The following is a 63,582-nucleotide window of genomic DNA, read 5'->3' on the forward strand; positions in this document are numbered from 1 at the left end:
CTTTCCAACCGGAGAGTGGATCAGTGTTGATACAGTACGTGGATGATCTACTACTGTGTTCTGATTCATTGGAGGCATCCCTGAAGGATACGAAACAGCTCCTGTTTCATCTTTCAGACACAGGTCACAAGGTTTCCAAAGACAAGTTACAATTATGCCAAACTAAGGTAAAATATTTGGGACACTGTCTAACACAAGGACTGAGACACCTGACCGCTGATAGAATCCAAGCCATTAGAGACATGACACTGCCACAAACCCAACAACAGATCAGGACGTTTCTAGGAATGTGTGGGTATTGCCGTAATTGGATCCCAGGGTTTTCCATATTGGCGCTACCTTTGCAGGAAATGGTCTCCTCAAACAAGCCTGATCGGATTTCGCATACAGACGAATCCGAAACAGCATTTGAGAGACTCAAACAGTGTCTAACGCAGGCACCAGCACTAGGTATGCCAGACTATGGGAAACCCTTTGAACTATACGGAACAGAAAGTGCTGGGTGCGCAGCAGGTGTACTAACACAAAAACACGGTGATGCCAGCAGGCCAGTTGCATATTACAGCGCTCAGCTAGATACGGTAGCGCGATCCCTCCCCACATGCTTGCGTAGCGTTGCGGCGATAGCATTGCTAGTGACAAAAAGCGAAGATGTCGTGCTAGGCCACAACCTCACAATCCATACACCGCATGCGGTATCTGCCTTATTGAATTCTGCCCAAACCAGACACGTCTCATCAGCAAGGTTTACGAGATGGGAATTGGCATTAATGGCCCCAGTAAACATCACCATAAGGAGATGCAGTGCATTAAACCCTGCAACATTTCTCCCAGGTGTGTCTGGTCAGGCACAAAGGGTGGGAGGTGAGAGTGATGGGGAAGGAGGATTTAATGCAAAGGAAGATACACATGATTGTATGGAATATTTGACCCAAAATTTTACCGCAAGGCCTGACATCAGTGACAATCCACTGGAAGATGCAGAACTCACGTTCTACACGGACGGTAGTTGTCATAGACAGTCAGACTCGGGAGACTTGTGTACTGGATACGCAGTCGTAGATGACCAAGACACCATAGAAGCGGAACCGCTAGGCCCACCTCACTCAGCCCAGGTTGCTGAACTGGTCGCCCTAACCAGAGCATGTGAATTGGCTAAGGGTAAGTCTGCCAATATCTACACCGATTCCAGATACGCCTTCGGGGTAGTACATGATTTCGGAGCCCTATGGCGGCTCAGAAATTTCATGACGGCAGCTGGCACACCGATAGCGCATGCAGCTTATATAAAAAGGCTTCTAACAGCGATACAGGAACCCGACAGAGTGGCTGTTATCAAATGTAAAGCACATACATATAGCCAAGACCCAGTATCCCTTGGTAACAGCCGAGCAGACGAAGCCGCAAAGCTTGCAGCTGCTACCCCCATACAGACAGACACCACACAACTGATGGTATTTAATACCATCAACACACAAAAGTTGTGTGAGATGCAGAATTTGTGTTCCACACAGGAAAGAGCAGTCTGGAAGGCAAAGGGATATGGCCAGGAGTCCTCAGGGCTCTGGACGGATGGACATGGTAAACCAGTGGCCCCCAGGGCATACCTTCCATGTCTGGCTGAAGCAGCTCACGGGCTGACTCATCTAGGCAAGGAGGGGATGTGCAAATTGGTAAGAGCATACTGGTGCGCCCCAGGATTCTCCTCTCATGCGAGTAAAAGAGCAATGTCATGCCTTACCTGTCTGAGAAAGAATATTGGAAAAGCAATACCTACAGAACCATCCCATATCCCACCTGCCGGCGGCCCTTTCCAGGTAATACAAATTGACTTCATTCAATTACCCCCATGTCGAAATTTGAAATATGTACTTGTTTGTATAGATGTTTTCTCGAATTGGGTCGAAGCTTTTCCAGCAGCTACAAATACCGCTATGTTTACAGCTAAGAAAATTGTGCAGGAATTTGTATGTAGATATGGTATCCCTAGAATCATTGAAAGTGATAGGGGTACCCATTTTACAGGTGATGTCTTTCAAGGAATGTGTAAATTAATGGGTATTGATAGCAAGCTGCACACTCCGTACCGTCCACAGGCGAGCGCGAAGGTCGAAAGAGTGAACAGCACTATTAAAAATAAATTGAGTAAAGTAATGACAGAGACAGGATTGACGTGGCCAGAAGCTTTACCCATTGTTTTGTATAGCATCAGAACCACTCCCAGGTCCCCTCTTAATCTGTCTCCTTTTGAAATCTTGTTTGGTCGACAACCGCATGTCATGATTAACCCTCAGGATGATTTGAAATGTAACAATGAAGTAACTGTAAAGTACTTGATTAACATGAGTAAGCAGTTGAGGAGTCAAAATGATAATCTGAAGTTGGTGATTCCTGATCTACCAGGTAGTAATTGTCATGACATTGAACCTGGGAATTATGTAATGATACGAAATTTTCTACGCTCAGGTTGTCTTATTGATAGATGGGAAGGACCATACCAGGTCTTATTGACTAGCACCACAGCATTGAAGGTTGCTGAGAGAGAGACTTGGGTCCATTCATCCCACTGCAAAAAGGTTGCTGATCCCGAGAAGTCCCGTGATAAGGAACAGACGGTAGAGGTTGTATCACTAGAGTGTCTGTTCCAGGAGGACTGAGGCGGCACCTGAGCCTTGAAGACCGAAAGCAGTTGTCGACTCCCTTCTCCCTTTTATTGTTTTTCTCCACTTCCCAGCCCCTCTCCCTTAAAAATTTCTTTTTCCCCCTTCTCATTCTTCTCTATTTCCTCCTCAAAGATGGACTTGCCCCAAGAGACTGTGATCCGGATTTTGATGTTAACCATGATGTTGACCAGAGCAGTCTGTTCCGGCGAGAGTACCATAGAGGTCGAGAGAGGTTCTGGAATGGGTTCCGATTATGATGATGGAGGCGTAGTTTTCCAAGATCAACCAAACCAACAAGCAAAGGCGAGTATCAGAAAACGATCCGATAGAAGAAATTGTGATGGATTGTTAGCTGAAGAAAATTGTATCTGTAGGCTCTGTGATAATCTGGTTGAAGATGGGTGCATAAAGAAATGCCAATCTAGTTTTAATATCCATATGGACCGGCATCCATTGAGTGACTATCACTCCTTAGTGGGTAACGTGTTAAACCAAACAGATTGTTGGGTATGCTCTCAAGTACCTCAGGGTCACAGCAAATCAGGGCTAGTACCATTTCCTTTAACGTTAGGGGAGGTACTTGAGCTAAGTGGTGGGAGACCGGTGGACCGGAGGTTTAACATCTCCAGCCCTCCTAGTTTGAAGCTCCACCAATACCATGTGGATAGGTCCCTCATATGTTTTAACATCTCCAATCCTAGAAAACCGGGAAATTGGGAAGTGTCATGGAGCAACCTTACCATGACCTTTTCACACAGAGCAGATAGAATGCCTACAGATACAGAGCTCGTACGCCATATAGCCAGTAGAGGAAAATCTTTTCGGTATCGATATACCTTAGGAAATAGGATTACTAGAGTTGGAGAGGTATCACCAGGATACTCTGCACATATCGTACAAACTGATACGTGCATTAAGCAGATGGAAGAATTAGGGTCAGGAGATTTCACCTGGAAGGTTTGTAACATGGTCATGTCCTTCTCCGTCCCTTATGTTCTCCCCGATGACGCATATTTCATATGCGGGAGAAAGGCGTACAAGTGGCTTGCCCCAAACTCTGAAGGATTGTGTTATATTGGAAAAGTATTGCCTGAAGTGATGACTGTTACACATGACAAAATGAAGGACATACACCGTGGTGCCCAAGCTCCTTATACTCACACTCATTACGAGCACCGAGTTAAAAGACAGCTGTCAGAAAGGTTAGAGCATCCGGCCTCTGATCTTATCCATGAATCCACCGGGATTCAGGTTCTGGTAGCGTTAGATTTCACTCGCACCGCTCGAGGTGTGATGAATTATAGATACATTTCCGCACTCGCCAATTTGTTAGATAATATCACTGAAATGTATGATGACACGTTTAGATACACTGGAAGAGAACTTCAAGCTTACAAAACAGAACTAGTTCAGCATAGGATGGTTCTTAATTATCTTACAGCAGTAACAGGCGGATATTGTGTTACATTGGCAACACAGTACGGCATAAAGTGTTGCACGTATATCACAAATAGCACCGAGGATCCGGTAGAGGTCATAGACCAAAAGATGGACGATATTCTCCAATTGAAGTGGGAATTTCGTCGAAAACACAATCTCACCCTTGCTGCTGTAAGTAATGAGCTGACTGGTTGGGTGTCATGGTTGAACCCGCGAAATTGGTTCTCCGGTTTAGGAGACTGGGCTCAAGGAGTCATAATGGATGTTGGAAAGTTTCTACTATGTATCTTGGGTGTCGTTATATCGATTGGATTGATATTTAGATGCGGGCAGGCTTTAATGAGGTGCAAACAAAGTACAAAAGTGATGAGCTTGAGGAGTGAGGAAACTGTAATTAACCTGGATTTGATTTATGACCCAATGATAGAAACCAGAATGTGATGAAAATGCGATTATACGGTCCGTTTCTTTCACCTGTTTTTCTGCTTTTCCCCAAGATACAAAGACCCCCTTGGACGAGGAAGTTGACGAGACGCTATACAGACAACAGACAAGCACCAAAGAAGAAGATTTGACAACTTTAAATATGGACACTTGATGAACTTTGCCATGGATCCCCAGTTTCCCTAGTATTTTTAAATTCACGCTAGCCCAACATTTTTGTAAATCTGATGGCACTGACAAAGCTTGTTGCTCATGCCTAAGGAGCAAAACAGCGCAAAGAAGACGACTCTCAACAGATACCGAACACAACTTCAACAACAGATGTACATTTCCCTGACATAGAATATCATTGCATTTTTCGTAAGTGTTCTTTATCTTCATCTCTACAACCCTCAGGTAACGACACACATAGACGATAGGGAATACAGGCACAGATAGCAGCAACCACATACCTCCCCCATTCATGTATCATCAACTAAAATGTGCATCCCCATTTTGTTACAACCACAGCCGAAATGAGCTCGGTAGAGTTTGACAGCCCATCCACAGACCTGTACCACAGGATAAGAAGGAATTCAAATGTATACTTCGCAATACCTCGAAGCTAGATTTACCACACGTACGGCACGATGATACATGACCCTCCAAACATGGACTCATACACACATGCTTCTACTTTCTCACTAGGTCATACCCTCTTCACACCTACTCCACTCTTCTCCCCTACCCAACCATGGAAATCAATTAACCCCTGACTTACATTTTTCTCCTTAAATATTTTAGAAGGTGGCAGTTATTATTGACTGCCAAAGGGTGGACTGTCAAAGTCAGAAAAATGTCTCTATGCACGTTGCCATATTTGCACCGCACACTGGTCCGCGCTGCGCATGCGTACGCTCTCCCGTGAAGGCGCATACCCGCGATAGCGTGCACTCGCAGGCGCGGTATGCGTATTTACGGTAGAGTTTATGTAGTCGTAGCGTGCGACTCATTCGTTACAAATGTTCACAATTAATGTAGTTTGTAGATCATGGTCCCCTTAACAGATTCTGAAAGTTTGGTTAAAATAGAAGGTCCCTGTTTAAAGGAATCCCTCTTTGTATTGTACGAAGGGTCTGACAGGAATCATACAGCAGTGTTTGGTACCCATCGGAAGAGTATTTAATTAGTAATATTCCGGTGTTGGTCTGGAGCGTATTAATCGCTCGTGCGAATAGTTATGGACATAAGAAGTTTATGTCCATTTCTATTATTTACACATACTCAGGTATGCGGCGGGAAACCCAGTTTCCCACCCACCTGAGCTGTTGGAAATCGTCACAGCCCACCTGTATGAATCACCCTATGACCTTTTGTTATGATGCAGGGCCGAATTCCTTCGGCCAATGGACAATGGGATTGTAGGACCAGGAGATTGCATTGTGTGTGGGGCATAAATAGGCAGGCCGACCACATCCAGCTCTCACTCTCTCATCAACGGTTATCTGCTGATAGCCGGGAGCTGGATATCGAGGCGCAGGCGATCATACCCTTTGTGCGTAAGTTTCTCTCCGTAATCATTGTCTTTCTGTGAGCCAATTTCTCTCATCTCTCTCTCTCTCTCTCTCCCTGTTCTGTTCTCTCATATCTCCCCTAGACTAGGCTAGTATTGTATTGTATTAGATAGTATTGTATTGTATTGCATTTAGGTCAGTGTAGTATTGTCTTTTTGTATTTATTGTTTAGTTCTGTGGTTAGGAAGTCTCTGTTATATTGTAGTGTATCATTTGTACTGTTATCCCCTTTTTCAAATATATTAGATATAATACAGTTAATAGGCTTTGGAACCTAAACCAGTATCTGTGTATTTTCTATAGTATTAAGTGTTCACTTGAGCGTCGGTGACGCTCAAGCAGCTTTGTAGTTAGTCAGGTTACACAAGGTTGCACTTACACCCTGTATTCACATTAAGTTATTCTGTGTATTTCATTGGTATAAGGTTTAAACATTAAGGTATAGCGTTGTGAGCGTCTGCGCCGCTGGTGACCTCCTCGTGGTCTCGAGCGTATGCTACGCCATAGCGAATCATTACTCTAGTCATAACCAATAACGTGTCCTGTGATCACTGGGCCGTGAGCGAACGTGACGCTTGAGCGTCTCGCCTACGGCGGAGCGATCGTTACGAAAATAGCGTACCCTTACGGTACTTCTTAAGCAAACAGCGTACAGTGTTCTTAGACTTCATAAAGGGTTGTTTATACGACAAAGGAATTTAACATTGTCAATAGCAGGGGTGTCAAACCCATGGGCCGCATGCCGCCCCCAATGCATCCTTTTGTGGCCCACAGGCCGGGGTCCGACAGGGGTCCTTTTGTGGCCCGATCACCTTGCTTAGAGCGAGGGCAGGAGAGTGCAGCCAGAGTCTTTGCTTTCTATGTGCGGCACCATCTTCCCGAAGAGATCACCGGGAAGATAGTGCCCCTTCCACTGGCTACAGCACAGGTATACTGGGGTGGGGTAGCAAACTGGGGGCCCCAATGGGCCCCTCCAGCAGTCCCTCTACCAAAACACGTCTTTTGGTGGTTTTGCGGTGTTGTTATAACTACATGGTGACGATACTGTAGCACAGAGATTTTCAACCATTTACAACTCACGTCACACAGAACAAGATTTAAATATTGACAAGGCACACTGAAATATAATGGTGATGCATGGTGCAGTATCGTGTCCTAGGATGTCATGTCGCAGCTTCTCCATAGGTAACGCCTGAACAGGCCCGGTGACAGGGGGGACAAAGGGGACACTTGTTCAGGGCTCCAAGTATTAAGAACAGAAATAATGGGGCCACAGTGCCAATATTGCTTTTTAAAGTGTATCCACCAACTGCTCAATTTAAGCAGGAAAACAATTAACAGGCCAACTAAACCCTCCCCCCTCCTTTTACCCCATCACTTTGTCCAGTCCCTGTGGTCCATACTGTATTGCCATTATTATGCATGTTGCTGTGCTGGCCCTTTTCTGAATGTCCCTGCCACCGCCACCGAAGAGCTGGATAGCCCAGTATGAAAACCACCTGCCGGCCTCACTGACGGTCCGAGTCAAAGGCTCCATTTTTTTTTAAAGATCCCTCTGCCAAGTTAAGGGGGGGTTGAGGGGGCCCCAGAGATATCAGTGTACTGGGCCCCGAGATTTCTGTTGCTGGCCCTGACCCTCAGGGGCGTATCTACCCCTTGGCCAGGATGGCACTTGCCAGGGGCACCATCCAGCTGTGCCAACCGTGGCTAAGGGATAGAGTTCTGCAGTCTCGGCGTGGGACTGACCAATTAGACGGTGAGGGAAGGATACTGAAATTGTCCCAACCCTGTTACAGTTTGAAACGCCCCTCAACTGCTGTCCACTGCTTCACTCCTAGCTCTGCCCCTTTGAAATTATTAATCCCTACCCCCCGGTAGGCGGAGTTCTCCAGGCCCATACTCAGGAGTCACCACTGCTGTACATTATGTGCCGGTTGTAGAGGCAGAGCGGGGAACATCAGAGAACGCCACAAATTACACAGTGGGCAAGGAGATGGCTGGAGACAGCTGCACAGCCATGCCTTGCAAGTTCGAGAGAGCTGTTGAATTTCAGCACTTCAAGTCAGAGCCTGCCCCCTGCTGCCCAAGCAGTCCGTGACAGTTAGTGTCGAGGAGGGGGGGATTTGTGCATGTGTGCTATCAGTGTGTGTGTGGGGGGGTGGAGGATGTGTGTGACTGTGAGGGAGCTGTCAGTGTCAGTGGGGAGAGGAGCAGGAGGGAGTTGTCAGTGTGTGGAAGTGATGAGAGTTGTCAGTATTGGGGAAATGTGTGTGTGTGTGTGTGTGTACTAGATTTTGGAGTGTGTGTTTGTGAGAGGTTTCAGTTGGGGAATTAGAGTTCATACAGTAATTAAATGTTTTCATATTGAGAACTACATCTCCCAGCATATACAGTGTGCTGGGGATGCTAACAAGCTTTATTTAAAAGTCTAAAAAACATTGCTTTTATGACTGCAATGGTTAAAAAGGGAGAGCTATAAATCAATTTATCAGTGAATGATCGCAGTTTGAGCTGTTACATTTTACTGAACCACCTATCCCTCCACACTCACTACCTGTCCTCAGGATACATTTACCATCCCGGCAGACGGTATACCGGCGGTCATTTGACCGATGTTGGAATCCTGACACCACTTGGGAGACTGGTGCCGGCACACAGACAGCCAACATCCCGAAGGCGAGTATTGGAGGGAGGGTTAGGACCGGTGGAGGGGGTGTTAGGGAAGGCACTAGGAGGGGGGGGGGGGTAGTCCTAGCTGCCACCCCCTGAGGGTTAGCCCTATCCGCCACCCCCCCAGAGGGTTAGGATTAGGTATCATGTGACTGCTGGAATCCCGAGCGCCGGATGCCATACCCAACCCCCTTTACTTTTTCAGGCATTTCTATCTCTCCTCTCTCTATGGTGTTCCGATTGCCCACTTTCCCTTGTGCTTTTCTCTCTCTCTCTCTCTCCTTTGTTTAGAGCATCAGTTTCTGTAGTCCACTTTATCCTTATTTTTTCCAGTGTTTCACTATCTCTCTGATGTAATGAGGATGTATGGTCTAGAGGGATCAGTAATGCATTGTACTGTATAGAGGCGTCAGGGATGTAGCGTAGGGTATAGAGGCGTCAGGGATGTAGCGTAGGTTATAGAGGCATCAGGAATGTAGCGTAGGGAATAGAGGCATCAGGGATGTAGCGTAGGGTATAGAGGCGTCAGGGATGTAGCATAGGGAATAGAGGCGTCAGGGATGTAGCGTAGGGAATAGAGGCATCAGGGATTTAGCTTAGGGAATATAGGCATCAGGGATGTACTAGCAGGTATATAGAGGTCAGTGTACTGTATAGAGGGGTCAGTAATGCAGTGATGGTTATAGAAAGGTCAGTGATGTAGTGTAGGGTATAGAGGGGTCAGTTATGTAGTGTGGGGTAAAGAGGGGTCAGTAAAGATACTAAGCTGAAGTACTTAGAACACTTCTTGAATTAAGACACAACCTGCAAGAAAAAGTATGCAATATGGGTGAAAAGGCAAATGTCAGAGGTCTGATACAAGTGACCAGCTCCACACCTTGCACCACATAGCGTTATGTTAAACTGGGATATGTTCTTTTTTGGTGTGTGTGTGTGTGTGTGTGTGTGTGTGTGTATGTGTGTGTGTGTGGGGGGGGGGGGGGGTGCCAAAGGAAATTTTTGCCATTGGCTCCTTTGGTCTAGAACCAGCCCTGATCACAAAATATTTTTGTCTGAGCAGACTGGACACTGATCAGCGTTGGCTCATTCTCAGCCCCCCGCCCAGCCTCTGTTGCCAACAGACTGCTATTAGCTAGTTAACCTTCTGTCTTCCATGTTTCTATGTATATAGGGGGTCATTCCGAGTTGATCGCTTGCTGCCGTTGTTCGCTGCGTAGCACTCAGTTGAAAAAAAATGGCTAATCTGTGCATGCGCATGCTCCGTAATGTGCATGCGCATCGTACGGGTACAAAGTCCATTGTGGTTTTGCCGCCATTTTCACACGTGCATTGAGATTGATAGGGAGAGGACGTGGCTGGCGTCCTCTCCTTTTAGACTAGAGTACTAGAGAGAGACACAAATTTTGGGGAGCATATTATTAGGAGGAGTACTACTTGCTGCTGATAGTGTGACCAGTGACCACCAGTTTAATTAATCCGTTCTCTGCCTGAAAAAAAACGATACACAGTGTGACACAGTCACATACCATATCTGTGCTCAGCCCAGTGTGCTGCATTATATGTAATACTGTATATCATTATCTGACTGTGCTGAGTGCTCACTGCTCACACAGCTTAATTGTGGGGGAGACTGGGGAGCAGTTATAGCAGGAGTACATATTTTAAGTACAGTGCACACTTTTGCTGCCAGAGTGCCACTGCCAGTGTGACTGACCAGTGACCACTGACCACCAGTATTGTGATTGTCTGCTGACCACCAGTATATTGTGATTGTCTGCCTGAAAAAGTTAAACACTCGTCGTGTGGTGTTTTTATAAACGCATTCTGCAGACAGTGTCCAGCAGGTCCGTCATTACATAATATATACCTGTCCGGCTGCAGTACTAGTGTGATATATATATATATATATATATTTTAATTTTATCTCATTATCATCCAGTCTATATTAGCAGCAGACACAGTACGGTAGTCCACGGCTGTAGCTACTAGTGTGATATATAATATATATATATTTTAATTTTATCTCATTATCATCCAGTCTATATTAGCAGCAGACACAGTACGGTAGTCCACGGCTGTAGCTACCTCTGTGTCGGCAGTCGCTCGTCCATCCATAATTGTATACCACCTACCCGTGGGGTTTTTTTTTCTATCTTCTTGATACTAGTAGCTTACTTTAGGAGTCTGCAGTGCTGACAGACAGTGTCCAGCAGGTCCGTCATTACATAATATATACCTGTCCGGCTGCAGTACTAGTGTGATATATATATATATTTTAATTTTATCTCATTATCATCCAGTCTATATTAGCAGCAGACACAGTACGGTAGTCCACGGCTGTAGTTACCTCTGTGTCGGCAGTCGCTCGTCCATCCATAATTGTATACCACCTACCCGTGGTTTTTTTTTTTTTTCTATCTTCTTGATACTAGTAGCTTACTTTAGGAGTATGCAGTGCTGACAGACAGTGTCCAGCAGGTCCGTCATTACATAATATATACCTGTCCGGCTGCAGTACTAGTGTGATATATATATATATATATTTTAATTTTATCTCATTATCATCCAGTCTATATTAGCAGCAGACACAGTACGGTAGTCCACGGCTGTAGCTACCTCTGTGTCGGCAGTCGCTCGTCCATCCATAATTGTATACCACCTACCCGTGGTTTTTTTTTTTTCTATCTTCTTGATACTAGTAGCTTACTTTAGGAGTCTGCAGTGCTGAGTCTGACAGACAGTGTCCAGCAGGTCCGTCATTACATAATATATACCTGTCCGGCTGCAGTACTAGTGTGATATATAATATATATATATATTTTAATTTTATCTCATTATCATCCAGTCTATATTAGCAGCAGACACAGTACGGTAGTCCACGGGTGTAGCTACCTCTGTGTCGGCAGTCGCTCGTCCATCCATAATTGTATACCACCTACCCGTGGGTTTTTTTTTTTATCTTCTTGATACTAGTAGCTTACTTTAGGAGTCTGCAGTGCTGACAGACAGTGTCCAGCAGGTCCGTCATTACATAATATATACCTGTCCGGCTGCAGTACTAGTGTGATATATATATATATATTTTAATTTTATCTCATTATCATCCAGTCTATATTAGCAGCAGACACAGTACGGTAGTCCACGGCTGTAGCTACCTCTGTGTCGGCAGTCGCTCGTCCATCCATAATTGTATACCACCTACCCGTGTTTTTTTTTTTTTCTATCTTCTTGATACTAGTAGCTTACTTTAGGAGTCTGCAGTGCTGACAGACAGTGTCCAGCAGGTCCGTCATTACATAATATATACCTGTCCGGCTGCAGTACTAGTGTTATATATATATATATATATATATATTTTAATTTTATCTCATTATCATCCAGTCTATATTAGCAGCAGACACAGTACGGTAGTCCACGGCTGTAGCTACCTCTGTGTCGGCAGTCGCTCGTCCATCCATAATTGTATACCACCTACCCGTGTTTTTTTTTTTTCTATCTTCTTGATACTAGTAGCTTACTTTAGGAGTCTGCAGTGCTGACAGACAGTGTCCAGCAGGTCCGTCATTACATAATATATACCTGTCCGGCTGCAGTACTAGTGTGATATATATATTTTAATTTTATCTCATTATCATCCAGTCTATATTAGCAGCAGACACAGTACGGTAGTCCACGGCTGTAGTTACCTCTGTGTCGGCAGTCGCTCGTCCATCCATAATTGTATACCACCTACCCGTGTTTTTTTTTTTTTCTATCTTCTTGATACTAGTAGCTTACTTTAGGAGTCTGCAGTGCTGACAGACAGTGTCCAGCAGGTCCGTCATTACATAATATATACCTGTCCGGCTGCAGTACTAGTGTGATATATATATATATATTTTAATTTTATCTCATTATCATCCAGTCTATATTAGCAGCAGACACAGTACGGTAGTCCACGGCTGTAGCTACCTCTGTGTCGGCAGTCGCTCGTCATCCATAAGTATACTAGTATCCATCCATCTCCATTGTTTACCTGAGGTGCCTTTTAGTTGTGCCTATTAAAATATGGAGAACAAAAATGTTGAGGTTCCAAAAATAGGGAAAGATCAAGATCGACTTCCACCTCGTGCTGAAGCTGCTGCCACTAATCATGGCTGAGACGATGAAATGCCAGCAACGTTGTCTGCCAAGGCCGATGCCCAATGTCATAGTACAGAACATGTAAAATCCAAAACACCAAATATCAGTAAAAAAAGGACTCAAAAATCTAAAATAAAATTGTCGGAGGAGAAGCGTAAACTTGCCAATATGCCATTTACCACATGGAGTGGCAAGGAACGGCTGAGGCCCTGGCCTATGTTCATGGCTAGTGGTTCAGCTTCACATGAGGATGGAAGCACTCAGCCTCTCGCTAGAAAAATGAAAAGACTCAAGCTGGCAAAAGCACAGCAAAGAACTGTGCGTTCTTCGAAATCCCAAATCCACAAGGAGAGTCCAATTGTGTCGGTTGCGATGCCTGACCTTCCCAACACTGGACGTGAAGAGCATGCGCCTTCCACCATTTGCACGCCCCCTGCAAGTGCTGGAAGGAGCACCCGCAGTCCATTTCCTGATAGTCAGATTGAAGATGTCAGTGTTGAAGTACACCAGGATGAGGAGGATATGGGTGTTGCTGGCGCTGGGGAGGAAATTGACCAGGAGGATTCTGATGGTGAGGTGGTTTGTTTAAGTCAGGCACCCGGGGAGACACCTGTTGTCCGTGGGAGGAATATGGCCATTGACATGCCTGGTGAAAATACAAAAAAAATCAGCTCTTCGGTGTGGAAGTATTTCAACAGAAATGCGGACAACAGGTGTCAAGCCGTGTGTTGCCTTTGTCAAGCTGTAATAAGTAGGGGTAAGGACGTTAACCACCTCGGAACATCCTCCCTTATACGTCACCTGCAGCGCATTCATAATAAGTCAGTGACAAGTTCAAAAACTTTGGGCGACAGCGGAAGCAGTCCACTGACCAGTAAATCCCTTCCTCTTGTAACCAAGCTCACGCAAACCACCCCACCAACTCCCTCAGTGTCAATTTCCTCCTTCCCCAGGAATGCCAATAGTCCTGCAGGCCATGTCACTGGCAATTCTGACGAGTCCTCTCCTGCCTGGGATTCCTCCGATGCATCCTTGCGTGTAACGCCTACTGCTGCTGGCGCTGCTGTTGTTGCTGCTGGGAGTCGATGGTCATCCCAGAGGGGAAGTCGTAAGCCCACTTTTACTACTTCCACCAAGCAATTGACTGTCCAACAGTCCTTTGCGAGGAAGATGAAATATCACAGCAGTCATCCTGTTGCAAAGCGGATAACTGAGGCCTTGACAACTATGTTGGTGTTAGACGTGCGTCCGGTATCCGCCGTTAGTTCACAGGGAACTAGACAATTCCTTGAGGTAGTGTGCCCCCGTTACCAAATACCATCTAGGTTCCACTTCTCTAGGCAGGCGATACCGAGAATGTACACGGACGTCAGAAAAAGACTCACCAGTGTCCTAAAAAATGCAGTTGTACCCAATGTCCACTTAACCACGGACATGTGGACAAGTGGAGCAGGGCAGGGTCAGGACTATATGACTGTGACAGCCCACTGGGTAGATGTATGGACTCCCGCCGCAAGAACAGCAGCGGCGGCACCAGTAGCAGCATCTCGCAAACGCCAACTCCTAGGCAGGCTACGCTTTGTATCACCGGTTTCCAGAATACGCACACAGCTGAAAACCTCTTACGGCAACTGAGGAAGATCATCCCGGAATGGCTTACCCCAATTGGACTCTCCTGTGGATTTGTGGCATCGGACAACGCCAGCAATATTGTGTGTGCATTAAATATGGGCAAATTCCAGCACGTCCCATGTTTTGCACATACCTTGAATTTGGTGGTGCAGAATTATTTAAAAAACAAGAGGGGCGTGCAAGAGATGCTGTCGGTGGCCAGAAGAATTGCGGGACACTTTCGGCGTACAGGCACCACGTACAGAAGACTGGAGCAACACCAAAAATGCCTGAACCTGCCCTGCCATCATCTGAAGCAAGAAGTGGTAACGAGGTGGAATTCAACCCTATATATGCTTCAGAGGTTGGAGGAGCAGCAAAAGGCCATTCAAGACTATACAATTGAGCACGATATAGGAGGTGGAATGCACCTGTCTCAAGCGCAGTGGAGAATGATTTCAACGTTGTGCAAGGTTCTGCTGCCCTTTGAACTTGCCACACGTGAAGTCAGTTCAGACACTGCCAGCCTGAGTCAGGTCATTCCCCTCATCAGGCTTTTGCAGAAGAAGCTGGAGACATTGAAGGAGGAGCTAACACAGAGCGATTCCACTAGGCATGTGGGACTTGTGGATGGAGCCCTTAATTCGCTTAACAAGGATTCACGGGTGGTCAATCCGTTGAAATCAGAGCACTACATTTTGGCCACCGTGCTCGATCCTAGATTTAAAACCTACCTTGGATCTCTCTTTCCGGCACACACAAGTCTGCTGGGGTTCAAAGACCTGCTGGTGAGAAAATTGTCAAGTCAAGCGGAACGCGACCTGTCAACATCTCCTCCTTCACATTCTCCCGCAACTGGGGGTGCGAGGAAAAGGCTCAGAATTCCGAGCCCACCCGCTGGCGGTGATGCAGGGCAGTCTGGAGCGACTGCTGATGCTGACATCTGGTCCGTACTGAAGGACCTGACAACGATTACGGAGTCGGACATGTCGTCTACTGGCACTGCATATGATTCTCTCCCCATTGAAAGAATGGTGGAGGATTATATGAGTGACCGCATCCAAGTAGGCACGTCAGACAGTCCGTACTTATACTGGCAGGAAAAAGAGGCAATTTGGAGGCCCTTGCACAAACTGGCTTTATTCTACCTAAGTTGCCCTCCCACAAGTGTGTACTCCGAAAGAGTGTTTAGTGCCGCCGCTCACCTTGTCAGCAATCGGCGTACGAGGTTACTTCCAGAAAATGTGGAGAAGATGATGTTCATTAAAATGAATTATAATCAATTCCTCCGTGGAGACATTGACCAGCAGCAATTGCCTCCACAAAGTACACAGGGAGCTGAGATGGTGGATTCCAGTGGGGACGAATTGATAATCTGTGAGGAGGGGGATGTACACGGTGATATATCGGAGGATGATGATGAGGTGGACATCTTGCCTCTGTAGAGCCAGTTTGTGCAAGGAGAGATTAATTGCTTCTTTTTTGGTGGGGGTCCAAACCAACCCGTCATTTCAGTCACAGTCGTGTGGCAGACCCTGTCACTGAAATGATGGGTTGGTTAAAGTGTGCATGTCCTGTTTATACAACATAAGGGTGGGTGGGTGGGAGGGCCCAAGGACAATTCCATCTTGCACCTCTTTTTTCTTTAATTTTTCTTTGCGTCATGTGCTGTTTGGGGAGTATTTTTTTGAAGGGCCATCCTGCGTGACACTGCAGTGCCACTCCTAGATGGGCCAGGTGTTTGTGTCGGCCACTAGGGTCGCTTATCTTACTCACACAGCTACCTCATTGCGCCTCTTTTTTTCTTTGCGTCATGTGCTGTTTGGGGAGTGTTTTTTGGAAGGGCCATCCTGCGTGACACTGCAGTGCCACTCCTAGATGGGCCAGGTGTTTGTGTCGGCCACTAGGGTCGCTTATCTTACTCACACAGCTACCTCATTGCGCCTCTTTTTTTCTTTGCGTCATGTGCTGTTTGGGGAGTGTTTTTTGGAAGGGCCATCCTGCGTGACACTGCAGTGACACTCCTAGATGGGCCAGGTGTTTGTGTCGGCCGCTAGGGTCGCTTAGCTTACTCACACAGCTACCTCATTGCGCCTCTTTTTTTCTTTGCGTCATGTGCTGTTTGGGGAGTGTTTTTTGGAAGGGCCATCCTGCGTGACACTGCAGTGCCACTCCTAGATGGGCCAGGTGTTTGTGTCGGCCACTAGGGTCGCTTAGCTTAGTCATCCAGCGACCTCGGTGCAAATTTTAGGACTAAAAATAATATTGTGAGGTGTGAGGCATTCAGAATAGACTGAAAATGAGTGGAAATTATGGTTTTTGAGGTTAATAATACTTTGGGATCAAAATGACCCCCAAATTCTATGATTTAAGCTGTTTTTTAGTGTTTTTTGAAAAAAACACCCGAATCCAAAACACACCCGAATCCGACAAAAAAAATTCGGTGAGGTTTTGCCAAAACGCGGTCGAACCCAAAACACGGCCGCGGAACCGATCCCAAAACCAAAACACAAAACCCGAAAAATTTCAAGTGCACATCTCTAATAGAGGGGTCAGTAATGCAGTGATGGTTATAGAAAGGTCAGTGATGTAGTGTAGGGTATAGAGGGGTCAGTTATGTAGTGTGGGGTAAAGAGGGGTCAGTAAAGATACTAAGCTGAAGTACTTAGAACACTTCTTGAATTAAGACACAACCTGCAAGAAAAAGTATGCAATATGGGTGAAAAGGCAAATGTCAGAGGTCTGATACAAGTGACCAGCTCCACACCTTGCACCACATAGCGTTATGTTAAACTGGGATATGTTCTTTTTTGGTGTGTGTGTGTGTGTGTGTGTGTGTGTGTGTATGTGTGTGTGTGTGTGTGTGTGGGGGAGGGGGGTGCCAAAGGAAATTTTTGCCATTGGCTCCTTTGGTCTAGAACCAGCCCTGATCACAAAATATTTTTGTCTGAGCAGACTGGACACTGATCAGCGTTGGCTCATTCTCAGCCCCCCGCCCAGCCTCTGCTGCCAACAGACTGCTATTAGCTAGTTAACCTTCTGCCTTCCCTATCTATGACACAGACTGCTGCTAATGCTACCAGAATGTTCCCAGTGGCTTCACACCAACAGTGAATCCCAGCCGATGATGTAGGGCAGCGTGTGGGGGAGGGGGTCAGTTGCTGTGGCTCCAACATGGTAACCGCCAATGGACTGCAATGCTTTATCGAAAGGGGGGGCGCCAGACCCTTACTTTGCCAGGGGCGCTTGGACCCCTAGCTACACCTCTGTTGACCCTAACCGATACCCCTAAACTAACCATAATTCCTGCAGTAAAAATCCATGTTTCTATGTATATAGGGGGTCATTCCGAGTTGATCGCTTGCTGCCGTTGTTCGCTGCGTAGCAATCAGTTGAAAAAAAATGGCTAATCTGTGCATGCGCATGCTCCGTAATGTGCATGCGCATCGTACGGGTACAAAGTCCATTGTGGTTTTGCACTAGTTCTAGCGATTATTCCAATCACAGAACAGGCCACAAGGAGATTGACAGAAAGAGGGCGTTTCTGGGTGTCAACTGACCGTTTTCAGGGAGTGCTTGGAAAAATGCAGGCGTGGCAGAAGAAATGCAGACGTGGCTGGGCATTCGCTGGATGGGTGTGTGACATCAAAAGCCGTCCCTCGGTTGTTAGAATCAACGCACACGAAGTGTAACTACAGTGCTGGTCTTATTTTGAAACGATTTTGCAGGCGCTCTGCTACTCAAGTATTCTCACTTCTCCAAAGTGAATATACACTCTCCAGTGGGCAGCGACAATGCGTTTGCATGGCTGCTAAAAACTGCTAGCGAGCAATCAACTCAGAATGACCCCCATAGTGTATTGCAAGAAAATATCTGTAAATCCAATGGTACCGTAAGTGCGGTATATACTCGCACTTCTTTGCGGGGTGAGAACATCTCCCCTAAGTGAAGTCAGCCCTATGAATAGAGTTTGTGTGATCCCTGTGCAGCAGTCACAGAAAGGGTTCATCTCTGCAGTTTGTCACTCAAATCACATTGCTGCATTTTTTCTAGAAGTGGATCTGAGAGCTGTTACCCGCAGACCAGCTACAATAATTATCCTGGGTACTCACTAGACCAGTGGTTCTCAAACTGCACCCTGGGGTGCCTCAGGACACTTGCAGGGGTGCCTTGGATTGGTGGTCCAGGACCAATTCAAAATATTTATAGTTAGTGTTATAGGCAAAACCAGTGCTGTTGGCTGGCAATCATAACATATGTGCACAAGCAGAAGCAAATCCTGTCCCCTACCAAAGGGCCAGTGCTAGGGTGTTTGGCGCCTCCCTGCAAACTATTAATTTGGGCCCTCTCTCCAATACTTAATAAAGGGACAGTGCGCTCCTTAAAAAAAGAAGGTGTGGTATCACAAGGAAGGGGCATGGCCACACAATAGCACCCCAAATCAAAATATGCCACACAGTAGCACTTATTGTCATTACACCGCATGTAATAATAATAATAATACCCACAGTCGCAGTGCCCTTTATACACATAACCACCATATCAGTGCAGCTTACACACATAATGCCAACAGTAGCAGTGCCCCTTCTACACATGCCCACGGTGGCAATCCTTTACATGGCAAATATCAACCTGGTTTTGCCATCTAAAGGATTGCCACTTTAAAAAACAAACAATAAAAAAAAAAAAAACAACAGGAAAAAACACAAAATCTCTCACTTTCTGATTCTCACACCCTATTACATTCCTCCCTATATATTTAAATGTTTCTATTACTGTATGTTCCCTCTTCCCTTCTCCAAACTATACACATCAACATTTTTTAGTATTTCCAGGTAAGTTTTGTGATGTAGGCCATGCACAATTTTAGTTGCCCTAATGTATTTACAGCCTTCTGGAGATATGGCTTCTGGAACTGAACACAGGATTCTAAATGTGGCTGTACCAAGGACCTATACAGTGGCATTGACCTGTAGGCAGTGGCATACAGTGGCAGGTTGAGTATCCCTTATCCAAAATGCTTGGGACCAGAGGAATTTTGGATATCAGATTTTTCTGTATTTTGGAATAATTACATACCATAACGAGATATTATGGTGATGGGACCTAAATCTAAGCACAGAAGGCATTTATGTTTCATATACACCTTATACACACAGCCTGAAGGTCATTTTAGCCAATATTTTTTATAACTTTGTGCATTAAACAAAGTGTGTGTACATTCACAGAATTCATTTATGTTTCATATACACCTTATACACACAGTCTGAAGTTCATTTAATACAATATTTTTAATAACTTTGAGTATTAAACAAAGTTTGTGTACACTGAGCCATCAAAACACAAAGGTTTCACTATCTCAGTCTCACTCAAAAAAGTCCGTATTTCGGAATATTCCGTATTTCGGAATATTTGGATATGGGATACTCAACCTGTATTACTTTTTTCTGCTACTGGTTCTTTAACCTATGCAAACAAGCATCTGACTTGCCTTTCCTATTGCTTTGTTACATTGCTCACCTGAAATAGTAATACTTAGATAGCTTTCCTCTTGCCATTATAATGCCCTTAATATTATAGTTAGCCTTTGCATTTTTGAGACGTGTATGATTTTGCATTTTTTGGCATTAAATGTTGCCATGTTCTTGACCATTCCTCTAGTCCAGGGGCGGAACTGCCAGAGACAACGGAGTCAGTTGCCGCCGGGCTCCAGCCCTAAAGGGGCTTCCTCCATTGCCCCCCGGCTGTTACGTGCCCTTCCTACTAAATAGACAAAGGCGCTACCAGCAGGGTCTCGCAGTTTGTACATTCCATGCCGTAACACCCTTCTTTCCACCTTCACAATGAAGCTATTGGTACTTTGCAAAAAAAAATTATTAGCATTGCAACTCAGCAGATCAATGCAGTGTGCAGCCACACACTCCATATATCTGCTCAGCCACACAGCTGATTATTTCTTCACAAAGTACAAGGTGAGCTCCAAATAGAATTCTCTAGCTTAGATTATACCTTTCTATGCAAGGGTAAATAGCTCAATTGTTTGACTGTAATGCCACAGGAAATGGTTTGGATCCAAGACAGTGTGACTGAATAATAAAGAAACCTTAAGATGAGTTCATGAATGTTGTATAAGTATTAGTGAGAGAATGGGTCAGGAGCATGCTAGGCTGCAAAAAATAAGGTAGGCTGCAAGTGAAAGTAATGATCTCCTATATATTTTCCCAGATCTGTCACTCTGTGTGGCTAACTCTGGGGGAAGTCACAGCAATGGGCGGAGACGGCATCTGCAGGACGATACACCAGTGCCAGCAGCAGACCGTAACAAAGTGACAGATCAGGGAGAATATATAGGAGGTAGGGAGGTGGCCATGGTACATGGCTGGCCAAGGGACACTAGCTCATGTACCCCTTTACCACTGAGGCTGGCTACCAAGGATGGACCTGTCACCAGTGCACATGCAATAACCTCTTCTGCTGCCCTCTTTGCAACTCAGATTGCCCAGTGCTCCCCTTCGCTAACAGTCCACAAAGTTTCCCCATCTCACGATCTGCCTCCTCACCCCCACTTTCATCTCTACAGCACACGCGCATATCATACAAGATCCCATCATGCGTACGTAGGTCTGAAATGCAAGAGGGAGGTTGGGGGGAGATTGGCATGCGTCAGCAACACCACACAGCTCACTGTGACCACAGTGGAGAGGCGCTGCAACAGGACAATACACCAACCTCGGAGCAAGGAACTGCGTCGGTCAGGAGGAGAACTATTTCAATAGCATAAAAAGGTTAATGCGTCCCACCCTATGGACTCATCAAGTCACTGTTGCCAGAGTCTCATACAATAACTCTGAACCTCTAAGCACACTATTTGACTGTCCACACCCTGCTGTGCCTATTACCCATCTCCTCCACCACCCTCAACACTGACCCACACATCATTCACCCACAAAGATACAATAAAGGTAGTTTGGATAAATTAGCTAAATGAAATGGATTTAACCAATTTATCTAAATGACCATTTTTGGATGTTTTCCAGTGTTTGTGAGCAAATGGTCAATTGTCATTTGCTGCCACATATTAGCATAATTTTGTTTCAACTAGAAAAAAAAAATTGGACAGATAATCTAAGTGTGGATCCAGTTTAAAGGTCCATATTCACGGCCCGATTTTGGGGAGAGATGTGTGCTGAGCGAACTGCTCAGCACACATCTCTGCCCCCGCTCAGCACAGCGTGATGTGTGCTGAGCGTACGGGGGGTGGGGGGGGTGCTCATTTCACCCCCTGTGTAGGGCATTCTGTGTGTATCCAGTTTAACAGGTGTGAGCATCATACAACTACTGACTTGCGAGTAACTATACAGCAGCTCCATACCTTGTGACTTGAAGAAACACCAGTTAACCCCGGGAATGCTGCAGTCAAAGCAACAATTCCTCTGCTTACATTCCGCTGCACTTATTGTGGGGTAGCCGCAATCCCTTCTGCTGTACGGTTCCACATTACATTGTTTCTTGTCACTTCCTGTTGATGCAGTAAGGAAACATCCAGGAATTACAGCAGCTTAGTTTTTTTTTTTTTTTTAACTGGGGCAATTTAGCTAGATCACAGGGCAATTTAGCTCCTTTGGTCCTTTTTTAGGACAAGTTAATCAGACAGTTGAGCAAACTGAAAAACAGCTAACAGGAAATTTCCACTTAAATGGTATTTTCTAATCTTATCTGACCATGACTAAAAATAAAGGATACACAAGATAAACTCTTAGAGCCATGGACCTTATCCATGTTTAAGCTCCATCAAATCTGTAATCAATAGCACTACATGCTCCCACTTTACCACTGTACTATATACTCTACCTGTGTTTTTAAGGTAAAAACACCATTTAACCCCAGTGACACTTGAATTAAAGCAGCAGCCTTTGGAATAGCATTCCTTAGCATTAATCCCAGGAAATCTGCAATCTTCACGCTCTTTGATAGCCATGCTACATTGCTGTTTACTTGGATGGAGCAGAGAGCACAACATCAGGACATAGGAAATATTACAATGCATGATAAGAAAGGTGTGAGCTCTACAGCAAGGCCTCTAACCCTTTGCCAGTGCCAAATACATAGGGCTTAACTCAGATCTGATCACAGCAGCAAATTTATTAGCTAAAACCATGTACACTGCAGGGGGGGGGGTGTATAATATGTGCAGAGAGAGTTAGATTTTGGTGCGGTGTGTTCAAACTGAAATCTAAATTGCAGTGTAAAAACAAAACAGCCAGTATTTACCCTGCACACAAACAATATAACCCACCTAAATCTCTCTGCAAATGTTATATCTGCCCCCAACCCTGCAGTGCACATGGTTTTGCCCACTAGCTAACAAATTTTCTGCATCTGGGAATTACAGCAGCTTAATATTTCTTTTTACAGAAGGTTCAGCAAATTAAATTATTTAGTGAAATACTGTAATCATAACAGTTACAGGGATATTGTAGGTAGATTTATTGTCAGTGGATAAATGTAAAAATTAAACCCTTAGGCATAGTTCCAAAATGCTGTCATTGCAATCCAGATTTTAAGGATATCATGCTTGAGCACAGGTGACTTAATTAGAACTTCGGTCAATGTGAATTAACCATTGGACTCAACCATGGTTATCCTTAAAACCCAGGGGTCTATTTAAGATCGATCTTAATCGATGTTGGGCTTCCAGGTTGAAAAAAAAACACACATTTACTAACATTTTAAAATTTATATAAAAAATCATCTGTTCGTAAATGCAGTGCACATGGTTTTGCCCAACTGCTAACAAAAATCCTGCTGCGATCAACTCAGAATTACCCCCCATGGCCCTCATTCCGAGTTGTTCGCTCGCAAGCTGCTTTTAGCAGCATTGCACACGCTAAGCTGCCGCCTACTGGGAGTGAATCTTAGCATCTTAAAATTGCGAACGAAAGATTTGCAATATTGCGATAAGACATCTCTGTGCAGTTTCTGAGTAGCTCGAGACTTACTCTGCCAGTGCGATCAGTTCAGTGCTTGTCGTTCCTGATTTGACGTCACAAACACACCCAGCGTTCGCCCAGACACTCCTCCGTTTCTCCAGCCACTCCCGCGTTTTTCCCAGAAACGGTAGCATTTTTTCCCACACGCCCCTAAAACGGCCTGTTTCCGCCCAGAAACACCCACTTCCTGTCAATCACATTATGATCACCAGAACGATGAAAAAACCGTGAGTAATATTCCTAACTGCATAGCAAATTTACTTGGCGCAGTCGCAGTGTGAACATTGCGCATGCGCATTAAGCGGAAAATCGCTGCGATGCGAAGAAAATTACCGAGCGAACAACTCGGAATGACCACCTATGTGCACTGCAGGGAAGGCAGATTTAACATGTGCAGAGAGAGTTAGATTTGGGTGTGGTGTGTTCAATCTGCAATCTAATTTGCAGTGTAAAAATAAAGCAGTCAGTATTTACCCTGCACAGAAACAAAATAACTCACCCAAATCTAACTCTTTCTGCACATGTTATATCTGCCTCCCCTGCAGTACACATGGTTTTGCCCAACTGCTAACAAAATTCCTGCTGCGATCAACTTGGAATTACCCCCATCGATTGATGTTTTCACACTGCTCGTGTATATAAGACATAGGGCCTAATTCAGTTTGGATCGTAATACGCGTTCCAACCGCAAAAACTATGAAGAGGATGGGGGCATATACGCAGGGTCCATCCTGTGCGTGTGCCTACATTTTCTCCGGGTGCCCCGCAGAAAATGCGAATGCCTCTGCCTGTCAATCAGTAGAGGGCGTACCTTCGCAGGTATATCGCGATCATGAGCCATGTCTCCCATTTTTGTAATTATAGGTGCTCTGTGAGCTGCTGGCCATGCCCCAGCCCCTCTGTCTCCCGTGAATAGAGATTGAGGCTTATTCAGACCAGATTGCTTCAATTTATTTTCACCCAGCGGGCAATCTGGTTTGCACTGCACATGCATATGCGCCACAATGCGTAAGTGCGACGGTCCGGAGATCACAAGAAGATTGACAAGAAGAGGGTGTTTGTGTGGGTGGCAACTGAATGTTTCTAGGGAGTGTCCGGAAAAACACTGGAGGGACCCGGCGTTTTGTGGGAGGATTTGTGATGTCACCTCAATGGCTGAGTAAGTGCTGAGCTGTGCAGCTCTTGTGCACATGTGATCACACACCTGCACAGCAAGTTTTCCCTTCCGCTGTAGGCGACAACTACCTGATTACAGGGATGCAAAAAACACACCCTAGCGATCAGGTCTGAATTACCCACAATGTGCATATTTGCAGAGCAACAAGCTACAGGGAGCCTTCCACCCCCCCCCCCCTTTCCCATGGGAAGGGGGGGGGGTTGTTTGGGTTAGCTGGACATTCCCCAAAAAAGTGACTGTCCTGCAAAAATTGGGATAGTTGGGAGGTATGTTCAAATACATTTATTGTTTTGCATGCAGGGTAAATACTGGCTTCTTTGACATTTAGCCACAAATGCTGCACAGCTGAATTACAGTATTACACTGCAATTAACAGTTATGCTAGGACATTCCCCCTCCCAAATCTACCTCTCTCTGCATGTTACATCTGTCCCACAGTGGCGTGCGGTGAGGTCAGTGGCTAGTGAGGCACTACAGCCATAATGTCCGCCGAATCCTGCCGATGACCCTTAGCCAATGCCCGCTACTGCCTCTGAGCCGATACCCGCTGCCACCGCCAATGGCTTACAAACTCGCCCACAATCAACTGACCCAGCCCTCCACCACTAATTTCTATCTCAGTCCGATGCCGCCAATGCCCGCTGCCTGCCTGCTCATTGTTCTCGTTATATATTATAAATTTTTAAAGAAAAAAAAATGAGTGTTTGGGACTGGGAAGGGTGAGGGAGGAGGACATGAATGCAATTTTGTTGTCCAGGGCTTCAATTAACTTAAAGGAGAAGGGTCTGAATGGGTTAAAAAAAAATGCGTGAGGTCCCCCCTCCTTAGTATAACCAGCCTCGGGCTCTTTGAGCCGGTCCTGGTTATTTAAATACTGGGGGAAAAATTGGACAGGGGTTCCCCGTATTTAGACAACCAGCACCGGGCTCTTAGACCGGTCCAGGTTCCAAAAATACGTGGGACAATAGATGTAGGGGTCCCCCATATTTTTAAAACCAGCACCGGGCTCCACTAGCCAGAGAGATAATGCCACAGCCGGGGGACACTTTTATGTAGGTCCCTGCGGCCCTGGCATTACCCCTCCAACTAGTCACCCCTGGCCGGGGTTCCCTGGAGGAGTGGGGACCCCTTAAATCAAGAGGTTCCTCCCCTCGAGGCACCCAAGGGCCAGGGGTGAAGCCCGAGGCTGTCCCCAGCACCCCTGGGTGGTGGGTGCCGGGCTGATAGCCATGTGTGTAAAAAAAGAATATTGTTTTTTCGTTGTGGAACTACAAGGCCCAGCAAGCCTCCCCCGCTTGCTGGTACTTGGAGAACCTCAAGTACCAGCAGGCGGGGAAATAACGGGCTTGCTGGTACCTGTAGTTCTACAACAACAAAAAATACCCAAATAAAAACACAAACACACACAGCGTGACAGTAAAATTATTGAGACAGGCTGTAGCATGTGGGTGCATGTAACCCTATAAAAGTGATGGATTGGGTGACTATTACAATACCCACTGTTGCTGTCTGAAAAATGATGGATTTATAGATTGCTCTGCCGAGACATGTTTTTTTCTAAAATGCACCACAGGTATGGATGGATAGTATACTTGACGACACAGAGGTAGGTAGAGCAGTGGCCTACTGTACCGTACTGCTATATATTATATTATTTATTATTATTATTATCCTTTATTTATATGGCGCCACAAGGGTTCCGCAGTGCCCAATTACAGAGTACATAAACAAATAATCAAACAGGAAAACAGCAACTTACAGTTGACGACAATATAGGACAAGTACAGGGTAAATAAACATAGCTACATCAGCAGATGACACTGGAATAAGTATCAGGTGGCAGAAGACTGCTGGATTTGGTGCAGCTGAAGATTATTAAAGTAAGAAAAGAGTAAGCACATGAGGGAAGAGGGCCCTGCTCGTGAGAGCTTACATTCTAAAAGGGAGGGGTAGACAGACAGGGGTGAGACAGATGGGGTACATAGAGAGCATGGAACAGAGGTTTAGGATAAGATTTGGCTGGGTTTGGTGAAGAAGTGGGTCTTGAGAGCCCGTTTGAAGTTTTGTAGAGAGGTGGAGAGTCTGAGGGGGAGAGGTAGGGAATTCCAGAGAAGTGGTGCAGCACGTGAAAAATCTTGGAGGTAGGAGTGGGAGGAAGTAATCCGTAGGCAGGAGAGTCGGTGTGCATTAGCAGAGCGAAGAGGACGGGTGGGAGTGTAAAGCGAGATAAGATCAGAGATGTAGATGGGAGAGGAGTGGGTGAGGGCTTTGTAAGCAAGTGTGAGAAGCTTGAAATGGATTCTGAAAGGGAAGGGGAGCCAGTGAAGGACTAGTAAGAGAGGAGAGGTGGACGTAGTGCGTTTGGTGAGGAAAATGAGCCGGGCAGCAGCATTGAGGATAGATTGGAGTGGAGAGAGGTATTTGTCAGGAATGCCAGTCAGGAAGAGATTACAGCAGTCCAGTCTGGAGATGACCAGTGAGTGGATAAGAGTCTTAGTAGCATCCTGGGTCAGAAAGGGTCTGATCCTGGAAATATTTTTTAGATGAAAACGGCAGGTTTGTGAGAGGTGCTGAATGTGTGGTTTGAAGGAGAGGGAGGAGTCAAGGATTACTCCAAGACAGCGCGCTTGGGGGGTAGAGGAGATAGTAGTGCCATCAATAGATAATGAGATTGTAGGAGGTGAGATTATGCGGGAGGGAGGGAAGATGATCAGCTCGGTCTTAGACATGTTAAGTTTAAGAAAGCGCTGGGACATCCAGGAAGAGATAGCAGAGAGACAGTTGGAGATACGAGTGAGGAGAGTAGGGGAGAGGTCTGGAGAGGAAAGATAGATTTGAATGTCATCAGCATAGAGATGATATTGGAAACCAAAAGAACTAATGAGCTTACCTAGTGAGGACGTATAGAGAGAGAAGAGAAGAGGACCAAGGACAGAACCTTGGGGTACCCCTACAGTTAGTGGAAGTGAGGGGGAGGTGGAGTCATGAGAGGAGACAGAGAATGAACGGTCAGAAAGGTAGGACGACAACCAAGAGAGGGCAGTGTTACGCAGACCAATGGAGTGAAGGATTTGCAGTAGGAGAGGATGGTCCACAGTGTCAAAAGCAGCAGATAGATCAAGTAGAATAAGTAGAGAGTAGTGTCCCTTAGATTTAGCAGCATGGAGGTCATTGCATACTTTTGTAAGGGCAGTTTCAGTGGAGTGGAGAGGACGGAAGCCAGACTGGAATGGGTCAAGCAGTGAGTGTGAGGAAAGAAAGGAAGTAAGGCGGTTGTAGACAATACGCTCAAGGAGTTTGGAGGCAAAAGGGAGGAGAGAGATGGGTCGGTAGTTGGAGAGAGTGTTTGGATCAAGGGTAGGTTTTTTAAGAATAGGAGAGATGAGAGCGTGCTTGAAGGCAGAGGGGACAGTGCCTGATGAGAGGGAGAGATTGAGAAGGTGGGAAAGATGGGAACAAGCAGAAGAAGAGAGGTGGCAAAGGAGGCAGGAGGGGATAGGGTCAAGTGGGGAGGTGGTGAGGGGACAGGAACGAATGAGGGCCATGACTTCCTCTCCAGATGCATGGGAGAAAGATGACAGAGTTGGTGCGAGGGATGGGGAGGGTTGGTAAGGGATGGGAGAAGGCTGGTTACTGATAGTCTGGTGTGATGTGATGTCCTGACGTATGGAGTCAATTTTGGATGTGAAGTAAGTGGCAAAGTCAAGAGCAGAGAGTGAGGAAGGGAGACGAGGTGGAGGTGGGCAGAGGAGTGAGTTGAGAGTGGCAAAGAGGCGCCGGGGGTTGGAAGACTGGGAGGAGATGAGGTTCTTGAAGTATGACTGTTTAGCAAGAGAAAGGGCAGCACTGAAGGATGAGAGCATAAGTTTGAAATGGAGGAAGTCTGCCTTAGAGCGTGATTTCCTCCAGTGTCGCTCAGCAGTACATGAGCATTTTTGCAGATATCTGGTGCATTTGGTGTGCCAGGGTTGAGGTGTTAATTTGCAAGGGTGAATAGTGGTTGCTGGAGCAACAGAGTCAAGAGCAGAAGTAAGGGAAGCATTGTATGTGGAAGTGGCTTGTTCAGGGCATGAGAGAGAGAGAATAGGAGAGAGAAGTGAGTCAAACAGGGAGGAAAGGAATGTGGTGTCAATAGCTTCAATGTTACGCTTAGTGATGGTAGCCTTAGGAGGTAGAGATGGGAAGTCGAGAGAGATAGGTTGAAGGAGAGCAGGTGGTGGTCAGAGAGGGGAAATGGAGAGTTGGAAAAATCAGAAATATCACAGCGGTGAGTGAAGACCAGATCCAGTGAGCTCCCATTCACATGGGAGGGTGAGGAGGTCCACTGGGAGAGACCAAGTGAAGAGGTGAGGTTAAGGAGTTTAGAGGCAGGGGATTGTGTGGGGATGTCAATAGGGATGTTGAAATCGCCTAGGATAATGGTGGGAATGTCAGAAGAGAGGAAGTGAGGAAGCCAGGAAGCAAAGTTGTCGATGAATTTGGAAGCAGTGCCAGGGGGCCGGTAAATGACAGCTACTCTAAGATGGACTGGTTGGAAGAGGCATATGGTGTGGACCTCAAATGTAGAGAATATAAGGGATGGTTCTGGTGGTATGAGTTGGTAGGAGTAACTAGAAGGTAAAAGGACCCCAACACCACCCCCATGGCGACCCCCAGGTCGGGGTGTGTGTGTGAATGTAAGGCCCCCAGCAGAGAGAGCAGCAGCAGAAGTAGTGTCAGAGGGCATAATCCAAGTTTCAGTAATGGCTAGTAGGTGTAGGGAGTTGGAAATGAAAAGGTCATGAGTGGGGACCAGTTTGTTACAAACAGATCTGGCATTCCAGAGGGCACAGGATAGGGGGTATGAGTTTGTGGGAGAGATGTGAATTAGATTTTCAGGGTTGCTGTAGCGATGAGGTGGGATTAACTTTGAGGGCAGGGATGATGAGAGAGTAGTGATGGTACGGGTGCCTGAGCTAGGAGGGGAAACTGCAGGAGGTGGGCAGGGAGGGAGGTCAGTGTGATGTGGATGGGGGTGTGGGGAGGTGACAGGGAAGGGAGAGAGGGAGCAGGGCTGAGTTGTGGGGTAGCAGGACCATGGGGCAGAGGTGAATGAAAGTGGGGTAACAGGAAAGGTGGGGGAAGGAAACAGAGGGATGGAGGGGAGACAGAGGAGGGGAGAGAGGAGGAGGTGGAGGAGACTAGTGGGGAAGGATAAAGATACATTATTAGGTAGACACTGAGTGATGTGGGGAGTATAAGAAAACCTTGACATAGTGTTAAGTAGGTAAATAGGTTGAAGTAGTGGAAGTAGGAGAGGAGACTGTAAGGCAATCCGAGCAGAAGAATTGCAGAAATGCAGGTGAGAAAAGCAGTGTAGGCTCAAGGGGTGTAGATTTAGTATGAAATGAGTCAAAAGCGTAGATAAAGTGGGTGCAGAAATGTATTTGGAGTGTAAGAAATGAAAGGATTGTGAGAGGTTTAAGAAGCAATGGTAATTATGTTAGATGTTTTAAGTGTTTGCAGGTAAAATTGCATTGGTGCAGCTGTGCTTAAAAAACAAAATTACAATAATACAGATACAGGCATTTGTAGGTGAAATGGATGGTTTATGAAATGTCCAAGTAAGGTAGTTCTGTGCTATGTAATCAGATGCAACAATCAGGAGGTGAGTGATCTGAGGAGTAAGTGACTCACATTTGTTATTAGTTCTTCAGTTTTCTTTGTTTTGTTAGATTGGTGTGCTTCTGTTTTCCTTCTTTTTCACTTCGATTGAACGCTGATTGAACAATGTTGTTATGTGTCAATTTTATCACGCTTTGATAAAAATGCACGCTTAGATCAATAAATGCACAGCCAAATGGCTTTGCACAGCCTACACCATTGGACTTAAGTAGAAGACTATTACAAGTGAAACCAATAATTGAAATCTGTAACCACACCCCACCCCCTCAAATGCCAGGCAATAAATTACCTTAAAAACAACAACCAGGCATTCCACAAAGATTAAACTGGGTCTATATCATTCAAAACTTTAAAAAAGTACTTAAAAATCACATACTATGCAATAATGTTTCAATTTGCATTACCCAGCAGAATTAGCTTTGCATATATAGATATAGTGCAGCAGAATATATTGGTGGTTGTAGTCAATTGTAATTACCTGTAGGTGACAAGAAGAGAAGAAACGTCAATTCACAATCGATATCAGCTGAAGATAAATTAACGCTGATTGAACGCTGCTGTTATGTGTCAATTTTATCACGCTTTGAAAAAAATGCACGCTTGGATCAATAAATGCACAGCCAAACGGCTTTGCACAGCCTACACCATTGGACTTAAGTAGAAGACTATTACAAGTGAAACCAATAATTGAAATCTGTAACCACACCCCACCCCCTCAAATGCCAGGCAATAAATTACCTTAAAAACAACAACCAGGCATTCCACAAAGATTAAACTGGGTCTATATCATTCAAAACTTTAAAAAAGTACTTAAAAATCACATACTATGCAATAATGTTTCAATTTGCATTACCCAGCAGAATTAGCTTTTCATATATAGATATAGTGCAGCAGAATATATTGGTGGTTGTAGTCAATTGTAATTACCCAGCAGAATTAGCTTTGCAAATATAGATATAGTGCAGCAGAATATATTGGTGGTTGTAGTCAATTGTAATTACCCAGCAGAATTAGCTTTGCATATATATAGTGCAGCAGAATATATTGGTGGTTGTAGTAAATTGTAATTACCCAGCAGCAGCTCTACTGCACTCAACATCACCAGTGCTCACAATATATATAATGCTATATACTATGCCATAGTGATGCTTACTATATAACACCCCCTACTGCGTTCCCCCTGGCAATGAGCATGACACCCAGAGAGTGAAACCCCTGGCAATGAGCATGACACCCAGCACGTGAAACTCTTGGCATTGAGCAGTTTTTGTAAAAGTAATTAGAAGCTTTACTGTAGGGCATAGTGTATCACAGATATTGTGGTGAGTGACATAATATGTTCCAAAGGGCATTAATGTGTGGGGCTTACCCTGCACAGAAACAAAATAACTCACCCAAATCTAACTCTTTCTGCACATGTTATATCTGCCTCCCCTGCAGTACACATGGTTTTGCCCAACTGCTAACAAAATTCCTGCTGCGATCAACTTGGAATTACCCCCATCGATTGATGTTTTCACACTGCTCGTGTATATAAGACATAGGGCCTAATTCAGTTTGGATCGTAATACGCGTTCCAACCGCAAAAACTATGAAGAGGATGGGGGCATATACGCAGGGTCCATCCTGTGCGTGTGCCTACATTTTCTCCGGGTGCCCCGCAGAAAATACGAATGCCTCAGCCTGTCAATCAGTAGAGGGCGTACCTTCGCAGGTATATCGCGATCATGAGCCATGTCTCCCATTTTTGTCATTATAGGTGCTCTGTGAGCTGCTGGCCATGCCCCAGCCCCTCTGTCTCCCGTGAATAGAGATTGAGGCTTATTCAGACCAGATCGCTTCAATTTATTTTCACCCAGCGGGCAATCTGGTTTGCATTGCACATGCGTATGCGCCACAATGCGTAAGTGCGACGGTCCGGAGATCACAAGAAGATTGACAAGAAGAGGGTGTTTGTGTGGGTGGCAACTGAATGTGTCTAGGGAGTGTCCGGAAAAACACTGGAGGGACCCGGCGTTTTGTGGGAGGATTTGTGACGTCACCTCAATGGCTGAGTAAGTGCTGAGCTGTGCAGCTCTTGTGCACATGTGATCACACACCTGCACAGCAAATTTTCCCTTCCGCTGTAGGCGACAACTACCTGATTACAGGGATGCAAAAAACACACCCTAGCGATCAGGTCTGAATTACCCACAATGTGCATATTTGCAGAGCAACAAGCTACAGGGAGCCTTCCACCCCCCCCCCCTTCCCCATGGGAAGGGGGGGGGGGGTTGTTTGGGTTAGCTGGACATTCCCCAAAAAAGTGACTGTCCTGCAAAAATTGGGATAGTTGGGAGGTATGTTCAAATACATTTATTGTTTTGCATGCAGGGTAAATACTGGCTTCTTTGACATTTAGCCACAAATGCTGCACAGCTGAATTACAGTATTACACTGCAATTAACAGTTATGCTAGGACATTCCCCCTCCCAAATCTACCTCTCTCTGCATGTTACATCTGTCCCACAGTGGCGTGCGGTGAGGTCAGTGGCTAGTGAGGCACTACAGCCATAATGTCCGCCGAATCCTGCCGATGACCCTTAGCCAATGCCCGCTACTGCCTCTGAGCCGATACCCGCTGCCACCGCCAATGGCTTACAAACTCGCCCACAATCAACTGACCCAGCCCTCCGCACTATCCTGACTTCTCCCGTCTGCTTACTTTGTGCTTTCCAATGCACAATGCAAACTACAGGTAGTACTGCAGGGCCCACACCCTTTTACTTGCCTTACAGAGCAGCTCTAGGGCTGTTACAGTGCCCAGCTGCTGCAAGAAATCAGCTTGAATGCTTCAGGGGCTGGGGCATAGCCAACATGAGCCCCACACCGAAGGAGGGTGGAGGTGTTTAATGCGAACTAGGGGTCATCCAAGCGCCGCAAAAGGCCGCCATGCCCTGCACGCCCCTTTTCTCTTTTCATATGCAGACGAGGGTTGAAGCCAACTTTGACCCACTGCTTGGATGGCATTACCATATGCAAATCAATCTGCTGCAGGCCTTCCCCCAGGAATGCTTGCACTAGTTGTTGCATTTGGTTTGTTGTTTGGGGGTGCTTCAGTATTAGGCAGCCTTCTGCCCTCCCATGTTCATCTGAAAATATGTGTTCTCCCTGCAGTTGTTGTCCCCAGATGAGAGTTCCCTTGTGCTGCCTCAGTTGAATCTCCTTTACTTGACAGAGATGTGCCTGAGCAGCGGCCCTCCCCAGCCCTATCTCAAATCATACTTATTTTGCATAGGAGATACCATGGTCATGAAGATTGTTTTCCCAGGGTGAGGTTCATTCATTGCATTCTGGGTATGCTGACCCCTGTGATTTCCCCAAATGTGGGAAACTCGACTGCATTATTTGTGGTAGTGGGGGACTGTGTTTGTGCTTTCCTCTGGTCAGCTCTGGTAAAAGTCAGATTTCTTTGTCTCAGATCTTCCTCTAGCCTTGTTCTTCTTTCGAGAGTTCCCTTGTGCTGCCTCAGTTGGATCTCCTTCACTTGACAGGGGGGTGCACGAGCAGCGACCCTCCCCAGCTCTAGCCCAACTCCTATTTACCTGCCTGGTGAGATACTATGATCAGGAAGGTGCTTCTCCCAGGGCAAGGCTCACCCATTGCACTCTGGGTGTGCTGCTCCTGCGATTTCCCCAAATGTGGGACACTTGACTGCATAATTTGTGTTTCCTCTGGTCGGCTCTCATATAATTCAGATCTCTTTGTCTCAGGTCTTTCTCCAGCCTAGTTTGCTGTCTGTTTCCACTTCTCTTTTCTTGAGCCGCTCCCTTCTATGCAGTTGCGCACGATCCTGACCTCTCCCGTCTGCTTACTTTGTGCCTTCCAACGCACAATGCATACTACAGGTAGTGCTGCAGGGCCCACACCCTTTTACATGCTTTACAGAGCAACTCTGGAGATGTTACAGTGCCCAGCTGCTGCAAGAAATCATCTTGAATGCTTCAGGGGCTGGGGCATAGCCAACATGAGCCCCACACCGAAGGAGGGGTAATCCAAGCGCCACAAAAGGACACCATGCCCTGCACATCCCTTTTTTCTTTTCATATGCAGACGAGGGTTGAAGCCAACTTTGACCCACTGCTTGGATGACATTACCATATGCAAATCCATCTGCTGCAGGTCTTCCCCCAGGAATGCTTGCACTAGTTGTTGCATTTGGTTTGTTGTTTGGGGGTGCTTCAGTATTAGGCAGCCTTCTGCCCTCCCATGTTCATCTGAAAATATGTGTTCTCCCTGCAGTTGTTGTCCCCAGATAAGAGTTCCCTTGTGCTGCCTCAGTTGAATCTCCTTTACTTGACAGAGATGTGCCTGAGCAGCGGCCCTCCCCAGCCCTATCCCAAATCATACTTATTTTGCATAGGAGATACCATGGTCATGAAGATTGTTCTCCCAGGGTGAGGTTCATTCATTGCATTCTGGGTATGCTGACCCCTGTGATTTCCCCAAATGTGGGAAACTCGACTGCATTATTTGTGGTAGTGGGGGACTGTGTTTGTGCTTTCCTCTGCTCAGCTCTGGTAAAAGTCAGATTTCTTTGTCTCAGATCTTCCTCTAGCCTTGTTCTTCTTTCGAGAGTTCCCTTGTGCTGCCTCAGTTGGATCTCCTTCACTTGACAGGCGGGTGCCCGAGCAGCGACCCTCCCCAGCTCTTGCCCAACTCCTACTTACCTGCCAGGTGAGATACTATGATCAGGAAGGTGCTTCTCCCAGGGCAAGGCTCACCCATTGCACTCTGGGTGTGCTGCTCCTGCGATTTCCCCAAATGTGGGAAACTTGACTGCATAATTTGTGTTTCCTCTGGTCGGCTCTCGTATAATTCAGATCTCTTTGTCTCAGGTCTTTCTCCAGCCTAGTTTGCTGTCTGTTTCCACTTCTCTTTTCTTGAGCCGCTCCCTTCTATGCCCTTGCGCACTATCCTGACCTCTCCCGTCTGCTTACTTTGTGCCTTCCAACGCACAATGCATACTACAGGTAGTGCTGCAGGGCCCACACCCTTTTACATGCTTTACAGAACAGCTCTGGAGCTGTTACAGTGCCCAGCTGCTGCAAGAAATCATCTTGAATGCTTCACGGGCTGGGGCATAGCCAACATGAGCCCCACACCGAAGGAGGGTGGAGATGTTTAATGCGAATTAAGGGTCATCCAAGCGCCACAAAAGGACGCCATGCCCTGCACATCCCTTTTTTCTTTTCATATGCAGACGAGGGTTGAAGCCAACTTTGACCCACTGCTTGGATGACATCACCATATGCAAATCCATCTGCTGCAGGCCTTCCCCCAGGAATGCTTGTACTAGTTGTTGCATTTGGTTTGTTGTTTGGGGGTGCTTCAGTATTAGGCAGCCTTCTGCCCTCCCATGTTCATCTGAAAATATATGTTCTCCCTGCAGTTGTTGTCCCCAGATGAGAGTTCCCTTGTGCTGCCTCAGTTGAATCGCCTTTACTTGACAGAGATGTGCCTGAGCAGCGGCCCTCCCCAGCCCTATCCCAAATCATACTTATTTTGCATAGGAGATATCATGGTCATGAAGATTGTTCTCCCAGGGTGAGGTTCATTCATTGCATTCTGGGTATGATGACCCCTGTGATTTCCCCAAATGTGGAAAACTCGACTGCATTATTTGTGGTAGAGGGGGACTGTGTTTGTGCTTTCCTCTGGTCAGCTCTGGTAAAAGTCAGATTTCTTTGTCTCAGATCTTCCTCTAGCCTTGTTCTTCTTTCGAGAGTTCCCTTGTGCTGCCTCAGTTGGATCTCCTTCACTTGACAGGGGGGTGCCCGAGCAGCGACCCTCCCCAGCTCTAGCCCAACTCCTACTTACCTGCCAGGTGAGATACTATGATCAGGAAGGTGCTTCTCCCAGGGCAAGGCTCACCCATTGCACTCTGGGTGTGCTGCTCCTGCGATTTCCCCAAATGTGGGACACTTGACTGCATAATTTGTGTTTCCTCTGGTCGGCTCTCGTAAAATTCAGATCTCTTTGTCTCAGGTCTCTCTCCAGCCTAGTTTGCTGTCTGTTTCCACTTCTCTTTTCTTGAACCGCTCCCTTCTATGCCCTTGCGCACTATCCTGACTTCTCCCGTCTGTTTACTTTGTGCCTTCCAACGAACAATGCGAACTACAGGTAGTGCTGCAGGGCCCACACCCTTTTAGTTGCCTTACAGAGCAGCTCTAGAGCTGTTACAGTGCCCAGCTGCTGCAAGAAATCAGCTTGAATGCTTCAGGTGCTGGGGCATAGCCAACATGAGCCCCACACCGAAGGAGGGTGGAGGTGTTTAATGCGAATTAGGGGTCATGCAAGCGCTGCAAAAGGCCGCCATGCCCTGCACATCCCTTTTTTCTTTTCATATGCAGACGAGGGTTGAAGCCAATTTTGACCCACTGCTTGGATGACATCACCATATGCAAATCCATCTGCTGCAGGCCTTCCCCCAGGAATGCTTGCACTAGTTGTTGCATTTGGTTTGTTGTTTGGGGGTGCTTCAGTATTAGGCAGCCTTCTGCCCTCCCATGTTCATCTGAAAATATGTGTTCTCCCTGCAGTTGTTGTCCCCAGATGAGAGTTCCCTTGTGCTGCCTCAGTTGAATCGCCTTTACTTGACAGAGATGTGCCTGAGCAGCGGCCCTCCCCAGCCCTATCCCAAATCATACTTATTTTGCATAGGAGATATCATGGTCATGAAGATTGTTCTCCCAGGGTGAGGTTCATTCATTGCATTCTGGGTATGATGACCCCTGTGATTTCCCCAAATGTGGAAAACTCGACTGCATTATTTGTGGTAGAGGGGGACTGTGTTTGTGCTTTCCTCTGGTCAGCTCTGGTAAAAGTCAGATTTCTTTGTCTCAGATCTTCCTCTAGCCTTGTTCTTCTTTCGAGAGTTCCCTTGTGCTGCCTCAGTTGGATCTCCTTCACTTGACAGGGGGGTGCCCGAGCAGCAACCCTCCCCAGCTCTAGCCCAACTCCTACTTACCTGCCAGGTGAGATACTATGATCAGGAAGGTGCTTCTCCCAGGGCAAGGCTCACCCATTGCACTCTTGGTGTGCTGCTCCTGCGATTTCCCCAAATGTGGGACACTTGACTGCATAATTTGTGTTTCCTCTGGTCGGCTCTCGTAAAATTCAGATCTCTTTGTCTCAGGTCTCTCTCCAGCCTAGTTTGCTGTCTGTTTCCACTTCTCTTTTCTTGAACCGCTCCCTTCTATGCCCTTGCGCACTATCCTGACTTCTCCCGTCTGCTTACTTTGTGCCTTCCAACGCACAATGCGAACTACAGGTAGTGCTGCAGGGCCCACACCCTTTTAGTTGCCTTACAGAGCAGCTCTGGAGCTGTTACAGTGCCCAGCTGCTGCAAGAAATCAGCTTGAATGCTTCAGGTGCTGGGGCATAGCCAACATGAGCCCCACACCGAAGGAGGGTGGAGGTGTTTAATGCGAATTAGGGGTCATGCAAGCGCTGCAAAAGGCCGCCATGCCCTGCACATCCCTTTTTTCTTTTCATATGCAGACGAGGGTTGAAGCCAATTTTGACCCACTGCTTGGATGACATCACCATATGCAAATCCATCTGCTGCAGGCCTTCCCCCAGGAATGCTTGCACTAGTTGTTGCATTTGGTTTGTTGTTTGGGGGTGCTTCAGTATTAGGCAGCCTTCTGCCCTCCCATGTTCATCTGAAAATATGTGTTCTCCCTGCAGTTGTTGTCCCCAGATGAGAGTTCCCTTGTGCTGCCTCAGTTGAATCGCCTTTACTTGACAGAGATGTGCCTGAGCAGCGGCCCTCCCCAGCCCTATCCCAAATCATACTTATTTTGCATAGGAGATATCATGGTCATGAAGATTGTTCTCCCAGGGTGAGGTTCATTCATTGCATTCTGGGTATGATGACCCCTGTGATTTCCCCAAATGTGGGAAACTCGACTGCATTATTTGTGGTAGTGGGGGACTGTGTTTGTGCTTTCCTCTGGTCAGCTCTGGTAAAAGTCAGATTTCTTTGTCTCAGATCTTCCTCTAGCCTTGTTCTTCTTTCGAGAGTTCCCTTGTGCTGCCTCAGTTGGATCTCCTTCACTTGACAGGGGGGTGCCCGAGCAGCGACCCTCCCCAGCTCTAGCCCAACTCCTACTTACCTGCCAGGTGAGATACTATGATCATGTAGGTGCTTCTCCCAGGGCAAGGCTCACCCATTGCACTCTGGGTGTGCTGCCCCTTTGATTTCCCCAAATGTGGGAAACTTGACTGCATAATTTGTGTTTCCCCTGGTCGGCTCTCATATAATTCAGATCTCTTTGTCTCAGGTCTCTCTCCAGCCTAGTTTGCTGTCTGTTTCCACTTCTCTTTTCTTGAGCCGCTCCCTTCTATGCCCTTGCGCACTATCCTGACTTCTCCCGTCTGCTTACTTTGTGCCTTCCAACGCACAATGCGAACTACAGGTAGTGCTGCAGGGCCCACACCCTTTTACTTGCCTTACAGAGCAACTCTGGAGCTGTTACAGTGCCCAGCTGCTGCAAGAAATCAGCTTGAATGCTTCAGGGGCTGGGGCATAGCCAACATGAGCCCCACACCGAATGAGGGTGGAGGTGTTTAATGCGAACTAGGGGTCATCCAAGCGCCGCAAAAGGCCGCCATGCCCTGCAAGCCCCTTTTCTCTTTTCATATGCAGATGAGGGTTGAAGCCAACTTTGACCCACTGCTTGGATGACATCACCATATGCAAATCCATCTGCTGCAGGCCTTCCCCCAGGAATGCTTGTACTAGTTGTTGCATTTGGTTTGTTGTTTGGGGGTGCTTCAGTATTAGGCAGCCTTCTGCCCTCCCATGTTCATCTGAAAATATGTGTTCTCCCTGCAGTTGTTGTCCCCAGATGAGAGTTCCCTTGTGCTGCCTCAGTTGAATCTCCTTTACTTGACATAGATGTGCCTGAGCAGCGGCCCTCACCAGCCCTATCCCAAATCATACTTATTTTGCATAGGAGATACCATGGTCATGAAGATTGTTCTCCCAGGGTGAGGTTCATTCATTGCATTCTGGGTATGCTGACCCCTGTGATTTCCCCAAATGTGGGAAACTCGACTGCATTATTTGTGGTAGTGGGGGACTGTGTTTGTGCTTTCCTCTGGTCAGCTCTGGTAAAAGTCAGATTTCTTTGTCTCAGATCTTCCTCTAGCCTTGTTCCTCTTTCAAGAGTTCCCTTGTGCTGCCTCAGTTGGATCTCCTTCACTTGACAGGGGGGTGCCCGAGCAGCGACCTTCCCCAGCTCTAGCCCAACTCCTACTTACCTGCCAGGTGAGATACTATGATCATGAAGATGCTACTCCCAGGGCAAGGCTCACCCATTGCACTCTGGGTGTGCTGCTCCTGCAATTTCCCCAAATGTGGGACACTTGACTGCATAATTTGTTTTTCCCCTGGTCGGCTCTCGTATAATTCAGATCTCTTTGTCTCAGGTCTCTCTCCAGTATAGTTTGCTGTCTGTTTCCACTTCTCTTTTCTTGAGCCGCTCCCTTCTATGCCCTTGCGCACTATCCTGACTTCTCCCGTCTGCTTACTTTGTGCCTTCCAATGCACAATGCAAACTACAGGTAGTGCTGCAGGGCCCACACCCTTTTACTTGCCTTACAGAGCAGCTCTGGAGCTTTTACAGTGCCCAGCTGCTGCAAGAAATCAGCTTGAATGCTTCAGGGGCTGGGGCATAGCCAACATGAGCCCCACACCGAAGGAGGGTGGAGGTGTTTAATGCGAACTAGGGGTCATCCAAGCGCCGCAAAAGGCCGCCATGCCCTGCACGCCCCTTTTCTCTTTTTTGATATGCAGACGAGGGTTGAAGCCAACTTTGACCCACTGCTTGGATGGCATTACCATATGCAAATCAATCTGCTGCAGGCCTTCCCCCAGGAATGCTTGCACTAGTTGTTGCATTTGGTTTGTTGTTTGGGGGTGCTTCAGTATTAGGCAGCCTTCTGCCCTCCCATGTTCATCTGAAAATATGTGTTCTCCCTGCAGTTGTTGTCCCCAGATGAGAGTTCCCTTGTGCTGCCTCAGTTGAATCTCCTTTACTTGACAGAGATGTGCCTGAGCAGCGGCCCTCCCCAGCCCTATCCCAAATCATACTTATTTTGCATAGGAGATACCATGGTCATGAAGATTGTTCTCCCAGGGTGAGGTTCATTCATTGCATTCTGGGTATGCTGACCCCTGTGATTTCCCCAAATGTGGGAAACTCAACTGCATTATTTGTGGTAGTGGGGGACTGTGTTTGTGCTTTCCTCTGGTCAGCTCTGGTAAAAGTCAGATTTCTTTGTCTCAGATCTTCCTCTAGCCTTGTTCTTCTTTCGAGAGTTCCCTTGTGCTGCCTCAGTTGGATCTCCTTCACTTGACAGGGGGGTGCACGAGCAGCGACCCTCCCCAGCTCTAGCCCAACTCCTATTTACCTGCCAGGTGAGATACTATGATCAGGAAGGTGCTTCTCCCAGGGCAAGGCTCACCCATTGCACTCTGGGTGTGCTGCTCCTGCGATTTCCCCAAATGTGGGACACTTGACGGCATAATTTGTGTTTCCTCTGGTCGGCTCTCATATAATTCAGATCTCTTTGTCTCAGGTCTTTCTCCAGCCTAGTTTGCTGTCTGTTTCCACTTCTCTTTTCTTGAGCCGCTCCCTTCTATGCCCTTGCGCACTATCCTGACCTCTCCCGTCTGCTTACTTTGTGCCTTCCAACGCACAATGCATACTACAGGTAGTGCTGCAGGGCCCACACCCTTTTACATGCTTTACAGAGCAGCTCTGGAGCTGTTACAGTGCCCAGCTGCTGCAAGAAATCATCTTGAATGCTTCAGGGGCTGGGGCATAGCCAACATGAGCCCCACACCGAAGGAGGGTGGAGATGTTTAATGCGAATTAGGGGTCATCCAAGCGCCACAAAAGGACGCCATGCCCTGCACATCCCTTTTTTCTTTTCATATGCAGATGAGGGTTGAAGCCAACTTTGACCCACTGCTTGGATGACATCACCATATGCAAATCCATCTGCTGCAGGCCTTCCCCCAGGAATGCTTGCACTAGTTGTTGCATTTGGTTTGTTGTTTGGGGGTGCTTCAGTATTAGGCAGCCTTCTGCCCTCCCATGTTCATCTGAAAATATGTGTTCTCCCTGCAGTTGTTGTCCCCAGATGAGAGTTCCCTTGTGCTGCCTCAGTTGAATCTCCTTTACTTGACAGAGATGTGCCTGAGCAGCGGCCCTCCCCAGCCCTATCCCAAATCATACTTATTTTGCATAGGAGATACCATGGTCATGAAGATTGTTCTAACAGGGTGAGGTTCATTCATTGCATTCTGGGTATGCTGACCCCTGTGATTTCCCCAAATGTGGGAAACTCAACTGCATTATTTGTGGTAGTGGGGGACTGTGTTTGTGCTTTCTTCTGGTCAACTCTGGTAAAAATCAGATTTCTTTGTCTCAGATCTTCCTCTAGCCTTGTTCCTCTTTCGAGAGTTCCCTTGTGCTGCCTCAGTTGGATCTCCTTCACTTGACAGGGGGGTACCCGAGCAGCGACCCTTCGCAGCTCTAGCCCAACTCCTACTTACCTGCCAGGTGAGATACTATGATCATGTAGGTGCTTCTCCCAGGGCAAGGCTCACCCATTGCACTCTGGGTGTGCTGCCCCTGTGATTTCCCCAAATGTGGGAAACTTGACTGCATAATTTGTGTTTCCCCTGGTCGGCTCTCGTATAATTCAGATCTCTTTGTCTCAGGTCTCTCTCCAGCCTAGTTTGCTGTCTGTTTCCACTTCTCTTTTCTTGAGCCGCTCCCTTCTATCCCCTTGCGCACTATCCTGACTTCTCCCGTCTGCTTACTTTGTGCCTTCCAACACACAATGCAAACTACAGGTAGTGCTGCAGGGCCCACACCCTTTTACTTGCCTCACAGAGCAGATCTGGAGCTGTTACAGTGCCCAGCTGCTGCAAGAAATCAGCTTGAATGCTTCAGGGGCTGGGGCATTGCCAACATGAGCCCCACACCGAAGGAGGGTGGGGGTGTTTAATGCGAACTAAGGGTTACCCAAGCGCCGCAAAAGGCCGCCATGCCCTGCACGCCCCTTTTCTCTTTTCATATGCAGACGAGGGTTGAAGCCAACTTTGACCCACTGCTTGGATGGCATTACCATATGCAAATCAATCTGCTGCAGGCCTTCCCCCAGGAATGCTTGCACTAGTTGTTGCATTTGGTTTGTTGTTTGGGGGTGCTTCAGTATTAGGCAGCCTTCTGCCCTCCCATGTTCATCTGAAAATATGTGTTCTCCCTGCAGTTGTTGTCCCCAGATGAGAGTTCCCTTGTGCTGCCTCAGTTGAATCTCCTTTACTTGACAGAGATGTGCCTGAGCAGCGGCCCTCCCCAGCCCTATCCCAAATCATACTTATTTTGCATAGGAGATACCATGGTCATGAAGATTGTTCTCCCAGGGTGAGGTTCATTCATTGCATTCTGGGTATGCTGACCCCTGTGATTTCCCCAAATGTGGGAAACTCGACTGCATTATTTGTGGTAGTGGGGGACTGTGTTTGTGCTTTCCTCTGCTCAGCTCTGGTAAAAGTCAGATTTCTTTGTCTCAGATCTTCCTCTAGCCTTGTTCTTCTTTCGAGAGTTCCCTTTTGCTGCCTCAGTTGGATCTCCTTCACTTGACAGGGGGGTGCCCGAGCAGCGACCCTCCCCAGCTCTAGCCCAACTCCTACTTACCTGCCAGGTGAGATACTATGATCAGCAAGGTGCTTCTCCCAGGGCAAGGCTCACCCATTGCACTCTGGGTGTGCTGCTCCTGCGATTTCCCCAAATGTGGGAAACTTGACTGCATAATTTGTGTTTCCTCTGGTCGGCTCTCGTATAATTCAGATCTGTTTGTCTCAGGTCTCTCTCCAGCCTAGTTTGCTGTCTGTTTCAACTTCTCTTTTCTTGAGCCGCTCCCTTCTATGCCCTTGCGCATTATCTTGACTTCTCCCATCTGCTTACTTTGTGCCTTCCAACGCACAATGCGAACTACAGGTAGTGCTGCAGGGCCCACACCCTTTTACTTGCCTTACAGAGCAGCTCTGGAGCTATTACAGTGCCCAGCTGCTGCAAGTAATCAGCTTGAATGCTTCATGGGCTGGGGCATAGCCAACATGAGCCCCACACCGAAGTAGGGTGGAGGTGTTTAATGCGAACTAGGGGTCATCCAAGCGCTGCAAAAGGCCGCCATGCCCTGCACGCCCCTTTTCTCTTTTCATATGCAGACGAGGGTTGAAGCCAACTTTGACCCACTGTTTGGATGACATCACCATATGCAAATCCATCTGCTGCAGGCCTTCCCCCAGGAATGCTTGTACTAGTTGTTGCATTTGGTTTGTTGTTTGGGGGTGCTTCAGTATTAGGCAGCCTTCTGCCCTCCCATGTTCATCTGAAAATATGTGTTCTCCCTGCAGTTGTTGTCCCCAGATGAGAGTTCCCTTGTGCTGCCTCAGTTGAATCTCCTTTACTTGACAGAGATGTGCCTGAGCAGCGGCCCTCCCCAGCCCTATCCCAAATCATACTTATTTTGCATAGGAGATACCATGGTCATGAAGATTGTTCTCCCAGGGTGAGGTTCATTCATTGCATTCTGGGTATGCTGACCCCTGTGATTTCCCCAAATGTGGGAAACTCGACTGCATTATTTGTGGTAGTGGGGGACTGTGTTTGTGCTTTCCTCTGGTCAGCTCTGGTAAAAGCCAGATTTCTGTGTCTCAGATCTTCCTCTAGCCTTGTTCTTCTTTCGAGAGTTCTCTTGTGCTGCCTCAGTTGGATCTCCTTCACTTGACAGGGGGGTGCCCGAGCAGCGACCCTCCTCAGCTCTTGCCCAACTCCTACTTATCTGCCAGGTGAGATACTATGATCATGAAGGTGCTTCTCCCAGGGCAAGGCTCACCCATTGCACTCTGTGTGTGCTGCTCCAGCGATTTCCCCAAATGTGGGAAACTCGACTGCATAATTTGTGTTTCCCCTGGTCGGCTCTCGTATAATTCAGATCTCTTTGTCTCAGGTCTCTCTCCAGCCTAGTTTGCTGTCTGTTTCCACTTCTCTTTTCTTGAGCCGCTCCTTTCTATGCCCTTGCGCACTATCCTGACTTCTCCCGTCTGCTTACTTTGTGCCTTCCAACGCACAATGCGAACTACAGGTAGTGCTGCAGGGCCCACACCCTTTTAGTTGCCTTACAGAGCAGCTCTGGAGCTGTTACAGTGCCCAGCTGCTGCAAGAAATCAGCTTGAATGTTCTTCGTTGATTGATGGAAGAAACATCTTACAAAAACTCTCCAGATTATTGACTTTTTAAAGTTTTTCTAGGAAACGTTCTAGATGAATGCTTATTAGCGTTTGTCAGAATGTACGTTTGCAAAGTGTCACTGTGGCGCAATCAGTTAGCGTGTTCGGTTATTATCCAAAAGGTTGGTGGTTCAATCCCACCCAGGGACGTAATTTACCTTGTTATCAGATTTTGGTGATCTTTAAGTAGACAAGTCAAAATTTCAAACCCCCTCTTGTGGTGTAGGGTACCTGGCCTTCTCTGATGTAATCAGAGTTAGATTTGATTAAGTGATTTTATAAAAAAAACAGCTAGGAAGCACAATTTAGCAGTGGGTTGCAGAGAAAAAGAAATATGCTGGCAAAAAAATCCAATTGAGTGATTAAACAGCTCTTTATTTTCTGGCTTTATTTTTATGCTAACAAATTTGTTCTCTGAAAAGTGTCCACAAAGCCAAGTATCTGATTAACACCTTTGTAGGGATGGTTTTTCACCTATTACTAAATTAAACTTGCTTCATTGGAAAGGCAGCAAGATGCATCGTCATTTCAATATCTACTGAAATAATACAGGTTGACACCAGGAAACATTAACGCCACTGCATCCTTGCTGCTTTCTCATGTGGAAGTCTGTTTAATGTGAAAACAAGGTGATATCTAATTAGCACACAGGTAAGGAATTAAGAAAATCTTTATTTAAGGGTGAAGATGTTTCTCACAAAATCGTTGCCCCAATGCATCATTGAAATTCAAGCTGGAAAGATGATTTTAATATATCACTTGTACATTTTGTATTGCTCTTCTGGTGACAATGTAGTTTGTTTTTGTCAATTACCATTTTAATAATAGGGTAAAGAAAATTAAGTGGATTTTTGAAAGAAAACAATACTGTCAATATACTATTAAACAAATGAAAATGGTAAAAGTTATTGTACTTTAAGTAAAAATAAAAGAGCTAAAATATCAATCCCAATTTTGGATTACTTTAATTAAAAAAAAATGCATATAGCAGAGGGTAGTTTCAATCTGCCTACCTCTGGGTTATCGGCCCAGCATGCTTCCATTGCAGTACTCTGCTGCACATGTAAGTGCAAGAGATCCTGAAGCACTCACTCATCATGGGAAAGTACCAATGTGTTTCTTCGTTGGTTGATGGAAGAAACATCTTACAAAAACTCTCCAGATTATTGACTTTTTAAAGTTTTTCTAGGAAACGTTCTAGATGAATGCTTATTAGCCTTTGTCAGTATGAGCTTTTTGCAACGTGTCTCTGTGGCGCAATCGGTTAGTGTGTTTGGCTATTAACCAAAAGGTTGGTGGTTCAATCCCACCCAGGAACGTAATTGACCTTGTGATCAGATTTTGGTGATATTTAAGTAGACAAGTCAAAATTTCAAACCCCCTGTTATGGTGTGGGTACCTGGCCTTCCCTGATGTAATCAGAGTTAGATTTGATTCAGTGATTTTATAAAAACAGCTAGGAAGCACAATTTAGCAGTAGGTTGCAGAGAAAAAAAATATGCTGGCAGAAAAATCCAATTGAGTGATTAAACAGCTCTTCATTTTCTGGCTTTATTTTTATGCTAACAAATGTGTTCTCTGAAAAGTGTCCACAAAGCCAAGTCTCTGATTAACACCTTTGTAAGGATGGTTTTTCACCTATTACTAAATTAAACTTGCTTCATTGGAAAGGCAGCAAGATGCATCCTCATTTCAATGTCTACTGAAATAATACAGGTTGACACCAGGAAACATTAACGCCACTGCATCCTTGCTGCTTTCTCATGTGGAAGTCTGTTTAATGTGAAAACAAGGTGATATCTAATTAGCACACAGGTAAGGAATTAAGAAAATCTTTATTTAAGGGTGAAGATGTTTCTCACAAAATCGTTGCCCCAATGCATCATTGAAATTCAACCTGGAAAGATGATTTTAATATATCACTTGTACATTTTGTATTGCTCTTCTGGTGACAATGTAGTTTGTTTTTGTCAATTACCATTTTAATAATAGGGTAAAGAAAATGAAGTGGATTTTTGAAAGAAAACAATACTGTCAATATACTATTAAAACAAATTAAAATGGTAAAAGTTATTGTACTTTAAGTAAAAATAAAAGAGCAAAAATATCCATCCCAGTTTTGGATTACTTTAATTAACAAAAAAAATGCATATAGCAAAGGATAGTTTCAATCTGCCTACCTCTGGGTTATGGGCCCAGCATGCTTCCATTGCAGTACTCTGCTGCACATGTAAGTGCAAGAGATCCTGAAGCACTCACTCATCATGGGAAAGTACCAATGTGTTTCTTTGTTGGTTGTTGGAAGAAACATCTTACAAAAACTCTCCAGATTATTGACTTTTTAAAGTTTTTCTAGGAAACGTTCTAGATGAATGCTTATTAGCCTTTGTCAGTATGTACTTTTTGCAAAGTGTCTCTGTGGCGCAATTGGTTAGTGTGTACGGCTATTAACCAAAAGGTTGGTGGTTAAATCCTACCCAGGGACGTAATTGACCTTGTGATCAGATTTTGGTGATTTTTAAGTAGACAAGTCAAAATTTCAAACCCCCTCTTATTGTGTAGGGTACCTAGCCTTCTCTGATGTAATCAGAGTTAGATTTGATTCAGTGATTTTATAAAAACAGCTAGGAAGCACAATTTAGCAGTGGTTTGCAGAGAAAAAAAATATGCTGGCAGAAAAATCCAATTGAGTGATTAAACAGCTCTTCATTTTCTGGCTTTATTTTTATGCTAACAAATTTGTTCTCTGAAAAGTGTCCACAAAGCCAAGTCTCTGATTAACACCTTTGTAAGGATGGTTTTTCACCTATTACTAAATTAAACTTGCTTCATTGGAAAGGCAGCAAGATGCATCCTCATTTCAATGTCTACTGAAATAATACAAGTTGACACCAGGAAACATTAACGCCACTGCATCCTTGCTGCTTTCTCATGTGGAAGTCTGTTTAATGCGAAAACAAGGTGATATCTAATTATCACACAGGTAAGGAATTAAGAAAATCTTTATTTAAGGGTGAAGATGTTTCTCACAAAATCGTTGCCCCAATGCATCATTGAAATTCAAGCTGGAAAGACGATTTTAATATATCACTTGTACATTTTGTATTGCTCTTCTGGTGACAATGTAGTTTGTTTTTGTCAATTACCATTTTAATAATAGGGTAAAGAAAATTAAGTGGATTTTTGAAAGAAAACAATACTGTCAATATACTATTAAAACAAATTAAAATGGTAAAAGTTATTGTACTTTAAGTAAAAATAAAAGAGCCAAAATATCAATCCCAGTTTTGGATTACTTTAATTAACAAAAAAAAAGCATATAGCAAAGGATAGTTTCAATCTGCCTACCTCTGGGTTATGGGCCCAGCATGCTTCCATTGCTGTACTCTGCTGCACATGTAAGTGCAAGAGATCCTGAAGCACTCACTCATCATGGGAAAGTACCAATGTGTTTCTTCGTTGGTTGATGGAAGAAACATCTTACAAAAATTCTCCAGATTATTGACTTTTTAAAGTTTTTCTAGGAAACGTTTTAGATGAATGCTTATTAGCCTTTGTCAGTATTTACTTCTGCAAAGTGTCTCTGTGGCGCAATCAGTTAGCGTGTACGGCTACTAACCAAAAGGTTGGTGGTTCAATCACACCCAGGGACGTAATTGACCTTGTGATCAGATTTTGGTGATCTTTAAGTAGACAAGTCAAAATTTCAAACCCCCTGTTATGGTGTAGGGTACCTGGCCTTCTCTGATGTAATCAGAGTTAGATTTGATTCAGTGATTTTATTAAAACAGCTAGGAAGCACAATTTAGCAGTGGGTTGCAGAGAAAAAGAAATATGCTGGCAAAAAAATCCAATTGAGTGATTAAACAGCTCTTCATTTTCTGGCTTTATTTTTATGCTAACAAATTTGTTCTCTGAAAAGTGTCCACAAAGCCAAGTCTCTGATTAACACCTTTGTAGGGATGGTTTTTCACCTATTACTAAATTAAACTTGCTTCATTGGAAAGGCAGCAAGATGCATCCTCATTTCAATGTCTACTGAAATAATACAGGTTGACACCAGGAAACATTAACGCCACTGCATCCTTGCTGCTTTCTCATGTGGAAGTCTGTTTAATGTGAAAACAAGGTGATATCTAATTAGCACACAGGTAAGGAATTAAGAAAATCTTTATTTAAGGGTGAAGATGTTTCTCACAAAATCGTTGCCCCAATGCATCATTGAAATTCAAGCTGGAAAGATGATTTTAATATATCACTTGTACATTTTGTATTGCTCTTCTGGTGACAATGTAGTTTGTTTTTGTCAATTACCATTTTAATAATAGGGTAAAGAAAATTAAGTGGATTTTTGAAAGAAAACAATACTGTCAATATACTATTAAAACAAATTAAAATGGTAAAAGTTATTGTACTTTAAGTAAAAATAAAAGAGCAAAAATATCAATCCCAGTTTTGGATTACTTTAATTAACAAAAAAAAATGCATATAGCAAAGGATAGTTTCAATCTGCCTACCTCTGGGTTATGGGCCCAGCATGCTTCCATTGCAGTACTCTGCTGCACATGTAAGTGCAAGAGATCCTGAAGCACTCACTCATCATGGGAAAGTACCAATGTGTTTCTTCGTTGGTTGATGGAAGAAACATCTTACAAAAACTCTCCAGATTATTGACTTTTTAAAGTTTTTCTAGGAAACGTTCTAGATGAATGCTTATTAGCCTTTGTCAGTATGTACTTTTGCAAAGTGTTTCTGTGGTGCAATTGGTTAGTGTGTAAGACTATTAACCAAAAGGTTGGTGGTTCAATCCCACCCAGGAATGTAATTGACCTTGTGATCAGATTTTGGTGATATTTAAGTAGACAAGTCAAAATTTAAAACCCCCTCTTATTGTGTAGGGTACCTAGCCTTCTCTGATGTAATCAGAGTTAGATTTGATTCAGTGATTTTATAAAAAAAACAGCTAGGAAGCACAATTTAGCAGTGGGTTGCAGATAAAAAAAATATGCTGGCAAAAAAATACAATTGAGTGATTAAACAGCTCTTCATTTTCTGGCTTTATTTTTATGCTAACAAATTTGTTCTCTGAAATGTGTCCACAAAGCCAAGTCTCTGATTAACACCTTTGTAGGGATGGTTTTTCACCTATTACTAAATTAAACTTGCTTCATTGGAAAGGCAACAAGATGCATCCTCATTTCAATGTCTACTGAAATAATACAGGTTGACACCAGGAAACATTAACGCCACTGCATCCTTGCTGCTTTCTCATGTGGAAGTCTGTTTAATGTGAAAACAAGGTGATATCTAATTATCACACAGGTAAGGAATTAAGAAAATCTTTATTTAAGGGTGAAGATGTTTCTCACAAAATCGTTGCCCCAATGCATCATTGAAATTCAAGCTGGAAAGATGATTTTAATATATCACTTGTACATTTTGTATTGCTCTTCTGGTGACAATGTAGTTTGTTTTTGTCAATTACCATTTTAATAATAGGGTAAAGAAAATTAAGTGGATTTTTGAAAGAAAACAATACTGTCAATATACTATCAAAACAAATTAAAATGGTAAAAGTTATTGTACTTTAAGTAAAAATAAAAGAGCCAAAATATCAATCCCAGTTTTGGATTACTTTAATTAACAAAAAATAAATGCATATAGCAAAGGATAGTTTCAATCTACCTACCTCTGGGTTATGGGCCCAGCATGCTTCCATTGCAGTACTCTGCTGCACATGTAAGTGCAAGAGATCCTGAAGCACTCACTCATCATGGTAAAGTACCAATGTGTTTCTTCATTGGTTGATGGAAGAAACATCTTACAAAAACTCTCCAGATTATTGACTTTTTAAAGTTTTTCTAGGAAACGTTCTAGATGAATGCTTATTAGCCTTTGTCAGTATGTACTTTTGCAAAGTGTCTCTGTGGCGCAATTGGTTAGTGTGTAAGGCTATTAACCAAAAGGTTGGTGGTTCAATCCCACCCAGGGACGTAATTGACCTTGTGATCAGATTTTGGTGATATTTAAGTAGACAAGTCAAAATTTCAAACCCCATCTTATTGTGTAGGGTACCTGGCCTTCTCTGATGTTATCAGAGTTAGATTTGATTCAGTGATTTTATAAAAAACAGCTAGGAAGCACAATTTAGCAGTGGGTTGCAGAGAAAAAAAATATGCTGGCAAAAAATCCAATTGAGTGATTAAACAGCTCTTCATTTTCTGGTTTATTTTTATGCTAACAAATTTGTTCTCTGAAAAGTGTCCACAAAGCCAAGTCTCTGATTAACACCTTTGTAGGGATGGTTTTTCACCTATTACTAAATTAAACTTGCTTCATTGGAAAGGCAGCAAGATACATCCTCATTTCAATGTCTACTGAAATAATACAGGTTGACACCAGGAAACATTAACGCCACTGCATCCTTGCTGCTTTCTCATGTGGAAGTCTGTTTAATGTGAAAACAAGGTGATATCTAATTATCACACAGGTAAGGAATTAAGAAAATCTTTATTTAAGGGTGAAGATGTTTCTCACAAAATCGTTGCCCCAATGCATCATTGAAATTCAAGCTGGAAAGATGATTTTAATATATCACTAGTACATTTTGTATTGCTCTTCTGGTGACAATGTAGTTTGTTTTTGTCAATTACCATTTTAATAATAGGGTAAAGAAAATTAAGTGGATTTTTGAAAGAAAACAATACTGTCAATATACTATTAAAACAAATTAAAATGGTAAAAGTTATTGTACTTTAAGTAAAAATAAAAGAGCAAAAATATCAATCCCAGTTTTGGATTACTTTAATTAACAAAAAAAATGCATATAGCAAAGGATAGTTTCAATCTGCCTATCTCTGGGTTATGGGCCCAGCATGCTTCCATTGCAGTACTCTGCTGCACATGTAAGTGCAAGAGATCCTGAAGCACTCACTCATCATGGGAAAGTACCAATGTGTTTCTTCATTGGTTGATGGAAGAAACATCTTACAAAAACTCTCCAGATTATTGACTTTTCAAAGTTTTTCTAGGAAACGTTCTTGATGAATGCTTATTAGCCTTTGTCAGTATGTACTTTTTGCAAAGTGTCTCTGTGGTGCAATTGGTTAGTGTGTAAGGCTATTAACCAAAAGGTTGGTGGTTCAATCCCACCCAGGAACGTAATTGACCTTGCAATCAGATTTTGGTGATCTTTAAGTAGACAAGTCAAAATTTCAAACCCCCTGTTATGGTGTAGGGTACCTGGCCTTCTCTGATGTAATCAGAGTTAGATTTGATTCAGTGATTTTATAAAAACAGCTAGGAAGCACAATTTAGCAGTGGGTTGCAGAGAAAAAGAAATATGCTGGCAGAAAAATCCAATTGAGTGATTAAACAGCTCTTCATTTTCTGGCTTTATTTTTATGCTAACAAATTTGTTCTCTGAAAAGTGTCCACAAAGCAAAGTCTCTGATTAACACCTTTGTAGGGATGGTTTTTCACCTATTACTAAATTAAACTTGCTTCATTGGAAAGGCAGCAAGATGCATCCTCATTTCAATGTCTACTGAAATAATACAGGTTGACACCAGGAAACATTAACGCCACTGCATCCTTGCTGCTTTCTCATGTGGAAGTCTGTTTAATGTGAAAACAAGGTGATATCTAATTAGCACACAGGTAAGGAATTAAGAAAATCTTTATTTAAGGGTGAAGATGTTTCTCACAAAATCGTTGCCCCAATGCATCATTGAAATTCAAGCTGGAAAGATGATTTTAATATATCACTTGTACATTTTGTATTGCTCTTCTGGTGACAATGTAGTTTGTTTTTGTCAATTACCATTTTAATAATAGGGTAAAGAAAATGAAGTGGATTTTTGAAAGAAAACAATACTGTCAATATACTATTAAAACAAATTAAAATGGTAAAAGTTATTGTACTTTAAGTAAAAATAAAAGAGCAAAAATATCAATCCCAGTTTTGATTACTTAAATTAACAAAAAAAATGCATATAGCAAAGGATAGTTTCAATCTGCCTATCTCTGGGTTATGGGCCCAGCATGCTTCCATTGCAGTACTCTGCTGCACATGTAAGTGCAAGAGATCCTGAAGCACTCACTCATCATGGGAAAGTACCAATGTGTTTCTTCATTGGTTGATGGAAGAAACATCTTACAAAAACTCTCCAGATTATTGACTTTTTAAAGTTTTTCTAGGAAACGTTCTTGATGAATGCTTATTAGCCTTTGTCAGTATGTACTTTTTGCAAAGTGTTTCTGTGGTGCAATTGGTTAGTGTGTAAGGCTATTAACCAAAAGGTTGGTGGTTCAATCCCACCCAGGAACGTAATTGACCTTGTGATCAGATTTTGGTGATATTTAAGTAGACAAGTCAAAATTTCAAACCCCCTCTTATTGTGTAGGGTACCTGGCCTTCTCTGATGTAATCAGAGTTAGATTTGATTCAGTGATTTTATAAAAAACAGCTAGGAAGCACAATTTAGCAGTGGGTGGCAGAGAAAAAAAATATGCTGGCAAAAAAAATCCAATTGAGTGATTAAACAGCTCTTCATTTTCTGGCTTTATTTTTATGCTAACAAATTTGTTCTCTGAAAAGTGTCCACAAAGCCAAGTCTCTGATTAACACCTTTGTAGGGATGGTTTTTCACCTATTACTAAATTAAACTTGCTTCATTGGAAAGGCAGCAAGATGCATCCTCATTTCAATGTCTACTGAAATAATACAAGTTGACACCAGGAAACATTAACGCCACTGCATCCTTGCTGCTTTCTCATGTGGAAGTCTGTTTAATGCGAAAACAAGGTGATATCTAATTAGCACACAGGTAAGGAATTAAGAAAATCTTTATTTAAGGGTGAAGATGTTTCTCACAAAATCGTTGCCCCAATGCATCATTGAAATTCAAGCTGAAAAGATGATTTTAATATATCACTTGTACATTTTGTATTGCTCTTCTGGTGACAATGTAGTTTGTTTTTGTCAATTACCATTTTAATAATAGGGTAAAGAAAATTAAGTGGATTTTTGAAAGAAAACAATACTGTCAATATACTATTAAAACAAATTAAAATGGTAAACGTTATTGTACTTTAAGTAAAAATAAAAGAGCCAAAATATCAATCCCAGTTTTGGATTACTTTAATTAACAAAAAAAAAGCATATAGCAAAGGATAGTTTCAATCTGCCTACCTCTGGGTTATGGGCCCAGCATGCTTCCATTGCTGTACTTTGCTGCACATGTAAGTGCAAGAGATCCTGAAGCACTCACTCATCATGGGAAAGTACCAATGTGTTTCTTCGTTGGTTGATGGAAGAAACATCTTACAAAAACTCTCCAGATTATTGACTTTTTAAAGTTTTTCTAGGAAACGTTTTAGATGAATGCTTATTAGCCTTTGTCAGTATACCCTGTCGCAAAGTGTCTTTGCGGCGCAATCAGTTAGTGTGTACGGCTATTAACTAAAAGGTTGGTGGTTCAATCCCACCCAGGGATGTAATTGATCTTGTTATCAGATTTTGGTGATCTTTAAGTAGACAAGTCAAAATTTCAAACCCCCTCTTATGGTGTAGGGTACCTGGCCTTCTCTGATGTAATCAGAGTTAGATTTGATTCATTGATTTTATAAAAACAGCTAGGAAGCACAATTTAGCAGTGGTTTGCAGAGAAAAAAAATATGCTGGCAGAAAAATCCAATTGAGTGATTAAACAGCTCTTCATTTTCTGGCTTTATTTTTATGCTAACAAATTTGTTCTCTGAAAAGTGTCCACAAAGCCAAGTCTCTGATTAACACCTTTGTAAGGATGGTTTTTCACCTATTACTAAATTAAACTTGCTTCATTGGAAAGGCAGCAAGATGCATCCTCATTTCAATGTCTACTGAAATAATACAAGTTGACACCAGGAAACATTAACGCCACTGCATCCTTGCTGCTTTCTCATGTGGAAGTCTGTTTAATGCGAAAACAAGGTGATATCTAATTATCACACAGGTAAGGAGTTAAGAAAATCTTTATTTAAGGGTGAAGATGTTTCTCACAAAATCGTTGCCCCAATGCATCATTGAAATTCAAGCTGGAAAGATGATTTTAATATATCACTTGTACATTTTGTATTGCTCTTCTGGTGACAATGTAGTTTGTTTTTGTCAATTACCATTTTAATAATAGGGTAAAGAAAATTAAGTGGATTTTTGAAAGAAAACAATACTGTCAATATACTATTAAAACAAATTAAAATGGTAAAAGTTATTGTACTTTAAGTAAAAATAAAAGAGCCAAAATATCAATCCCAGTTTTGGATTACTTTAATTAACAAAAAAAAAGCATATAGCAAAGGATAGTTTCAATCTGCCTACCTCTGGGTTATGGGCCCAGCATGCTTCCATTGTTGTACTCTGCTGCACATGTAAGTGCAAGAGATCCTGAAGCACTCACTCATCATGGGAAAGTACCAATGTGTTTCTTCGTTGGTTGATGGAAGAAACATCTTACAAAAACTCTCCAGATTATTGACTTTTTAAAGTTTTTCTAGGAAACGTTTTAGATGAATGGTTATTAGCCCTTGTCAGTATATACTTTTGCAATGTGTCTCTGTGGCGCAATTAGTTAGTGTGTACGGCTATTAACCAAAAGGTTGGTGGTTCAATCCCCCCCAGGTACGTAATTGACCTTGTTATCAGATTTTGGTGATCTTTAAGTAGACAAGTCAAAATTTCAAACCCCCTGTTATGGTGTAGGGTACATGGCCTTCTCTGATGTAATCAGAGTTAGATTTGATTCAGTGATTTTATAAAAACAGCTAGGAAGCACAATTTAGCAGTGGGTTGCAGAGAAAAAGAAATATGCTGGCAGAAAAATCCAATTGAGTGATTAAACAGCTCTTCATTTTCTGGCTTTATTTTTATGCTAACAAATTTGTTCTCTGAAAAGTGTCCACAAAGCAAAGTCTCTGATTAACACCTTTGTAGGGATGGTTTTTCACCTATTACTAAATTAAACTTGCTTCATTGGAAAGGCAGCAAGATGCATCCTCATTTCAATGTCTACTGAAATAATACAGGTTGACACCAGGAAACATTAACGCCACTGCATCCTTGCTGCTTTCTCATGTGGAAGTCTGTTTAATGTGAAAACAAGGTGATATCTAATTAGCACACAGGTAAGGAATTAAGAAAATCTTTATTTAAGGGTGAAGATGTTTCTCACAAAATCGTTGCCCCAATGCATCATTGAAATTCAAGCTGGAAAGATGATTTTAATATATCACTTGTACATTTTGTATTGCTCTTCTGGTGACAATGTAGTTTGTTTTTGTCAATTACCATTTTAATAATAGGGTAAAGAAAATGAAGTGGATTTTTGAAAGAAAACAGTACTGTCAATATACTATTAAAACAAATTAAAATGGTAAAAGTTATTGTACTTTAAGTAAAAATAAAAGAGCCAAAATATCAATCCCAGTTTTGGATTACTTTAATTAACAAAAAAAAATGCATATAGCAGAGGATAGTTTCAATCTGCCTACCTCTGGGTTATGGGCCCAGCATGCTTCCATTGCTGTACTCTGCTGCACATGTAAGTGCAAGAGATCCTGAAGCACTCACTCATCATGGGAAAGTACCAATGTGTTTCTTCGTTGGTTGATAGAAGAAACATCTTACAAAAACTCTCTAGATTATTGACTTTTTTAAGTTTTTCTAGGAAACGTTTTAGATGAATGCTTATTAGCATTTGTCAGTATGGACTTTTCCAAAGTGTCTCTGTGGCGCAATCAGTTAGTGTGTACGGCTATTAACCAAAAGGTTGGTGGTTCAATCCCACACAGGGACGTAATTGACCTTGTTATCAGATTTTGGTGATCTTTAAGTAGACAAGTCAAATTTCATACCCCCTGTTATTGTGTAGGGTACCTGGCCTTCTCTGATGTAATCAGAGTTAGATTTGATTCAATGATTTTATAAAAACATCTAGGAAGCACAATTTAGCAGTGGGTTGCAGAGAAAAAGAAATATGCTGGCAAAAAAATCAAATTGCGTGATTAAACAGCTCTTCATTTTCTGGCTTTATTTTATGCTAACAAATTTGTTCTCTGAAAAGTGTCCACAAAGCCAAGTCTCTGATTAACACCTTTGTAGGGATGGTTTTTCACCTATTACTAAATTAAACTTGCTTCATTGGAAAGGCAGCAAGATGCATCCTCATTTCAATGTCTACTGAAATAATACAGGTTGACACCAGGAAACATTAACGCCACTGCATCCTTGCTGCTTTCTCATGTGGAAGTCTGTTTAATGTGAAAACAAGGTGATATCTAATTAGCACACAGGTAAGGAATTAAGAAAATCTTTATTTAAGGGTGAAGATGTTTCTCACAAAATCGTTGCCCCAATGCATCATTGAAATTCAAGCTGGAAAGATGATTTTAATATATCACTTGTACATTTTGTATTGCTCTTCTGGTGACAATGTAGTTTGTTTTTGTCAATTACCATTTTAATAATAGGGTAAAGAAAATGAAGTGGATTTTTGAAAGAAAACAATACTGTCAATATACTATTAAAACAAATTAAAATGGTAAAAGTTATTGTACTTTAAGTAAAAATAAAAGAGACAAAATATCAATCCCAGTTTTGGATTACTTTAATTAACAAAAAAAAAATGCATATAGCAGAGGATAGTTTCAATCTGCCTACCTCTGGGTTATGGGCCCAGCATGCTTCCATTGCAGTACTCTGCTGCACATGTAAGTGCAAGAGAACCTGAAGCACTCACTCATCATGGGAAAGTACCAATGTGTTTCTTCGTTGGTTGATAGAAGAAACATCTTACAAAAACTCTCCAGATTATTGACTTTTTTAAGTTTTTCTAGGAAACGTTTTAGATGAATGCTTATTAGCCTTTGTCAGTATGGACTTTTGCAAAGTGTCTCTGTGGCGCAATCGGTTAGTGTGTTTGGCTATTAACCAAAAGGTTGGTGGTTCAATCCCACCCAGGGACGTAATTAACCTTGTGATCAGATTTTGGTGATATTTAAGTAGACAAGTCAAAATTTCAAACCTCCTCTTATGGTGTAGGGTACATGGCCTTCTCTGATGTAATCAGAGTTAGATTTGATTCAGTGATTTTATAAAAAACAGCTAGGAAGCACAATTTAGCAGTGGGTTGCAGAGAAAAAAAATATGCTGGCAGAAAAATCCAATCGAGTGATTAAACAGCTCTTCATTTTCTGGCTTTATTTTTATGCTAACAAATTTGTTCTCTGAAAAGTGTCCACAAAGCCAAGTCTCTGATTAACACCTTTGTAAGGATGGTTTTTCACCTATTACTAAATTAAACTTGCTTCATTGGAAAGGCAGCAAGATGCATCCTCATTTCAATGTCTACTGAAATAATACAAGTTGACACCAGGAAACATTAACGCCACTGCATCCTTGCTGCTTTCTCATGTGGAAGTCTGTTTAATGTGATAACAAATGTGTGTGTTTTTTTTCAACCTGGAAGCCCAACATCGATTAAGATCGATCTTAAATAGACCCCTGGGTTTTAAGGATAACCATGGTTGAGTCCAATGGTTAATTCACATTGACCGAAGTTCTAATTAAGTCACCTGTGCTCAAGCATGATATCCTTAAAATCTGGATTGCAATGACAGCATTTTGGAACTATGCCTAAGGGTTTAATTTTTACATTTATCCACTGACAATAAATCTACCTACAATATCCCTGTAACTGTTATGATTACAGTATTTCACTAAATAATTTAATTTGCTGAACCTTCTGTAAAAATAAATATTAAGCTGCTGTAATTCCCAGATGCAGCAAATTTGTTAGCTAGTGGGCAAAACCATGTGCACTGCAGGGATGGGGGGGGGGGCAGATATAACATTTGCAGAGAGATTTAGGTGGGTTATATTGTTTGTGTGCAGGGTAAATACTGGCTGTTTTGTTTTTACACTGCAATTTAGATTTCAGTTTGAACACACCGCACCAAAATCTAACTCTCTCTGCACATATTATACACCCCCCCCCTGCAGTGTACATGGTTTTAGCTAATAAATTTGCTGCTGTGATCAGATCTGAGTTAAGCCCTATGTATTTGGCACTGGCAAAGGGTTAGAGGCCTTGCTGTAGAGCTCACACCTTTCTTATCATGCATTGTAATATTTCCTATGTCCTGATGTTGTGCTCTCTGCTCCATCCAAGTAAACAGCAATGTAGCATGGCTATCAAAGAGCGTGAAGATTGCAGATTTCCTGGGATTAATGCTAAGGAATGCTATTCCAGAGGCTGCTGCTTTAATTCAAGTGTCACTGGGGTTAAATGGTGTTTTTACCTTAAAAACACAGGTAGAGTATATAGTACAGTGGTAAAGTGGGAGCATGTAGTGCTATTGATTACAGATTTGATGGAGCTTAAACATGGATAAGGTCCATGGCTCTAAGAGTTTATCTTGTGTATCCTTTATTCTTAGTCATGGTCAGATAAGATTAGAAAATACCATTTAAGTGGAAATTTCCTGTTAGCTGTTTTTCAGTTTGCTCAACTGTCTGATTAACTGGTCCTAAAAAAGGACCAAAGGAGCTAAATTGCCCTGTGATCTAGCTAAATTGCCCCAGTTAAAAAAAAAAAAAACTAAGCTGCTGTAATTCCTGGATGTTTCCTTACTGCATCAACAGGAAGTGACAAGAAACAATGTAATGTGGAACCGTACAGCAGAAGGGATTGCGGCTACCCCACAATAAGTGCAGCGGAATGTAAGAAGAGGCATATACAGTGTGGTGTGGCTGTAGATGAGCTTAGTGGTTTCTGTTAGAGTTCTTCTACTTCTAACTACTCGTACATAAATGAGTAAGCCACCGATTTATTAAACCTGGTGAAATGATAATTTGCATGGTGATAAAGTACCAGCCAATCAGCTCCTAATTGCCATGTCACAGGCTGGGTTTGAAAAATGACAGTTAGGAGCTGACTGGCTGGTACTTTATCACCTTGCACTTTATCAGTTCACCAGGCTTAATAGATCTGCCCCAATGTTTCAAAATGGAATGCATCAAGAGAACGGTGTTGGTAGTATAAAACTACCTACAGCACCTGGTATTCCCAGGTGGTCTCACATCCAAGAACAAACCAGGCCTAAAATCAGGTGATATTGGGCATATACAGTGTGGTGTGGCTGTAGATGAGCTTAGTGGTTTCTGTTAGAGTTCTTCTACTTCTAACTACTCGTACATAAATGAGTAAGCAGCCGATTTATTAAACCTGGTGAAATGATAATTTGCATGGTGATAAAGTACCAGCCAATCAGCTCCTAATTGCCATGTCACAGGCTGGGTTTGAAAAATGACAGTTAGGAGCTGACTGGCTGGTACTTTATCACCTTGCACTTTATCAGTTCACCAGGCTTAATAGATCTGCCCCAATGTTTCAAAATGGAATGCATCAAGAGAACGGTGTTAGTATTGTAAAAATACACACAGCTCCTGGTATTTCCTTGTGGTCTCCCATCCAAGTACTAAAACCAGGACCAACTCTGCTCAGCTTCCATGATCAGGAGAGATTGGGCAAATCCAGTGTGCTGTGGCTGTAGATGAGCTGGTGGTTTCTGTTACAGCTCTTCTACTTCTAACTTCTGGTACATAAAAGAATACATGTAAAAATTAAATGTACCAAGAAAATGGTGTTGGTAGTTTAAAAACACCTAAAGAATCTGATACTACCAAGCAGTCTCCCATCCATGTATTAACAAAGTCCAATACTGCTTTGCTTCAAAAATCAAATGAGATTGGGCATATCCAGTGTGGTGTGGCTTTAGATAAGCTTTGTGGTTTCTGTTAGAGCTCTTCTACTTCTAACTACTGGTACATTAATGAATATGTATAAGGTTGTAGTTTATCCAATATGCCTTTACTACCTTACCTTTCAACCCCCCCTCCCTCCCCTCTTCTCCTTACAGCTTCCTTAGTTCTCTCCTCCTCGTGTGTGCGTTATTTGTTTTCTCATACGTCCTAGAGGATGCTGGGGTCACATTAAGAACCATGGGGTATAGACGGGATCCGCAGGAGACATGGGCACTTTAAGACTTTCAAAGGGTGTGAACTGTCTCCTCCCTCTATGCCCCTCCTCCAGACTCCAGTTTTAGTATTGTGCGCAGTTATACTGGATGCACTACAGGGGAGCTCTACTGAGTTTCTCTGAAAAGACTTGTTAGTTTTTTTTATTTTCAGGGAGGCTGCTGGCAACAGTCTCCCTGCTTCGTGGGACTTAGGGGAGAGAAGTATGACCAACTTCTAGTGAGTTCAATGGCTCTGCTTCAGGCTGACAGGACACCATTAGCTCCTGAGGGTGCTGATCGCTGGGTACGCCTAGATGCACACTCCCGCAGCCTGCCGTCACCCCCTTACAGAGCCAGAAGACAGGTGAGTAGCAGAAGAACAGAAGACTTCTTCTTCAGTGACGGCATTCTGAGGTACCGAGCAGCGAGCGGAACGCTGCGCGCCATGCTCCCACACAAACACAGGCACTGCAGGGTGCAGGGCACGGGGGGGGGGGCACCCTGGGCAGCATAAATTCCTCACAAAAGGCTGGCAAAAGTGGACATTAGTGCCTGGGCACTGTCCTTACCCCGCTAGCGTAATTAATTATTTCTGAGCGGGACAGATACGCGCCATTTCAGCGGCGGGGCTTTTTCCTCACCTCACCAGAACATCTTTAGAGCATTACAAGTCTATCACTATAGAGTTTATTATTTCCCAGACTGTGTACTTTTGGCGCTGGATTGTGAGCTGAAAAATCCTCTGTGTCCCTCTGACAGATTTACTGACGGTCTGTCCCCCATAAGCCGGTGTGTCTGTGGGTACTTGGTATATGTGTGTCAACATGTCGGTGGCTGAATGTTTTTCCCAAGAGGAAACTATATTAGGAATGCAGACATATGATGGTGGCTTGTTGGCACCACCAATAACTGACTGGGTAAATGTTTCAGTAATATCAGAGTAAGGTTGGATAAATCGGTGTCCCAGACACAGACGTAGAGAATAGATGTGATATTCATGGCTATGTTTCTTTTCCCTCAGGCCCCGCTGGGTCGCAAAAATGTTATTTTGCCCAGTTACTACACACTGATACTGACACGGATACTGATACTTATGTCGACCATAATGTTTCCTGATTAGATCCAATATTGGCAAGGAGCATTCAGTACATTATTGTGGATATTAAGGACATATTAAAATCACTGAAGACCCTGCTGTTCCTGACAAAGGGGTCTATATGTATGTATATATAGATATATAATGAAAGCTGATGTAACGTTCCTCCATCTCTGTTTGATAAAGTCTGGGCCAGCTCGACAAGATGGTTTCAAATCCCCAAAAGGATTCTGGTTGTTTATTCATTTCCCGCCGCGGACAGAATAAAGTGGGAGTCACCCCCTGTTCTGCACGGGGCCCTGTCACAAATCCAGCGGATCGTATGCAGGAAGCTACATTATTTCTAGTTATGTAACCACGGGTACATTACTTAGACCTGCCATTACATGTGCATGGGTGAGTAGTAGTATTCAAGAATTGGTCGAATACCTTGTCATCCGATATAGATACCCTGGAGAGATGGGATACTCCTTACGTTGTATCATATCAAGGACACTGCAGCATACTTACGTGAGACTGCAAGGGATATAGGACTCTTGAGTTCACGGGCCAATTTCATGGCAGTGTCGGATAGGAGGGCATTGTGGATTCACCAAGAGAATGCTGATGCTGACTCCAAGAAGAAAGGGAGTCTCTTCCCTATGAAGGTGAAGCCTTGTTTGGTGACTGCCTAGTGCTTCATCTACACGTTATAGCCCTGAATTTTCCAATGCCTATCTCTTTGCAAAAGAGAGATATCGGCAAGGAAAAGCTATATTGTACCTTTGCATTTTTCTTCCAAACGAAGGACACTAGAATGAAAATTTTAAAGCCTCCTGTTAGTGCTTCATCTACACGTTATAGCCCTGAATTTTCCAATGCCTATCTCTTTGCAAAAGAGAGATATCGGCAAGGAAAAGCTGTATTGTACCTTTGCATTTTTCTCCCAAACGAAGGACACTAGAATAAAAATTTTAAAGCCTCCTGTTAGTGCTTCATCTACACGTTATAGCCCTGAATTTTCCAAAGCCTATCTCTTTGCAAAAGAGAGATATCGGCAAGGAAAAGCTGTATTGTACCTTTGCATTTTTCTCCCAAACGAAGGACACTAGAATGAAAATTTTAAAGCCTCCTGTTAGTGCTTCATCTAGACGTTATAGCCCTGAATTTTCCAATGCCTATCTCTTTGCAAAAGAGAGATATCGGCAAGGAAAAGCTGCATTGTACTTTTGCATTTTTCTCCCAAACGAAAGACACTAGAATGAAAATGTTAAAGCCTCCTGTTAGTGCTTCATCTACACGTTATAGCCCTGAATTTTCCAATGCCTATCTCTTTGCAAAAGAGAGATATCGGCAAGGAAAAGCTGCATTGTACTTTTGCATTTTTCTCCCAAACGAAAGACACTAGAATGAAAATGTTAAAGCCTCCTGTTAGTGCTTCATCTACACGTTATAGCCCTGAATTTTCCAATGCCTATCTCTTTGCAAAAGAGAGATATCGGCAAGGAAAAGCTGTATTGTACCTTTGCATTTTTCTCCCAAACGAAAGACACTAGAATGAAAATGTTAATGCCTCCTGTTAGTGCTTCATCTACACGTTATAGCCCTGAATTTTCCAATGCCTATCTCTTTGCAAAAGAGAGATATCGGCAAGGAAAAGCGGCATTGTACTTTTGCATTTTTCTCCCAAACGAAAGACACTAGAATGAAAATTTTATAGCCTCCTGTTAGTGCTTCATCTACACGTTATAGCCCTGA

General features: G+C 43.9%; 20 non-coding genes and 1 pseudogene across 20 annotated transcripts; all 21 read left to right on the forward strand.

Annotated features, from left to right (window-relative positions):
- The first annotated feature begins 33,594 nt into the window (after window positions 1-33,594).
- On the forward strand, window positions 33,595-33,758 carry LOC135003148 (U1 spliceosomal RNA). The gene has a single exon (XR_010204221.1). It is a non-coding gene; the product is annotated as a U1 spliceosomal RNA (small nuclear RNA).
- A 152-nt stretch (window positions 33,759-33,910) lies between these two features.
- LOC135003161 (U1 spliceosomal RNA) lies at window positions 33,911-34,073 on the forward strand. The gene has a single exon (XR_010204233.1). It is a non-coding gene; the product is annotated as a U1 spliceosomal RNA (small nuclear RNA).
- Window positions 34,074-34,719: 646 nt separating this feature from the next.
- LOC135003165 (U1 spliceosomal RNA) lies at window positions 34,720-34,883 on the forward strand. The gene has a single exon (XR_010204237.1). It is a non-coding gene; the product is annotated as a U1 spliceosomal RNA (small nuclear RNA).
- A 152-nt stretch (window positions 34,884-35,035) lies between these two features.
- Window positions 35,036-35,198, forward strand: LOC135003153 (U1 spliceosomal RNA). Its single transcript, XR_010204226.1, has one exon. It is a non-coding gene; the product is annotated as a U1 spliceosomal RNA (small nuclear RNA).
- Window positions 35,199-35,869: 671 nt separating this feature from the next.
- Window positions 35,870-36,033, forward strand: LOC135003150 (U1 spliceosomal RNA). Its single transcript, XR_010204223.1, has one exon. It is a non-coding gene; the product is annotated as a U1 spliceosomal RNA (small nuclear RNA).
- Window positions 36,034-36,185: 152 nt separating this feature from the next.
- On the forward strand, window positions 36,186-36,348 carry LOC135003155 (U1 spliceosomal RNA). The gene has a single exon (XR_010204229.1). It is a non-coding gene; the product is annotated as a U1 spliceosomal RNA (small nuclear RNA).
- Window positions 36,349-37,019: 671 nt separating this feature from the next.
- On the forward strand, window positions 37,020-37,183 carry LOC135003151 (U1 spliceosomal RNA). Its single transcript, XR_010204224.1, has one exon. It is a non-coding gene; the product is annotated as a U1 spliceosomal RNA (small nuclear RNA).
- A 152-nt stretch (window positions 37,184-37,335) lies between these two features.
- On the forward strand, window positions 37,336-37,498 carry LOC135003163 (U1 spliceosomal RNA). The gene has a single exon (XR_010204235.1). It is a non-coding gene; the product is annotated as a U1 spliceosomal RNA (small nuclear RNA).
- Window positions 37,499-38,169: 671 nt separating this feature from the next.
- LOC135003149 (U1 spliceosomal RNA) lies at window positions 38,170-38,333 on the forward strand. The gene has a single exon (XR_010204222.1). It is a non-coding gene; the product is annotated as a U1 spliceosomal RNA (small nuclear RNA).
- Window positions 38,334-38,485: 152 nt separating this feature from the next.
- LOC135003159 (U1 spliceosomal RNA) lies at window positions 38,486-38,627 on the forward strand (annotated as a pseudogene).
- A 692-nt stretch (window positions 38,628-39,319) lies between these two features.
- LOC135003145 (U1 spliceosomal RNA) lies at window positions 39,320-39,483 on the forward strand. Its single transcript, XR_010204218.1, has one exon. It is a non-coding gene; the product is annotated as a U1 spliceosomal RNA (small nuclear RNA).
- A 152-nt stretch (window positions 39,484-39,635) lies between these two features.
- Window positions 39,636-39,798, forward strand: LOC135003157 (U1 spliceosomal RNA). The gene has a single exon (XR_010204231.1). It is a non-coding gene; the product is annotated as a U1 spliceosomal RNA (small nuclear RNA).
- A 673-nt stretch (window positions 39,799-40,471) lies between these two features.
- Window positions 40,472-40,635, forward strand: LOC135003164 (U1 spliceosomal RNA). Its single transcript, XR_010204236.1, has one exon. It is a non-coding gene; the product is annotated as a U1 spliceosomal RNA (small nuclear RNA).
- A 152-nt stretch (window positions 40,636-40,787) lies between these two features.
- On the forward strand, window positions 40,788-40,950 carry LOC135003162 (U1 spliceosomal RNA). Its single transcript, XR_010204234.1, has one exon. It is a non-coding gene; the product is annotated as a U1 spliceosomal RNA (small nuclear RNA).
- Window positions 40,951-41,621: 671 nt separating this feature from the next.
- LOC135003152 (U1 spliceosomal RNA) lies at window positions 41,622-41,785 on the forward strand. Its single transcript, XR_010204225.1, has one exon. It is a non-coding gene; the product is annotated as a U1 spliceosomal RNA (small nuclear RNA).
- A 152-nt stretch (window positions 41,786-41,937) lies between these two features.
- LOC135003156 (U1 spliceosomal RNA) lies at window positions 41,938-42,100 on the forward strand. Its single transcript, XR_010204230.1, has one exon. It is a non-coding gene; the product is annotated as a U1 spliceosomal RNA (small nuclear RNA).
- Window positions 42,101-42,771: 671 nt separating this feature from the next.
- Window positions 42,772-42,935, forward strand: LOC135003146 (U1 spliceosomal RNA). The gene has a single exon (XR_010204219.1). It is a non-coding gene; the product is annotated as a U1 spliceosomal RNA (small nuclear RNA).
- A 152-nt stretch (window positions 42,936-43,087) lies between these two features.
- On the forward strand, window positions 43,088-43,250 carry LOC135003154 (U1 spliceosomal RNA). Its single transcript, XR_010204228.1, has one exon. It is a non-coding gene; the product is annotated as a U1 spliceosomal RNA (small nuclear RNA).
- Window positions 43,251-43,921: 671 nt separating this feature from the next.
- LOC135003147 (U1 spliceosomal RNA) lies at window positions 43,922-44,085 on the forward strand. The gene has a single exon (XR_010204220.1). It is a non-coding gene; the product is annotated as a U1 spliceosomal RNA (small nuclear RNA).
- Window positions 44,086-44,237: 152 nt separating this feature from the next.
- On the forward strand, window positions 44,238-44,400 carry LOC135003158 (U1 spliceosomal RNA). Its single transcript, XR_010204232.1, has one exon. It is a non-coding gene; the product is annotated as a U1 spliceosomal RNA (small nuclear RNA).
- Window positions 44,401-57,621: 13,221 nt separating this feature from the next.
- On the forward strand, window positions 57,622-57,695 carry TRNAN-AUU (transfer RNA asparagine (anticodon AUU)). The gene has a single exon. It is a non-coding gene; the product is annotated as a tRNA-Asn (tRNA).
- Window positions 57,696-63,582: the final 5,887 nt, after the last annotated feature.

The sequence above is a fragment of the Pseudophryne corroboree genome, unplaced genomic scaffold (genome assembly GCF_028390025.1).
Source record: "Pseudophryne corroboree isolate aPseCor3 unplaced genomic scaffold, aPseCor3.hap2 scaffold_1830, whole genome shotgun sequence".
Lineage (NCBI taxonomy): Eukaryota > Metazoa > Chordata > Amphibia > Anura > Myobatrachidae > Pseudophryne > Pseudophryne corroboree.